The sequence below is a fragment of the Lolium rigidum genome, chromosome 6 (assembly GCF_022539505.1).
Source record: "Lolium rigidum isolate FL_2022 chromosome 6, APGP_CSIRO_Lrig_0.1, whole genome shotgun sequence".
NCBI classification, from domain to species: Eukaryota; Viridiplantae; Streptophyta; class Magnoliopsida; order Poales; family Poaceae; genus Lolium; species Lolium rigidum.
Genome location: NC_061513.1, coordinates 269474220 through 269546308, shown reverse-complemented (window position 1 = coordinate 269546308; position 72089 = coordinate 269474220). Strand labels below are relative to the sequence as shown.

General features: G+C 44.5%; 1 protein-coding gene, 2 long non-coding RNA genes and 2 pseudogenes across 3 annotated transcripts; all 5 read right to left on the bottom strand.

Annotated features, from left to right (window-relative positions):
- Positions 1-3447: 3447 nt before the first annotated feature.
- On the bottom strand, positions 3448-4403 carry LOC124664126 (annotated as a pseudogene).
- A 31349-nt stretch (positions 4404-35752) lies between these two features.
- On the bottom strand, positions 35753-38973 carry LOC124664124. The gene is made up of 2 exons (XM_047201713.1): positions 38948-38973; positions 35753-36797 (listed from the first exon to the last, which is right to left on the bottom strand). Exons 1-2 carry the CDS (start codon positions 38971-38973, stop codon positions 35753-35755), a joined length of 1071 nt encoding a protein of 356 aa, XP_047057669.1.
- Positions 38974-44918: 5945 nt separating this feature from the next.
- On the bottom strand, positions 44919-45769 carry LOC124665145. Its single transcript, XR_006990491.1, has 2 exons — positions 45663-45769; positions 44919-45222 (listed from the first exon to the last, which is right to left on the bottom strand). It is a non-coding gene; the product is annotated as an uncharacterized LOC124665145 (long non-coding RNA).
- Positions 45770-47836: 2067 nt separating this feature from the next.
- On the bottom strand, positions 47837-50441 carry LOC124665144. The gene is made up of 3 exons (XR_006990490.1): positions 50312-50441; positions 48696-49253; positions 47837-48140 (listed from the first exon to the last, which is right to left on the bottom strand). It is a non-coding gene; the product is annotated as an uncharacterized LOC124665144 (long non-coding RNA).
- A 2985-nt stretch (positions 50442-53426) lies between these two features.
- Positions 53427-54808, bottom strand: LOC124664123 (annotated as a pseudogene).
- Between the last annotated feature and the right edge of the window lie 17281 nt (positions 54809-72089).

Sequence of the window (72089 nt, the reverse complement as noted above, 5' to 3'; positions counted from 1 at the left end):
AGGTGAACACCCAACAGCCGAGTGTGCCGAATCGCTGCGAGAGCGCGGTAGTATAACTTCCCATCAAGCTTTTCCTGCAGGCACTTTATAATGCAGGGTTGCAGAGACCGACTCCCCCCCCGACAACCCAACATTGCAAATCCTCAGCAAGGTTTGGGAAGACAAGCAATTAACACCCCGCACCAAGGCCTTCTCATGGAGAATTATCAGAAGAGATATTCCCACAAGAGAAAGAGCTTCGAGGTACTCCAAACACATCATAAAATTTTGTTGCAGGTGCGGACTACCAGAGGATGATACACATTTATTTTTCACTTGCACCTTTGCTAGAGCTACTTGGTTCCATTCTCATTGGCACATTAGGTCAGATATCTTAGCAGCGAACTCCAACCACATAACCAACACCATCTCCAACATGCTAGCCCTCAGACATCCAACCACATTTTCACATTCTTTGGTGCTTGTGGAAGGAGAGAAATGAAAAACTCTTTTCCGCCCAACCAGGTTTTTGCCAGAACCAATGCCCTTGTAAAAAATTTAGAAACTAAACACACTTTACCACCACCGCCCAAGCCTCTTACTATCCCTACTGGCCCAAGAATTTTTGTTGATGCAGCATGGAAATTACCTACGAACAGGCAAACAACCAAGGCAGGTATCGACATCTACATAACTTGCAGGGTAAATTCAGAGGTCATCGATGTGTTCAGTTTACCCAAGGCTGCAAACATAGCAACCCCCATACAGGCAGAAGCAGCAGCACTCGTTACTGCAGCACACATTGCTTCCACTCTTATTTTGAAGGACCCGATCTTCTTCACCGACAACCTCAATTTGGCAAGAGCGGCAAATGCTTCAGGAGCCAAGGATCCAACAGTTCTGTAGGAAATTCGACAGCAAGCGATGCAATTCCAGGAACTAACTAAACCTCTCAAGGCCATGATCATCCATGTTGGCAGGCAACTCAATGGAATGGCCCGTGCACAACAGGCAATGCATTCATCGCGAACATTTCCTATCTGTTCTTGCAGGAACACAACTCATAGCAATTTAGCATGTCCAGTAGCTTTTGCTGTTCAGCGGTTGCATCTATCAGAACTATAATACTCTCTGTACAATGTTTATGAGCTGAATGAAAATTTAGGGTGCTATTCACCCTACCCCTGTTTCAAAAAAAAAAAATCCCATCTCTGTTTCTAGATACTCTACCAACTCATGTTGTGGTCATGTGGTGAAACGAAGTTTCTGTTGGGCGCAAATTTTTTGACCAAACTAGTACGTGTGATTTATTTGCCACGTCATACGGCAACTACCTTGCTTTATTATCAGCAAATTATCTATACCAATATAAAAAAGCACAGAGGGGGCAGATCCAATGAAACACAGCCATCAGATGAACATCTAACGCTCCAAATCATCACCACAATTAGCGCTAAAACAGCCCAGGCTGACAACTCCCGATCGCTAATCACCCGTCGCCCGCTAATCACCTGTCGCCCCGTCGCCCGCCGCATGCCGCACCGCCGCACGCCGCACGCCGCCGCACGCCGCACGCCGCCCCGTCGCCAGCCGCCCCGACGCCTGCCGCCCCGACGCCCGCCGCACACCGCCCGACGCCCGACGCCCGCCGCCCCGACGCCCGCCGCACACCGCCCGCCGCCCGACGCCCGCCGCCCCGACGTCCCTCACCTACAGCGCCGAGCGCCGCCTGCGCCACCTCCAGCGCGACCCGTCGCCTCCGCTACCAGCGGCAATCATCGCCGACTGCCAGCGCGGACCCTCGCCGCCGCCACCAGTGCAGGTACAATTCAATCTGCACGTCACTTGTTCGACATAATGTGCCAAAGATATTTAATCATAACATCGTGACTTCTGTATTCTGATTTTTATTGTATGGATGCTTTGAGATTTGAGACGTAGGACAAATAGCTTGCTACTCCTATGAATGGAAATATGCCCGCACTCTATTTCATTGCAATCTATTTAAGTCTGGGTCAATCCAACATTAGGCAGTATTTTTTCAGCTACTTACTGAACCGGAGTTGAGGACAAATGATCTAAGGTCAGGGATATATCACTTCAAAGCCTGGAAGAACTGGCTTGATATATAGCACCAAAACTATCTCCATCCTCTTTTCACATCCAAGTTGTTTCATCATCTTGAGAATAGATATATTGTCGCACTTGCAGGAACCTTTCAGGTTGATGCTTGATGGATTTCCCCTTCACAACTGCTATCTCACCCACGTTTTAAAGTAGACTGAAGTAAATAAGGTGCAAATTTTCTCCGTTGCTATACTACAATAGAAGTTACTTTTTACTAAGCGAACTCCTGCAACCAAATATTTGAATAAAGTAACTCATGATACCTATTTGAATATGGGAATACCACATGTTTTACCATATCTGTAGTCTCAGATGGCCATGGGTCAGATGGGAGGGGCGAACATGGCGAATCTTGCAGCTGAAATAGGAAACTGGTTTATCATGGTATTGTATTATTATTTAGCAATATTACACTGACTCATCTTTCACATTAATATCTGCTGGGCTCTGATGATTTTGCCTCATGATATTTCTCCAGCTTTCACAAGGCGCAGATAAGTGGGTTAATAGAGAACCTATAGTATTTATGGCCAATTCTGTTCTTCTCTATGAATTGCACAGGTCTGGCCTCTTTCGAAAAAGAAACGTCTATACTTGACATTTTCATCTAAATTTGTTGCTCGAACTTCCTAGCATCGGATCAATATGTGACAGAGAATGTGCGCAAGGAGGAGCAGAACAGCCGTGGTGCAAGACTGACGCGGAGGTGATCGTCCATGTGCCACCTGAAGCCAACATTGATAGAAGCAGTTAACTGAATTTACTGAAGAAAGCGACAGCCTTGACTGAATTTCGACAGACTTTAAGTATCATGTGTGCCTGAAACAATGTTTATTTTCCGTGATTTGATGATTTTGTTACTTTGAAGTTGCAATTTTTTAATGCTATTATACTTCCCTGAATTGTAGATATATCTCATATATTACACGTACGAGGTGGCTATACTGAATTTTTCTTATATTTATCATACAACCTACTCATTTGCCTATTGTACGAAACTTTCTGAAATTTTGCATCTATGGACACATGTACTTAGTTTGTTGAAACTTACGCCTGCTTTAGGTTCATAACTTCACATAGCACGGGTTAATCTTGCCGTCAGGTTTGCATGTATAAGACTGAATTTTGTTGTCTGGTAGTTGTTCTGAGAATGGACTGCATCTGGTATTTTGATGGATTTCCTTCCAATAAAGCATTACACATGATGATATTTATCACCTAAGATTACACGTGCATTGCACGTGCACAATTACTAGTAAGGCAAAAAGAATCGACTTTTCGGTAGGCAGGCAAGGCAGCAGCTTCCCTCCGTCAGCAATCAGCGCCGACCAGTCAGCACGACTAGACGTCGTCCAAGCACCAGCAGCGGTAGTCGGGCTTGGACGTCCTCAGAAGCTCCTCCGGCGACATGCGCTCGAGCTCCCGCTGCCTCCACGCTGGGAACGCCTCCGCCACACTCGCCGCCGGCGGCCCCGCGCACCCTTTCACCTCCCCCTTGAGGCCATGCCTCAGCGCGCGCATCCTCTTGTACAGCCGGCAGCCTCCGCTCTCTGTCCCTGGTCGTCGCCGCCACGCAGTCATCGTAAGGGTGCTGGTGCCCACCGTTCTGTACGTCGCCGTGTCCCGCTTCAGGTACGCCGGGTAGTCCATGCCCAGCCCGTTGAGATCATGGTCCAGCCCGTGGCCAACCAGGATTCTCGCGCCGCCGCGTGCCGTGCGGATCTTCCACGGATCCTCGCCATTGAGGAGGAAGTCCTCTACCCGCTTCCTCGCCTGCTTCACCGTCGTGGCTGAGTCGCGGAGGTGCTCTGGGCGGATTCCAGTCATCTCGTACTCGTAGAGGATGTTCTCGTGCTCGTCGATGAGGCACACGCGCGCGCACACGTCCAGTGTCCCGTCGCTGCCGCCGCCCACCATCTTGCACCCCAGCGCCACCGCACCACCATGGCCGCCTCCCTGGATTCTCATTCTTGACATACTTCGGGTGAGCTGGCTTTGCGTCGGAGCGCTGGAGAGCTGGCAGGCGGCGCGGTGGGCACGGAGGGGGCCGGAGGCAGGGAAGACCGCGAGGCAGAGCTGGCAGCCGCGGGCGGTGAAGACACTCGCGCAGCCGGCCTTGGGGAGGACGCTGCCGAATCCGAGGTGGTCGCGGAGGGCGTCGAGGGAGCGGCAGTGCTTGCCGCAGACGCCGCACCGTGGTGTGACAAACGCATGTGTTCCACCAGGTGTTCCATCCGGTTGAACTCGCGGTAGCACGCCGCGCACCTGTTCCGGCTGCACGTCAAACAAGCCCTCATATATCAGTCCAAAGAAAAATTTATGTGTTGCATTTGCTTGTTTGTTTATGTGATTGTGCAAATGCGCAATGTGGCACACAATTGCAAGCTGCATGCTGCATCAAACGTAAATCAATTAATTGTTTAAATTTCCGGCATCAACTACTAGTAGAAGAAGCTTAGAAAATTCTTAACAATGGGGTCTCAACAGTCAACTTATCATGTCATCTAGAGACAAAATGTGCAAACAAATAGCAGTTGAACAGAATAGCGTAGCAGAGTTTATTTACTAAAACGGAGGGTACAAGAAGGGTTAAGACAAGTGGCCACTGCACCTGTGAGCATGAAGAGCTGTCCATCGTCAGTAGTCACCTAAGAAGTACTGGACGCAGCAAACAGGAGTTGTGTTCGGTTGGTGTTGTGAGAAATCTCAGAACACCAACGTCTATTTATTTGCCTGCAACATAGATGGAACTCGATTCTTGACAGCTTCGTCTATGGCGATGTGTGTGCTTCGCCAGTAGCGACAAAATGTGTCGGTGTCACCGATGTTCTCCAGGTTCAACTTTACATGGCATGAGTTCCGTACTAGTATTATGCATTACTGCGGTATTATGAATTTACGATCATGGTGAATTGGTGAAACACCATGCAGCTAGTTGGCAGCATATTCATGGTTCAGGTTCAGGAGATGCAGGGGAACAAGTACCTGCTCTATGTCGTCAGTGAAGTTCTGGGCATATTACATGGTTGCGTTTGTCTCTTTTCCTTCATTTGTTTCTGACCATAAAGCAGTTACTGAAGTACAGGCGTATATAGATATTTTCTACAGTCAAGTGTAAATTTTCAGATAGTAGTCTAGTTTCCTTATGAACCCAGAGCAATTTCTGCTTATTGTTCAGGCAAGAACATAGACACCAGAATTCTCTGAACATACATCAGCTGGCTTTATGCCGAATAAGAGAACGGGAGATCAGATGCCCCGGTCAAAAGAACAGGTTTGAAAAGGCAGGAGCAATTGATCCAGCCGATGGATGGAATGGGCGGATTAGATTCCAGCCTTTGGCGGTGGCGGAGAGCCGCACAGCTAGACGGCACAGAGCCATAGATCTCCACACGGATATCCTACGAACATGCCTGATCATGTCGAACATATTCAGAAAACTAAAGGTGTTTGTGATCCCAACGTAGACATATTGGATCCTGGTCGGAGCTTAGTTTGGCATGTTGTCAGGCGAAAAGCATCGGCGTATGAGTTTCGAATTTTCTTAGAAACAATGCTTGGAATGCAGATCATGCTCTACTCTGTTGGCAAGTGTGCTTCAGTTGTTCTCTATCTGAGTTGCTGTGATTCTGATTGATTTCAGTAACTAGAGCAATTCACTACAGTTCCAATTGAAAGTAAAACATGACAAATTTTTCACTAGAAAGGTAGCTATCCACCGCCAATGGTTGGCTGAGCATCCCCTACTTTCCTTGGTCGTACGGGTCTGATCACAACTTTATCAAATGTGTCATGTGCTCCACGTTTCAATATTGTTCCTGATGCGTCTCGTTCTCACTTCCTCCTACAACTCTTCATTTTAACTCCCATATTTTCTCTTGTACATGTGATTCCATCTATTTGATGCAGTAATCTAGTGCTAACATGTGAAACGAAATGGAAGATGCAACTTGCTATATATCTCTATGGTTCGGTCTAGATGAAGCGGCATATACAATCAGAAAATATTGAAGTTTGGTGTCATATTTACTAGTACTATCTAGTATCTATTGTCGGATTAATTATTGCAAATTTTCCACCTCGAACATTCTGATTAATGCCATGTCCTCCAGATTAATATGCATGCTGAGAAGCAAGATATGAAATTCTAACATCTAAACACCCAGGTAACCTTCCATGATCTTTAGCTTTCAATCTGAACTGGGCGGTACAGACAACTTAGATAAGCCTCCAACTCTAAAGTTGTTTAGGTAATACCAGCTTGAGCTTTCATCGCAAAATATCTGGTGCATAATGAAACTTAAATGAAAAAGGTTACTGCATCTAACATAACTCGAGGCATTCCCCTCTACCAAACTAAGCAAATACTCCACCAACCATCACTCGTTGTGAATAATGTTGATCCTTATATATATACTCCATCTTCGTTTGATAGTTCACATAAAGATACACTTCCACTTCACTTCGCAAGTTTTTTTTTTGTTTTTTGCGAAAGCACTCCCCGATTTACTGCCACTAGCTTACTACACGGAGTATGTGGCAGTTACATGGACTTGCTTTGGAAAGAATGTAGGAAGAATCAAAGAGAGATGTAAACACAAGAAATGGAACGATGGAACGGGTCGAGAAAATGATGAAATGAGGAGCGGTTCTCGTAGTGGAGAAAGTTTTGGCCAGACCTGCCACATACTAACCAGAACGAGAATATCAAAATAATTTGGTCATTTTTTTATGGTCATAATTGGGTCATTTGGTTCTCATCATCGTGTCGAACATTAGGAATCCGCACTCCGTCAGTGTACACATGCAATGTGCAGATTGCACTTTATTCACTCTAGTAGAAAAAAGGCTTTTGTTCAGAGCTGCGTGGAGCTTTTAGCACCAGTTAAACTACAAACCCAAACTAAAGTGTGCATTAACAGTGGTTCGACCTGCCTGTGCTTCAGCATCGGTTCGTGTGGGACCTTTAGCACCGATTCGTGGCACGAACTGGTGCTAAAGGGTTGGTGTGACGCGAACCCTTTAGCATCGGTTCATGGCACGAACCGGTGTAAAAGTTTTTTTTTCTCCCCATGCACCTCCACACCCCCAGTGAATCGCATTTTTTAGCTCTGTAAAATACAAAAAAAAATGACATACAATTCAAAAAATTATCTTTTGAGATTCATGTATGTTACACAACCTACTATTAGGGGAAATTAACAAATTTGGATTTCGATTTTTTTTGTAAAAAAAGTTTAGAAAAAGGTAAAACGGCTTTTCTGGTTGCATACGACGTCAAAGAAAACGTATAATATATCAAAATGATCGTGAGAAAAAGTTACACCCGAATTCACCCGGGTTTATCCGGTTAGCCAATTTTTAGATTCTCAAAATTTCAAAGCGAAATACGAAAGCAGGATGATTTTAGATTTTTTCAAAAAAATAAGAAAAATTAATTTTTTTAAAAAAATTTATTATTTTTTTGTTATTTCAGTTCTTAATTATTTTGAATGTTTTGGAATTTTCGAGTTTTTTAAGTTTTTTTTGGAATTTTTTATTGTTCTTTTGAAATATTTCAAGTTTTTAATTAATAATTGAATTATGCGCAAAGATTATTTTAAATTAATTGTTGCTTATTATTACTTAAAATCATTGTTGCTTATTTGTAAAATCATTTAGAATTCAAAAAATAAAATAATGTATTATCAAATTTTAAGAGTTAATACAATTCATAGCATACTATTATCAAGAAGTACGGAAGAAAGGGAAAAGTTAAGCGTGCGATGGGTGGCCGATCGGGAAGTTTGATCATAAGTAAACATGAGAATAGGAGTGATTAGAGCAAAACTGTCAAAAAATTCAAATATCCAAAAATAGAGAAATTAAAACATTCAAATTTTTAAACTTTATAGCGAACATTATACCGGACCTTTAGCACAGGTTCGTTGCTCAAACTAGTGCTAAAGGATCCTCCAAACGCAGCACCTGATTTGGGACACGTGAATCTCCTTTAGCACCTATTCGTAACACAACCGCAACCGATGTTAAAGGGATGAGGCTTTAGCACCGAATGCTTTGCACCGGTTGGATGCTAAAACCACTTACCAACCGGTGCTACAACCCCATTTTTTCACTTGTGTCACTTGAACCAATATTATGGCACCGGTACTTCGGTAGGCGTTACTTCAGTATTATTGTCATGGTGATACACCAGGCAACATTACCTTGCAACTTGGCAGCATATCCACAATCAGTTCACCAGATTCAACGCAACCGGAACTGGACCGTTGTCAGGGATCTTCTGATACTACACATCATTCATAGCATCAAATGGCTGGACTACTCACTTTTCATTTTTCATTTTCTGTTCTCTAAAGTACATGTGATAAAATGTTCAAGAACATGGATTTACATGCACTAGTAGAAAACCTCTCATCAATACCGGTTCCAGAGGGGCATTCGTACCGGTTGAGCAACCGGTATAAATTATTCGGCACTAAAGGCCCCCCCCCCTTTCGTACCGGTTGCTTACGAACCGGTATAAAAGGGGCCTCCACGTGGGCCACCGGGAGAGCTCGTGGGCCAAGGAGCTTTGGTACCGGTTGGTAATACGAACCGGTACCAAAGGTTCCCACCCGCGACAGGGAATTTGCTCGAATCTCGCCGCGGCGAAGAATTGAAGTTTTAGGGTTTTGGAGGGGTTTAGGGATATCGCGGTTTTGTTTCATATCGCGTCGATGCACCGAAACGCGTTTGGGTTTAGGTAGTACATGAAGATCAAGATGATGCATAGCAAGTTGGTGCATACAATATAACACACATGTAATTGCATAAGATCGCAAATTAAGAAGCACTATGCATGAAGATCGATCTTCATGCATAGTGGTACTCTCCGAGGCGTACTCTATATATGTCTATTACATGTAGCATAGTGGTACTCTTCGATTCAACTATATATGTAACATGTACATCTTCATTCATAGTGGAACTCTGCGAATGGTGGTATGACGTCACGAAGGAAGAATCCCGCCAATTCCTCGCCTATTGCTATGAAGCGGTCATCGATTGAGAGCTTGTTCCGCTTTCTTGACAACTATAAAAGAATAAGATACAAATGAATACATGAGCTATGTGTGTGTGTGTGTATATATATATTCAAACCACAATGAAACAACTATTACCGAAACTCTAGCACAACTTATGATAAGAAAACAAATTTGTGAATACTTGTTTTCGTACCTCTTTATTTCTTTCATTATTCATTCTCTCGCTGACAATTCGTGGATGTACTCGCAAACGTAGAATCCACGAGAGATCAGTCCCTTGTGGTTGTTGCGGGAATTTCTTTACAAGAATATAATTCAATCAAACAATAGTCAAGTATGATAATTAAAGGTGTGTGGACCTAGGTAGTACTACTTACTTTCGCCTTCCATCGCAGCTTCGGTGGCCATTCATGGGAGTTATCTTCCTTGATGAAAGTTTCCCACACACTGCCCGACAAAAGAAAATGCATAAAAGAGTTATCAATTAGTTCATAGCAGGAAATTAACGAAACAAACCGATAAGAATTAAAATTACCTTTTGAGCATTAAATAACAAGACAAGTATAGTTCCGATTTTTTGCTTAGTGAGTCAAAGACTTCAACTTCTTCAATTTGCATATTGATGACGAGAAGAATAAAGTGAAACCTACGCATGTTTAAATATGTAGTGTCATATATATAAGTTATTAGTTAAAATTTTGACATACGGTGAGCAAAATATAATGTGTTATAAGACAGTAAGACTCACTCGAAGTTGTAAGGCCAAATTATTAGCCTTTTGTCATGTTGTCGCTTCAAAAACCTTAGCAAAATCTCCGGTGTATCCTTGTTATAGACGGGATCTTCTATGGTTTTAACATGCATTGTGTGCGGGTCAATGAACCCAATGTCCGTGATTTCGTCCCTTTTGCATTCGAGCATCTTCGATCCGCATAATATAGCGCACAAAGGATTATAATCTGCGTACAATGAACGAGCTGAGCTAAAGACTTCTCAAATTAAATAAATCACTTACGGACAATAGGAACTGATGATAGATTTGTCGAGAGCCCGTAGATTGTATAACTCGGAAAAGCTCGTTGAAGTCAACATTCACACGGTATTCCCGGAAGTAGTGCTCTTCACTAACTCCCACCATGATAGTCTCGATCCCTTCCTTTGAGGCATTAAGGTACCACGAATGCAAGTTACGCATACATGTTGGTAGCTTCCTGAGATTCTGGACCAAATCTTTCCCTTGAACAAATTGATATGCTCGTTCAGCGAAGGCGAAATCGGTTGTGTCTTGTCGAGAACTTTCAACGGGCTTCCCGTCAAACACCTTGAGAGGGGCAACCGATTGAACGGGTTGTTGTCCGAGCTGGTAGACTTGGTGTATCCCTTTTATCTCCCTGATACCCGATTGAACGGGTTTTGTCGCCTCGATCATCTTGTCATACGACCTTTCAATAGAACGCCTATAGTCAGATGGCGGCGATGGTACAGGGTCATATAGATTCTCAACGGTACGCACAACTTTCACCGGATCTAGTGTCTTCTCGAAAGGTATCTCTGGCACTTTTGGTGCAAAAAAAAATTTCACCTCGGCCTGAACGGCTTCCTGGTTTTCCTCGGGAGTTTTTTCCCAAGGTAACTTCTCAATGGGCGGCAGTGCTTTCTCCTTTCTAGCTTTCTTCCTAGGCGGCGTACCGTTCCGCTTAACGGACGCGATCTTACGCGGAGGATCTCGAGGTGGTGGACTCACACTGGGGTCCCTCTCAGGTAGGTGTGGACTTTGCTGCTCACGAGGACTGCCACCAGGACTGCCACTAGGAGGAGTCGATGGCATTTGCTGCTCATGTGTAGGAGTCGGTGGCCTTTGCAAAAGGATTACGTACTTCTTCGGCCATAGGGCGAAACTGTGCTTGACATCGGCCAGTGTCCTCTCATCTTCACCTCTAGGAATATCAAGCTCCACTGTTTCAAAACCCGGAACAACTTCATCCACCCCGACACGAACACAGCCAGGTGGAATGGGCATATGATGGTGCATTGCTCCATCTTCACTTGGGTACACATAGCCGACCGCCACCTTAACGGACGTGGTCCCGAATAACATATGTAGCGCGCAATCTGTCTTCTCCGTGACATAATCCACGGGGTAGCTTCCTCCACATCCGTCAAGATGCGAGGAACCGACATCGCTTCTTCGCCGAGATGGGGCAGCATCGCCATGTGGATCCTGTAGAAACAGCGGCTGATCAGGTGCCCTCTGATTTCTCTCAAGAGCCTCCACCCTAGTTAACAATTCCGTTACAATGCCCGCCTCCTTCTTCTTCTTTCGCGAACGGCTTCTATAAGTGTCAGCGCTGTCCGGCCACGCTTCCTTCATGGTGAGACCTGGGCGAGCTCGTACCCGTCCAACGTGTTCAGGGTTCCCCGTAGCGAGTGTCAGCTCGTCATTCTCTCGATCGGGAATGTACTCTCCTCTTTCGACTTTTTCAATTGCATCTACAAGCTTCGGTACAATTGACTCAATTTTTTCCTTCCATTTTCCCTTCGCAACGATCAGCCCTGTCTTTGGGTCCAACCCTGCCCCATGAGCGAACAACCAGCAACTTGGACCGTTCGGGCCGGTCCCATGTCCGTGGAGTGATTCCATCATTCATCGATTTATTCTCAAACGCCGTCCACTTCGGAATGGCACTCTTGTAGCCACCTGACCCCAAATGATGCGGAAGTTTCTTCTTTGAAGCATTTTCGGTATTTTTCTTCGATCGGGACACAAAAGTAGACGATTGCTTATACTCCTTAAATGCGGGCCGGTGATCTTTTATCTTCACTAGATTATCATCGAATACTGGATCTTCATTCTTATATTTGTCCCATAATTTTTTCTTCCAGGTCTGGAATTGTATGGCCATCTTCTTCAATGTCCATTCCTTGACTTTTTTCTTCTGGCCTTCCGTCATCTCTTCCGGTAGGCTGAACTTTGTCAGTAGCGTGTCCCAAAGAAATTTTTTCATCGTCTCGTTGACATAACTAGCACCACTCTCCGCGTTCTTCGGCTTATGCCACTCTTGAATGCTGATCGGTACATGGTCCCTAACAATAACTCCGGCTTGACTTGTAAATTTGCGGCAAAACTCTTTGGGATGCTCTGGTTCACCATTAGCCTTGAATGCCGTGAGGGCTAACCTGCCATCGCCCTTTAGCACCCGCGTCGGGCCTCGTTTTGTTCTAACGAGACTTGCTCGATGATCCAGTAAGGCTAAAAGAAAAAATTATTCGTTAATAAGTGCAATACAAATAAATGAATGCATCTAGGGATGAACATAGACTAATTGATACATAGATATACACCTCGCTGGAGTTTGTGATGGACACTTCGTTGTCTTTTCTAACTTGTTCAGACTCAAGTCCCTCGCCGAAATCATTCAGAAAGTCTTGGAACTCATTGTCATCTCCATCGGGTTCCGGACCACGGGCACTCTCATAGATCAATTTCTGCACCGCTTCTTCCCCCTCCTCATCTCGGACGAAGGTGCTGTCCTCCATACCTAAATGTCACTACAAAATTAAGAAAGCAATTGTATTTCATTCATCATGTCATGATCATATAACAGATTGCTAGATGGATAACAATTGAAATGAAGAAAGCAAAAAAAACCCTAACGGACCGCCACGGCCACGAACACGGTGTTCCCCCTCCTCCTCTCTCTCTTCTCTCTTTTTCTCGACCCTAACCCTAACACTCGGTGCTCCTCCTCTCGCTCTTCTCTCTATGTCGCGGCGGCACCGCCACGGACTCGGCACCGCTACGGACCCTAACCCTAACACTCGGCGCTCCTCCTCTCGCTCTTCTCTCTATGTATACCGATTAATAGCGAAACCATAGAGTGCCTGGAACACCTAGTGATAATGCAATGGCATCATATTGCTGCTCGTTTGCGATTTGCCCATTTTCCATTCTAGTTATTTGAATAGCCATCTAGCATAAGAACAAGAAATCTTGAACAATGTCTTGAAATTAATTAAGGGGCTTAAGATAATGTCAGATTCCTGCTAAAAATGTAGCAAACTAAGAACGAGAACAACATGTATAACCCATATAACCACCTAATAGACGAGTGATTAACCTGTCTCTTAAGCCTTAACTAACGATCATCGGCGGGAACCCCAATGACGGGTGCGGCGACATGGGCGACGGCAGGGGCATGCCACCCAGCAAGGCATCCCAGTACTGCTCCCAGTCGGAGGCCGGCGGCGTCGGAGGGAACCCTCCGTCCGGCGTCGTGTCCGCCGAGGTCACTGTCGAAGACGCTGTCTTCATGGAGCCCGGCACCTCTATGTCCACGCCCCACCTGAGAGGCATCGCCGCCGTCATCAAGAGCCTGCACCCGGGCTGGTCGCCCGCGGAGATTCGGTCAGCACTGATGACCTCCTCCGACACGGCGGACCACGTCGGCGTGCCCATCAAGGACGAGCAGTACCGCCGCCCGAGCTTCTACGCCATGGGCGCCGGGTACGTGAACCCGTCGCGCGCCGTGGACCCTGGCCTGGTGTACGACCTCGCGCCGATAACCATCAGGCGCACGGTGAAGAACGCCGGGAAGGCCGACTCGGTGTACACGGCGGTGCTCGACATGCCCAAGGAGGTGTCCGTCACGGTGCGGCCGCCCATGCTGCGCTTCAACAAGGTGAACCAGAGGCAGAGCTACACCGTGATGGTGCGGTGGGCGGGAAAGCAGCGGCGGACGAGCCTCGGCGCCGCGGCGGCATTTTGTCGAACACCTGGTCGGCCCTGGCGTGGGAGGTGGGGAGCGAGCTAGGCTGCAGGCGCCGTCGAGGTGGCCGCGGCGTGCGCCGTCGAGGTGGCCGCGGCGTGCGGAGGCGAGGTGGCCGCGACGACGAGCTCCACCCCCCATGCTCGCAAGAAGAGAAAGGGAGGGAAAGAAGGAGGACAGGGCCAGGGAGGTTACCTGCGGGAGGCGGCGGCGTGGTTGCGTCGGCGGCGTGGGTGCGGACGGCGTCGGCGGCTCTGCTCTGTGCGTCGCGCGAGGAGAACCAGGGGATTTGGGGATTTTCCGTCGCGCGGCTAAGGGAAAACCAGGGGGAGGGGCCTTTGGTACTGGTTGGTACCACCAACCAGTACGAAAGACCTTTCAGTCTCGGTTGGTGGTACCAACCGGTACCAAAGGGTTTTTTTTGTTTTCTTTTTTCTTTTTCTTTTACTGTTTTGTTTTCTTTTGCTGTTTTTTTTTCTTTTACTGTTTTCTTCTTTCTTTTCTGTTTCTTTTTTCTTTTCTTTTGTGTTTCTTTTCTTTTATTTTTATTTTCTATTTCTTTTATTTTCTATTTCTTTTCTTTTCTATTTCTTTTCTATTTCTTTTTTCTATTTCCGTTTGTTTTCTTTTTTACTTCTTTTTATAACCTTTTTATATTTATTTTCTATTTATTTTTTCTTTTCTGTTTCTTCTTTCTTTTCTATTTTTTTTCTTTTCTTTTGTGTTTCTTTTCTTTTCTTTTTATTTTCTATTTGTTTTCTTTTCTATTTTTTTCTATTTCTTTTTCTTTTTTTGTTTCTTTTCTTTTCTATTTCTTTTCTATAACCTTTTTTATATTTCTTTTCTATTTCTTTTCTATATATTTTCTAATTCTTTTTCTTTTTCTTTTCTATTTATTTTCTATTTCTATTCTTTACTCCCGCCACGACGCCAACCGCGCGTGAAACTTTCCCGCCACGTACGACGTCGCGCGGGAAACTTTCCCGCCACGACGCCGCACGGGAGAAAAAATGCGGGAAAGAAAGGGCGGGAATAAATTTTATTACGATTGAACTCGAAATAAAAGTACATAGCTAAACTGAAAATTAAGATATAGTGCTAGATTTGACTGTTGGAGTCATTCAGTCATACTCGTGCCTAGCCCTATAGTACTCGCCACTGTAGTCGTCGTAGTCGCCGTCATCATCGTCGCTGGCATCGGGGTCGCGGTAGTCGAACCTCGGCGGGAGAGCACGCGTGGGCTGGGATTGAGGGTAGCGCAAGCGGGGCCACGATAGGCCATGACGCCCTGGAGAGTCCGGCCGCGCCACCACAGGCCGACGGCCGGCCTCGTTGAAGTTCGAAGGAGGCGGGCCGCCCTCCTCCTTCCTGGCAAGCGCCCTCTCACGCCGATTGATGAAGAAGCTTTCCCAAGTCGGGCTGTAGTCGGGATGCCACTCGGGATTCCTCCGCAGCTCTGGCATGAGCTCGAAGTAGTAGTGGTTCGTGATGGCCATCTCGCGCGCCACACCTAGATGGACTGGAGGGACCGGTACGCCTCCGACGCTTAGCAACCAGCCGGTCGGGACGCGGTAGCCCGGCGGGCAGAGGTAGTTCGAGGCGCAAAGCGCCTCCGCCTCCCGGGGGGTTAGAGATGCGATGGAAGCCATGGGAGAGAATGATGAGGTTTGCAGATATGAGTCTAGATGTGATATGTAAATGGTGGCCAAGCCCACATATATATAGTGAAAAAATGGCAGGAAGACAGAGGCAGGAACCGGTGGAAAGCGCGGGAAGAAAATAGGCGGGAAGACAGAGGCAAACCTTTAGTACCGGTTGGTGGGTGCAACCGGGACTAAAGGTGTTTTCTGTCATGTAACAAAGCTGTCGGTGGGATAAGGACGCGTGGGTAACCTTTAGTACCGGTTGGTGGGTGCAAACGGTACTAAAGTTGTCGGCAGGATAAGGTCACCCTGCTCGATGAGATAAAGTATGTAGCGCACGACGCCCTGTCGGTGGGATAAGGACGCGTGGGTAACCTCTAGTACCGGTTGGTGGGTGCAACCGGTACTAAAGCTGTCGGCAGGATAATGACGCCCTGCTCGATGAGCTAAAGTATGTAGCGCACGATGCCTCGTCGGTGGGATAAGGACGCGTGGGTAACCTTTAGTACCGGTTGGTGGGTGCAACCGGTACTAAAGCTGTCGGCGAGGATAAGGACGCGTGGGTAACCTTTGAGTATCCGGTTGGTGGGTGCAACCGGTACTAAAGCTGTCGGCGAGGATAAGGACGCCCTGCTCGATGAGATAAAGTATGTAGCGCACGACGCCCTGTCGGAGGAAGAAGAAGACAAAGTAGAAGCGGCGCTGTGCCTATAAAAGGAGCATCGATACGCCATGGGAAGCAGCTCAACAAGCCAACATGGATGGAGAGTTTCATCACCATGGATGGAGGAAAGGGTTGGTAAATCTCCCGTGGCGGAACTTGTCGAAGATGCCCTTGGTGCACACGCCCTATGGCATCTTCGGAAGTTCCGCCTCGGAAAAATTTCCCTGCAAGCCGTGAAAGACTCCATCTCCTCTAACAATGTTGGGGAAAGGGTTGAGAAATCTCCCATGGCGGAACTTGTCGAAGATGCCCTTGGTGCACACGCCCTATGGCATCTTCGGAAGTTCCGCCTCGGAAAAATTTCCCTGCAAGCCCGTGAAAGACTCCATCTCCTCTAACAATGTTGGGGAAAGGGTTGGGAAATCTCCCGTGGCGGAACTTCTCGAATATGCCCTTGGTGCACATGCCCTATATATGGCATATTCGGAAGTTCCGCCTCGGAAAAATTTCCACTGCAAGCCCGTTAAAGCTACTTAACTAGTAAAACAAGCCAACCATCTCCATTGTTAATATCTTACATACGGTAACATCACTACACAAAAGTGATTTCCATATTGAGATACACAAGTTATGATCCCTATATGTAGCTAGCTAGTCTTCGAGTTTTCTTCGTCTCGTTTCCCTTTCTTCTTCATTGCGACGCAACCATGGACAATCTTCATTGTTTAAGATGATGCTTGGGTCAATTTTTACCTTGAAGGGTGGAATATCGTCAAACTTATTATAATCTTCGACATGTCCGTCTTGTCCTCTACTCCCACGATGTTTCTTTTTCTGAAAGAACTATGTGCCGCTTTGGCTCATCGTATGATGTGTCCTCTTGCCTTTCTTTTCTTTTTTTCGGTTTGCTAGACATATCCTTCACATAAAAAACCTGAGCCACTTCACTAGCTAGGACGAATGGTTCGGTGTCGTACCCTAGATTCTTGAAATCCACTGTAGTCATTCCGTACTGCGGGTCTACCTGTACCCCGTCTTTCAGGTTGAACCATTTGCACCGGAACAAAGGGACCTTGAAATTACGTCCATAGTCAAGTTCCCATATCTCCTCTATGTACCCATAATATGTGACCTTGTTCCTGATGTCTACGGGTGCTTCTATTCTTGTAGACAGTGTTGGGCCTCCAAGAGCAGAGGTTTGTAGAACAGCAGCAAGTTTCCCTTAAGTGGATCACCCAAGGTTTATCGAACTCAGGGAGGAAGAGGTCAAAGATATCCCTCTCATGCAACCACTGCAACCATAAAGCAAGAAGTCTCTTGTGTCCCCAACACACCTAATAGGTGCACTAGTTCGGCGAAGAGATAGTGAAATACGGGTGGTATGAATAAGTATAAGCAGTAGCAACGGCACCGAGAAAAGTGCTTGCTGGCGTGTGGTTGATGGTGGTAATATTGCAGGAAGTACGAGATGCGGTAAAACAGTAAACAAGCAGCGGTAGCGGTATTTAGGAACAAGGCCTAGGGATCATACTTTCACTAGTGGACACTCTCAACTTTGATCACATAACAGAATAAATAAATAGATGCTAGACTCTACACCCTCTTGTTGGATGATGAACACCACTAACTGTGTAGGATTACACGAACCCTCAATGCCGGAGTTAACAAGCTCCACAATATTCGATGTTCATGCTTAAATAACCTTAGAGTGCATAACAGATCAACATAACCAAACCAAGTACTAACATAGCATGCACACTGTCACCTTCACACTACGAAAGGAGGAATAGATCACATCAATACCATCATAGCAATAGTTAACTTCATAATCTACAAGAGATCACAATCATAGCCTACACCAAGTACTACACGATGCACACACCTGTCACCATTACACCGTGCGGGAGGAATAAACTACTTTAATAACATCACTAGAGTAGCACACAGATAAATTGTGATACAAAACACATTGCAATCATAAAGGGATATAAATAAGCACTTCACTATGCCATTCATAACAGTGAATAAGTATTCTGTGAAATATAGCCTAAGAGACCCACATGGTGCACACACTTGTCACCTTTACACACGTGGGACAAGGAGTCTCCGGAGATCACATTAGTAAAACCCACTTGACTAGCATAATGACATCTAGATTACAAGCATCATCATATGAATCTCAATCATGTAAGGCAGCTCATGAGATTATTGTATTGAAGCACATAGGAGAGAGATTAACCACATAGCTACCGGTACAGCCCCGAGCCTCGATGGAGAACTACTCCCTCCTCATGGGGGACAGCAGCGTTGATGGAGATGGCGGTGGTGTCGATGGAGGAGCCTTCGGGGGCACTTCCCGTCCCGGCGGCGTGCCGGAACGGAGACTCCTGTCCCCCGGATCTTGGCTTCGCGATGGCGGCGGCTGCTGGAAGGTTTCTCGTACCGTGGCTTTTTCGTATCGAGGTTTTAGGTCGGGGACCTTTTTATAGGCGAAGAGGCGGAGTCGGAGAGGCGACGAGGCGGTGACACACTAGGGGGCGCCCCCTAGGCCGCGCCGCCCTGTCATCCAGGGGCCCGGTGGCCCCCTCCGAGTGACTCTCGGGTGTTCCGGAAGCTTCGTGGAAAAATAGGATGCTTGGGCCTTGATTTCGTCCGATTCGAGAGTATTTCCTTACTAGGATTTACGGAACCAAAAACAGCGAGAAAACAGGAACTGGCCCTTCGGCATCTCGTCAATAGGTTAGTTCCGGAAAACGCATAAATATGACATAAAGTATGCATAAAACATGTAGATATCATCAATAATGTGGCATGGAACATAAGAAAATATCGATACGTCGGAGACGTATCAGTTCCCATTGCCATCTTACGCATCAAAGCGGACACCACTTGTTTTGGTTGGTGCTCTTTTTGTCTTGGGCGAAAGTGTAAAATGTGTTCCCATTAATTTCGTACCCTTGAAAAGTCGATATAGTAGAAGATGGTTGCTTGGCCAACAAGTACAGCTGCTCGTCATCGGTGACATTCATGAGACGTGTTTGCAACCAACCGCCGAAAGTCTTCATGTGTTCTCCATCAATCCAATCTTCACGTTGCTCGGGTATTTAGAGCGTAAGATATCCTTGTGTTCCTCTTTGTACGGAGCTGATGTCTACGGGTGCTTCTATTCTTGTAGACAGTGTTGGGCCTCCAAGAGCAGAGGTTTGTAGAACAGCAGCAAGTTTCCCTTAAGTGGATCACCCAAGCTTTATCGAACTCAGGGAGGAAGAGGTCAAAGATATCCCTCTCATGCAACCCTGCAACCACAAAGCAAGAAGTCTCTTGTGTACCCAACACACCCAATAGGTGCACTAGTTCGGCGATGAGATAGTGAAATACAGGTGGTATGAATAAGTATGAGCAGTAGTAACGGCACCAGAAAAGTGCTTTGCCCAGGACTGGCGTGTGGTTGATGGTGGTAATATTGCGGACAGTAGAGATGCGAGTAAAAACCAGTAAACAAGTAGCGATAGCAGTATTTAGGAACAAGGCCTAGGGATCATACTTTCACTAGTGGACACTCTCAACTTTGATCACATAACAGAATAAATAGATAAATGCTAGACTCTACACTCTCTTGTTGGATGATCAACACCACTAACTGTGTAGGATTACACGAACCCTCAATGCCGGAGTTAACAAGCTCCACAATATTCGATATTCATGTTTAAATAACCTTAGAGTGCATAACAGATCAACATAACCAAACCAAGTACTAACATAGCATGCACACTGTCACCTTCACGCTACGAAAGGAGGCATAGATCACAACAATACCATCATAGCAATAGTTAACTTCATAATATACAAGAGATCACAATCATAGCCTACGCCAAGTACTACATGATGCACACACTGTCACCATTACACCGTGCAGGAGGAATAAACTACTTTAATAACAGCACTAGAGTAGCACACGGATAAATTGTGATACAAAACACATTGCAATCATAAAGGGATATAAATAAGCACTTCACTATGCCATTCATAACGAGTGAATAAGTATTCGTAAAATATAGCCTAAGAGACCCACACGATGCACACACTTTGTCACCTTTACACACGTGGGACAAGGAGTCTCCGGAGATCACATAAGTAAAATCCACTTGACTAGCATAATGACATCTAGATTACAAGCATCATCATATGAATCTCAATCATGTAAGGCAGCTCATGAGATTATTGTATTGAAGTACATAGGAGAGAGATGAACCACATAGCTACCGGTACAGCCCCGAGCCTCGATGGAGAACTACTCCCTCCTCGTGGGAGACGACGGCGGTGATGAAGATGGCGTTGGTGTCGATGGAGGAGCCTTCGGGGGCACTTCCCCGTCCGGCGGCGTGCGGAACGGAGACTCCTTGTCCCCCGGATCTTGGCTTCGCGATGGCGGCGGCTGCGGAAGGTTTTCTCTGGTTTCGTCGAACGTAATAGGGTTTTCGCGACGGAGACCTTAAGTAGGCGGAAGGGCAGCCTCGAGAGGGGCCTGGTGGGCCCACACACTAGGGGCGCGGCCCCCCTCGGCCGCGCCGGGGTGGCGTCCGGGGCCCCGAGCTCCTCTCCGGTACTTCTTCGATGCTCTGGAACCTTCGGGAAAAATAGGATGCTTGGGCGTTGATTTCGTCCGATTCGAGAATATTTCCTTACTAGGATTTCTGGAACCAAAAACAGCGAGAAAACGGAAGCGACACTTCGGCATCTCGTCAATAGGTTAGTTCCGGAAAACGCATAAATATGACATAAAGTATGCATAAAACATGTAGATATCATCAATAATGTGGCATGGAACATAAGAAATTATCGATACGTCGGAGACGTATCAGCATCCCCAAGCTTAGTTCCTGCTCGTCCCGAGCGAGTGTAAACGATAACAAAGATAATTTACGGAGTGACATGCCATCATAACCTTGATCATACTATTGTAAACACATGTAATGAATGCAGCGATCAAAACAATGGTAACGACATGAGTAAACAAGCTGAATCATAAAGCAAAGACTTTTCATGAATAGTACTTTCAAGACAAGCATCAATAAGTCTTGCATAAGAGTTAACTCATAAAGCAATAAATTCATAGTAAAGGTATTGAAGCAACACAACGGAAGATTAAGTTTCAGCGGTTGCTTCCAACTTATAACATGTATATCTCAATGATAGTTTGTCAATGCAAAGCAATATAACAAGTGCAATATGCAAGTATGTAGGAATCAATGCACAGTTCACAACAAGTGTTTGCTTCTTGAGGTGGAGAGAAATAGGTGAACTGACTCAACATAAAAGTAAAAGAATGGCCCTTCGCGAGAGGAAGCATTGATTGCTATATTTGTGCTAGAGCTTTGGTTTTGAAAACATAAAGAGAGCATAAAAGTAAAATTTTGAGAGGTGTTTGTTGTTGTCAACGAATGGTAGTGGGCACTCTAACCCCCTTGCCGGACAAACCTTCAAAGAGCGGCTCCCATGAATTATTTTTATTTTTGGGTGGCACTCCTTCCAACCTTTCTTTCACAAACCATGGCTAACCGAATCCTCGGGTGCACGCCAACAATCTCATACCATGAAGGAGTGCCTTTTTATTTTAGTTTTATTATGATGACACTCCTCCCCACCTTTGCTTTCTCAAGCCATGGCTAACCGAATCCTTCGGGTGCCGTCCAACAATCACATACCATGGAGGAGTGTCTATTTAGGTTAATTAATTTGGGACTGTAAATCCCATTGCCAGCTCTTTTTGCAAAATTATTGGATAAGCGGATGAAGCCACTAGTCCATTGGTGAAAGTTGCCCAACAAGAATAAAAGATAAACACCACATACTTCCTCATGAGCTATAAAACATTGACACAAATCAGAGGTGATAAATTTTGAATTATTTAAAGGTAGCACTCAAGCAATTTACTTTGGAATGGCGGAGAAATACCATGTAGTAGGTAGGTATGGTGGACACAAATGGCATAGTGGTTGGCTCAAGGATTTTGGATGCATGAGAAGTATTCCCTCTCGATACAAGGCTTAGGCTAGGAAGGTTATTTCAAACAAACACAAGGATGAACCGGTGCAGACAAAACTCACATAAAAGACATATTGTAAACATTATAAGACTCTACACCGTCTTCCTTGTTGTTCAAACTCAATACTAGAAATTATCTAAACTTTAGAGAGACCAAATATGCAAACCAAATTTTAGCAAGCTCTATGTATTTCTTCATTAATGGGTGCAAAGTATATGATGAAAGAGCTTAAACATGAGCACAACAATTGCCAAGTATCAAATTATTCAAGACATTCTACCAATTACTACATGTAGCATTTTCCGATTCCAACCATATAACAATTAAGGAAGCAGTTCAACCTTCGCCATGAACATTATGAGCTAAGAACACATGTGTTCATATGAACCAGCGGAGCGTGTCTCTCTCCCACACAAGCATGATGGATCATATTTTATTCAAACAAAAACAAAAACAAACAGACGCTCCAAGTAAAGTACATAAGATGTGACCGAATAAAAATATAGTTTCAAGGGAGGAACCTGATAAATTTGTCGATGAAGAAGGGGATGCCTTGGGCATCCCCAAGCTTAGATGCTTGAGTCTTCTTGAAATATGCAGGGATGAACCACCGGGGGCATCCCCAAGCTTAGACTTTTCACTCTTCTTGATCATAGTATATCATCCTCCTCTCTTGACCCTTGAAAACTTCCTCCACACCAAACTCGAAACAAACTCGTTAGAGGGTTAGTGCATAATCAAAAACTCACATTTTCAGAGGTGACACAATCATTCTTAACACTTCTGGACATTGCTCAAAGCTACTGGAAGTTAATGGAACAAAGAAATCCATCCAACATAGCAAAAGAAGCAATGCGAAATAAAAGGCAGAATCTGTCAAAACGGAACGAGTCCGTAAAGACGAATTTTATTGAGGCACCGAGACTTGCTCAAATGAAAATGCTCAAATTGAATGAAAGTTGCGTACATATCTGAGGATCACTCACGTAAATTGGCATAACTTTCTGAGTTACCTAAAGAAAATTAGGCCCAGATTCGTGACAACAAGAAATGCTGTTTCTGCGTGATAATCCAAATCTAGTATGAACCTTACTATCAAAGACTTTACTTGGCACAACAATGCAATAAAACTAAGATAAGGAGAGGTTGCTACAGTAGTAACAACTTCCAAGACACAAATACAAAATAAAAGTACGTAGCAAAATAAACACATGGGTTATCTCCCAAGAAGTTCTTTCTTTATAGCCATTAAGATGGGCTCAGCGGGTTGTAATGATGCACTCGCAAGAAATAGTAGTTGAAGCAAAAGAGAGCATCAAGAAGCAAATTCAAAACACATTTAAGTCTAACATGCTTCCTATGCATAGGAATCTTGTAAATAAACAAGTTCATGAAGAGCAAAGTAACAAGCATAGGAAGATAGAACAAGTGTAGCTTCAAAAATTTCAGCACATAGAGAGGCATTTTAGTAACATGAAAATTTCTACAACCATATTTTCCTCTCTCATAATAATATCCAGTAGCATCATGAGCAAACTCAACAATATAAATATCAAATGAAACATTCTTATCATGAGTCTCATGCATAAAATTATTACTACTCCCAACATAAGCATAATCAATTTTATTAGTAATAGTGGGAGCAAATTCAACAAAGTAGCTATCATTATTATTCTCATCAAGTGTAGGAGGCATAGTATAATCATAATAAAATTCACTCTCCATAGTAGGTGGCACCAAAAGACCACTATCATTATAATCATCATAAATGGGAGGCATATCATAATCAACATAAACTTTCTCCTCAATACCTGGAGGGCTAAAGAGATCATTTTCATCAAAACCGACCTCCCCAAGCTTAGAATTTTCCATAGCATTAGCAACAATAGTGTTCAAAGCATTCATATTAATAACATTCCCATTAGCGTGCATATAAAGTTCCATGGGTTTTTTAATTCTCTCTTCAAACACATCATGTCCTAATTCAAGATAAAGTTCATAAAGATCTCTCATATTTTTGTTGTTTTCCATTATGCCTTACTAGTGTAAACAAGAAACAAAAAGCTGCAATTGCAGGATCTAAAGGAAATAACTTCGAACACACACACAACGGCAACGAGAAAAGTACTTTACACGGGACCGAAGTATGAGTGCCTTTTACCTTTCCTCCCCGACAACGGCGCCGGAAAAGTGCTTGATGTCTACGGGTGCTTCTATTCTTGTAGACAGTGTTGGGCCTCCAAGAGCGAGAGGTTTGTAGAACAGCAGCAAGTTTCCCTTAAGTGGATCACCCAAGGTTTATCGAACTCGGGGAGGAAGAGGTCAAAGATATCCCTCTCATGCAACCCTGCAACCACAAAGCAAGAAGTCTCTTGTGTCCCCAACACACCTAATAGGTGCACTAGTTCGGCGAAGAGATAGTGAAATACGGGTGGTATGAATAAGTATGAGCGAGTAGTAACGGCACCGAGAAAAGTGCTTTGCCCGGGGCTGGCGTGTGGTTGATGGTGGTAATATTGCGGACGGTAGAGATGCGGTAAAACGAGTAAACAAGCAGCGATAAGCGTGTTTAGGAACAAGGCCTAGGGATCATACTTTCACTAGTGGACACTCTCAACTTTGATCACGTAACGAGAATAAATAGATAAATGCTAGACTCTACACTCTCTTGTTGGATGATGAACACCACTAAGCGTGTAGGATTACACAAACCCTCAATGCCGGAGTTAACAAGCTCCACAATATTCGATATTCATGTTTAAATAACCTTAGAGTGCATAACAGATCAACATAACCAAACCAAGTACTAACATAGCATGCTGTCACCTTCACGCTACGAAAGGAGGCATAGATCACATCAATACCATCATAGCAATAGTTAACTTCATAATCTACAAGAGATCACAATCATAGCCTACGCCAAGTACTACAGGATGCACACACTGTCACCATTACACCGTGCAGGAGGAATAAACTACTTTAATAACATCACTAGAGTAGCACACAGATAAATTGTGATACAAAACACATTGCAATCATAAAGGGATATAAATAAGCACTTCACTATGCCATTCATAACGGTGAATAAGTATTCGTGTAATATAGCCTAAGGGACCCACACGGTGCACACACTGTCACATTTACACACTTGGGACAAGGAGTCTCCGGAGATCACATAAGTAAAATCCACTTGACTAGCATAATGACATCTAGATTACAAGCATCATCATATGAATCTCAATCATGTAAGGCAGCTCATGAGATTATTGTATTGAAGTACATAGGAGAGAGATGAACCACATAGCTACCGGTACAGCCCCGAGCCTCGATGGAGAACTACTCCCTCCTCATGGGAGACAGCAGCGGTGATGAAGATGGCGGTGGTGTCGATGGAGGAGCCTTCGGGGGCACTTCCCCGTCCGGCGGCGTGCGCGGAACAGAGACTCCTCGTCCCCCGGATCTTGGCTTCGCGATGGCGGCGGCTGCGGAAGGTTTTCTCTGGTTTCGTCGAACGTAATAGGGTTTTCGCGACGGAGACCTTAAGTAGGCGGAAGGGCAGCCTCGGAGGGGGCCTGGTGGGCCCACACACTAGGGGCGCGGCCCCCTCTGCGGCCGCGCCGAGGGTGGCGTGTGGGGCCCCCGAGGCTCCTCTCCGGTACTTCTTCGATGCTCTAGAACCTTCCGGGAAAAATAGGATGCTTGGGCGTTGATTTCGTCCGATTCGAGAATATTTCCTTACTAGGATTTCCGGAACCAAAAACAGCGAGAAAACGAGGAGCTGGCACTTCGGCATCTCGTCAATAGGTTAGTTCCGGAAAACGCATAAATATGACATAAAGTATGCATAAAACATGTAGATATCATCAATAATGTGGCATGGAACATAAGAAATTATCGATACGTCGGAGACGTATCAGGAACCACCAAGATGGAATTATGTAGAAGCTGTGTAGTGTGCTTGAGTGAAAGAATGTCCGTCCATACACGTTGCTGATTTCTTTCCTAGCGTGCCTTTTCCACGCGAGTCTCCCCTCATAGCCCAATTCGGGAACACCGATCGGCTTAAGGTCGGGAATAAAGTCAACACAAAACTCAATGACCTCCTCTTGTTCCATAGCCCTTGGAGATGCTTCCTTCGGCCTAGCACGGTTATGAATGTACTTCTTTAAGACTCCCATGAATCTCTCAAAGGGGAACATGTTGTGTAGAAATACGGGACCGAGAACGCCAATCTCTTCGACCGGGTGAACTAGGAGATGTGTCATAATATTGAAGAAGGATGGTGGGAACACCAACTCGAAGCTGACTAGACATTGGACCACATCCTTACATGTAAATTTTGTAGAGTAAGTGGATTGATCACCTTCGAGAAATTGCATTGAGGAACGCACATAGCTTCACAATGGGTACTCGAACATTTTCCGGCGAGAAGCCCCTCAATGCAATCGGAAGTAATTGTGTCATAATCACATGGCGGTCATGAGACTTTAGGTTTTGAAACTTTTTCTCCGACATGTTTATTATTCCCTTTATATTCGACGAGAAGCCGGACGGGACCTTGATGCTATTCGGGACTTCAAAAAAGATCTCCTTCTCCTCTTTGGTAAGAGCGTAGGCAGCGGGACCTTGATACTTCTTTGGATTTAGGTTGTTTCCTTCGTGGATACTTTCTTGGTCCTGCCGTGCATCCGGTGTATCTTTTGTCTTCCCATACACGCCCAAGAAGTTTAGCGAGTTCACGCAAAGATTTTTCGTCACGTGCATCACGTCGATTGCGAGTGAACCTCTAAGAATTTCCGAGTAGGGTAGCTCCCAAAATATCGACTTCTTCTTCCACATGGGTACGTGTCCGTCAACATCATGCGGAGCAGTTGTCCGCCGGGACCCTTTCCAAAGATCACTTTTAAATCCTTGACCATATCATATATAACTTCCCCGATAGGGCGGGTAGGCTTCGTTCGGTTATACGCCTCACCTCCGAAATGCTTTCCTCTCTTTCTTACGTGATGTTGTTTTGGAAGAAATCGGCGATGCCCCGGTACACATTCTTGTTTCCCACATAATTACTCGTCGGTCTCACCTAAACGGTGTGTGCATGCATTGTATCCCTTGTTTGACTGCCACTGAAATGTTACCAAGAGCGAGGCCAATCATTGATGGTTACAAATAACAACGCTCGTAGGTTAAATTCCTTTTGTTTGTGCTCATCCCACACAGGTACACCTTCGTCACGCCACAACTCTAAAAGTTCTTCAACCAATGGCCTCGAGTACACATCAATGTCATTGCTTGGGTTGCTTCGGGCCCTGGATGAGCAACGGCATCATAATGAACTTCCGCTTCATGCACAACCAAGGAGGAAGGTTATAGATACATAGAGTCCATGGCCGGAGTGCTATAGTTGGAGCTACTGCTCCCGAAAGGATTAAAGCCATATGTACTTAGACCAAATCTTAAGTTCCTTGCGTCATCCGAAAATGACTTGAACTCTCTGTCGATTTTCTCCCACTTGCGACCCGTCGGCGGGGTGTCTCGGCATCACATCTTTCTTACGGTCCTCTTTGTGCCATCGCAACAACTTGGCATGCTCTTTGTTACGGAACAAACGTTTCAACCGTGGTATTATAGGAGCATACCACATCACCTTCGCGGGAACCCTCTTCACGGGGGTGGACTCGCCCTCAACATCGCCGGGGTCATCTCGCTTGATCTTATACCTCAATGCACTACATACCGGGCATGCATTCAAATTCTCGTACTCCCAGCGGTAGAGGATGCGGTCATTGATGCATGCATGTATCTTACGCACCTCTAATCCTAGAGGGCGAGACAACCTTCTTTGCTTAGTATGTGCTAGAGGGCAACACGTTCTCCCACTGGAAGCATCTTATTTATTATTTTCAGCAACTTTTCAAATCCCTTGTCGAAGTACCATTCTCTGCCTTCCTTCTGCAGCAATTCCAGCGTGGTACCCGGCTTTTCGACCATTTTCGCAATTTGGGTACAACGGTTTGTTGTGATCCTCTAACATTTTCTCCAACTTCAACCTCTCCTTTTCATTTCCATGAGTTCATCTTCGCATCAAGAATGGCCCGACCCAAATCGTCATCCGGGTCATCAAAAATCGGCTCATCGAAAATGGGCTCTTCTTCGGCTTCGTCTTCCCCCATTCTACTATCACCGTCTTCAGTGAATAAGGGATAGTTGTCACTATCCTCTTCTTCTTCGTTGTCTTCCAATATAACCCCTCTTTCTCCGTGCTTGGTCCAACAATTATAGCTGGGCATGAAACCGTTCTCCAGCGGGTGGACGTGAAGGGTCTTTGAGGTAGAGTAATCCTTCATATTCTTACGGGAACTACATGGACAATACATGAAACCATTCGACCGCCTGTTTGCCTCAGCCACGTTGAGAAAATAATGCATGCCATTAATGAACTCGGGATGGCACCGGTCACCGTACATCCATTGTCGACTCATCTGCATTTAACATGTATATGGAAAATCATTAAGTACACAACATCGTGGGTATATGAGTGACCAACTTAATTAATTAATATTCAAGTTCATCACATAAAACTAATTGTTTTTATAAAAAAGAAGAGGGGCTCACCGAGGTGGTACCGTGCCGGCTAGGGGACGACGCTGGCGATCGACGACGGTAAGGACGGGGATGATACTAATTAAAACCTACAAAACATACCACAGCTCAAATTGCATATAAAAAAATAAAATCACTAACTTAGGCATTTCATCGAACACCTTGCTTGCACAACAAAATAGTACGAGTTAAAACTACCAAATAAATGAGCTAAATTAGAAACGCTTGGAAGGAAGGATGATATTGCTAACCCTTGGATAGATGTATGCCGTTAATCTTGTTAAAATGGTGAAGAAAAATAAAGATTATTGGAGTGTGAGAGGTTCCAAATATTTGGAAATGTGAGGGAGGAGGAGAATTGGAGAATGAGATGCGGGGGCTAGGGCGGGGTGGCGCGCGCGATATAGGGGGGACCCTTTAGTACCGGTTCCTTAGATGAACCGGTACTAAAGGTGTAGCCCTGGCCCCACCTCAGCACAGGCAGCGGCGAAACCCTTTCATACCGGTTCGTAACACAAGCCGGTATTAAAGAGCCATTACGAACCGGTATAGATGTCCCACCCACTGGAACCGGTATTAATAACTCTTTTCGTACCGGTTCGTAAGGGAACCGGTACTAAAGGCTTAGATGGATGAGAGGTTTTCTACTAGTGATGTAAGAGTGCCTATCAATATCACCAAAGGAAAGTGCAAGCGACACTACCAGAATGCAGTGTTCATACAAGAACATTGACACACACCGGAATACTCCGAAGATACATTGGCTCGTTTTATGCAAAAAAAAGGAGGAGCAGCCACTAGTAGAAAATAAGCCTTTTGTCCAAAGCCTCTGTGAGTTTTAGTCCCGGTTTTAAAGCAAACCGGGACCGGTGGGTGGCGTTGGTCCTGGTTCGTTTGGCTTGGGGTGACGTCACCCCTCTAATCCCGGTTTGTTTGGGGCATTTGGTCCCGGTTTGTAATACAAACCGCGATAAAAGGGTTGTAGCGAGAGCGCGTCGAGGCCCCAACCCCTTTTAGTTCCGGTTGGTATCACCAACCGGGACCAAGGTCTAACCTTTAGTCCCGGTTTGCCTTACCAACGGGACTAAGACCCATTTCTATATATATACTACGCTCCTGCCCAAGTGTGAGTCACACTAAGCCATTTTTCACTTCTTAGCACAAGAGAGGTGTATATTGATTTGCCCTCTTCATATGCACAAGAGTTGTTCGATGAAATGCCTAAGAGCTTTTGCCACTTGAGTTCACAAAAAAAAAGCCACATTTAACTGTTTTTTCTTCTCCATCGAGGTTAATAACTTTATCCTTTCATCTGTCATTGATAAAATGCATGTGTGTGTATATACATCTCTTCACTAATCATGATGTTCTTAATGGTTTTTGATAAGCTTAATTATATCATGGAGATGAATCGGCAATGGATGTACATTGACCGATACTTTAACGAGTTCACTTCCGGCCTGAATTTTTTTATCGATGTGGCTGAGGCAAACAAACGGGGTGGTTTTATGTATTGTCCATGTGTTAAGCTGTGAGAATGTCATAAATTACTCTTCCTCGAGTACCATTCACACCACTGTCTGCGGTCCGGTTTTATGCCCCACTACAATTGTTGGACCAAGCACGGAGAAAGAGGGGTTATGACGGAAGACAATGAAGAAGAAGAGGATAATGACAACTATCTCATGTTCGTTGAATACAGTGATACTACAAAGGGGGATTGTGTTCCATCGAGAAGACAACAATGAAGACAATGAAGTAGAAGATCAAGAAGCATCGGATGAGCATGCTTGATGATCTTGGTCGAACCATTGCTGATGCAAGGAGAGAATGTGAAACTAAAAAGGAAATGTTGAACTTCGACAAGATGTTAGAGGATCACAAAAAATTGTTGTACCCAACTTGTAAAGATGGCCATAAAAAGCTAGGTAACACACTGGTATTATTGCAATGGAAGGTAGAGAACGGTGTAGTGACTCGGGGTTTGAAAAATTGCTTGAAAATAATTAAGAAGCGGCTTCCAAGAGGTAACGAATTGCCCACCGGTACGTATGAAGCGAAGAAGGTTGTCCGCCCTCACGGGATTAGATGTGCATAAGATACATGCATGCATTAATGACTGCCTCCTCTACCGCGGCGAGTACGAGAATTTGGATGCATGCCCGGTGTGCACTGCATTGCGGTATAAGACCAGACAAGATGACCCGGGTGATGTTGAGGGCGAGCGCCCCAGACAAGCTGGAACGTTTGTTCAGAAATAAAGAGCACGCCAGGTTGTTGCGATGGCACAAAGAAGACAGCAAGAAAGACGAGAATTTGAGACACCATGCTGATGGGGTCGCAGTGGAGAAAAACCGATAGAAAGTACCCGTAGAGAGCGCAAGGAACTTAATGTTTGGTATAATTACAGATGGCATGCATCTTTTTGGAGAGCAGAGCTACATTCATAGCACCTGGCATATGTGACTCTATGTATCTATAACATTCCTCCTTGGTTGTGCATGAAGCGGAAGTTCATTATGATACCAGTGCTCATCCAAGACCCGAAGCAACCCGGTAACAACATTGATGTGTACCTGAAGCCATTAGTAGAAGAACTTCTACAATTGTGGTCCATAACAGGTGTACGTGTGTGGGATCAGCACAAGTAGGAGGAATTTGACCTACGAGCGCTGCTTTTTTAACCATCAACGATTGACCTGCTCTTGGTAACATTCAGGACAGTCAAACAAGGGATATAATGCATGCACATACTTGTTTAGATGAGATGGAAGGTGTATATTTGGATAAATCTAAGAAGGTCGTGTACCTAGGGCATCGCCGATTTCTTACGCGTACCCATCCAGTAAGAAAGAAAGGCAAGCATTACAACGGTGGGGCGAGATCACCGGAAGAAGCCTGCCCACCATCATGGTGCTGATATATTTGGTATGGTCAAGGATCTAGAAGTAATATTTGGAAAGGGTCCTAGCAGACAGTCTTTCCGAATGACGCTGCCGGATACGCGACCATGTGGAAGAAGACATCTATATTTTGGGAGCTACCCTATTGGAAAGTCCTAGAGGTCCGCTCTTCAATATGTGATGCATGTGACGAAGAATCTTTGCGTGAACCTGCTAGGCTTCTGGACATGTACGGAAAGACGAAAGATACACTAGAAGAATGGGAGGACCAACAACGTATGAAAGACCCAAAAAGCTGCATGAGACGGATAAAGACGCCATTACTCCAGCTACGCTCTTACAAAAGCAGAGAAGGAAATCTTTTTTGAATGCACGAGCGAGTATCAAGGTCCCGTATGGCTTCTCCTCCAATATAGAGGGAATAATAAATATGACAAAGAAAAATTCCAGAACCTAAAGTCTCATGAGCTGCCACGTGATAATGACGCGAGTTGCTTACGATAGCAATTAGGGGGCTTCTACCGGAAAATGTTTGAGTGCCCATTGTGAAGCTATGTGCATTACTCAATGCAATTTATCAGAAGGTAATCAATCCAGAAAGTCTACAGAGGTTGCAAAATGATGTAGTCCAATGTCTTGTTAGTTTTGAGCTGGTGTTCTCACCGGCCTTCTTCAATATTTGGACGCATCTCCTTGTTCACACGGTCGATGAGATTTTCATTCTCGGTCCTGTGTTTCTACACAATATGTTCCCCTTTAAGATGTTCATGTGAGTCTTAAAGAAATATGTTCATAACCGTGCTAGTCCAGAAGGAAGCATCTCCAAGGGCTATGGAACAAAGGAGGTTATTGAGTTATGTGTTGACTTTATTCCTGACCTTAAGCCAATTGGTGTTCCTGAATCGCGGCACGAAGGAAGACTAAGTGGAAAAGGCACGCTAGGAAAGAAAGCAATGATATGTAGGGATGGGCATTCGTTCACTCAAGCACACTACACAATTCTACAAAGTTCCACCCTGGTGGCTCCGTATATCAATGTACACAAGAATTTTGTACGCTCCCAGTACCCAGGGCAGTCGGACGACTGGATTATACGTAAATACATGTCGACTTTCAGTGGTTTGTTGCAAAAACTTCTCATGAATGACACTACTATTGGAGATCAGTTGTACTTGTTGGCCCAGACACCATCTTCGACTGTATTGACTTTTCAAGGGTACGAGATAAATGGGAATACATTTTACACGATCGGTCAAGATAAAAAGAGGACCAACCAAAATAGTGGTGTCTGCTTTGATGCAACAAGCAACAAAGGCCAAAAGGACACCTATTATGGTTACATAGAGGAGATATGGGAACTTGACTATGGACCTTCTTTTAAGGTCCCTTTGTTTAGGTGCAAATGGGTAAAGATAACAGGAGGTGGGGTCCATGTAGACAAGTTGTATGGAATGACAATAGTGGATCTCAACAATCTTGGGTATAGAGACGGACCATTCGTTCTACCCATGGATGTGGCCCAGGTTTTCTATGTGAAGGACATGTCTACCAAACCAAGAAAAGGGAAAAATAAGAAAACGAATAAATCATACGATGAGCCAAAGCGTCACATAGTTCTTTCTAGAAAAAGAAACATCGTGGAAGTGGAGGAAAAGATAGACATGTCAGAATATTATAGTAAATTTGATGAAATTCTGCCCTTACGAGTGAACATTGACCCAAGCATTAAGTTAAATGATGAAGATGCTCCATGGTTACGGCGAAGCGATCATAACAAGGGCATACACGAAGAAAGTCCCTGGCACACATGTGTATCTCAATATGGCAATCAATTTCCCATTTGTTTTTGTGCAATAATGCAATTGTGTATCTCAGCCCCGAAAAAGCAGCGTGACTTCCATGCAGCACCAGCTCGAAGCAGGTGATGATCAGGAAAAGTTGGCTCCTTGCTACCCCGTGGATGATATCATAGAGAGCTGTCCTTGTGAGCTGCACGTAAAAGTTGTGAACATATCCATGAAGGCGATGGTCGTCTTTGTTGTAGTTGCAACAACTTATCATTGCGGTCCGATTCCGGATGGCTATGTTGTTGCGTTGGTGGATGAAGTGAAGGGAGGATATGAGCCGGTGACGCTTGACCACCCTATAGGTGAAGATCGGTAAATCATCGAGCTCGGGAGAAGCCATTAGAACCACCGTTCTATGGCCAAAGGAATACATTGTGCTTCCAGGTTCAAAGAAAAGCAGGCCACCTCCAGCTCAATCTCCGCCGCCTCAGCCGTCTCCACCACTTCTGCCGTCTCCAGACCTCCGCCGTCTCCACCACCTTCGCCGTCTCCTCCGCGTGAGCATACTCCGCCGCCTCCTCCTCATCAGGAGACTCCGCCGGCTGTGCTTCCTAAGCAGAATCGGCAAAGAGAAAGAATGTCCCTTCAAGTACTACAACTTCGAAGAAGAGACCATCAGCTCCGAAGAGGTCTAAGGCTCCTCCATTGTTACCGTATGAGATGAGCTGAAGAGCAAAATCATGAAGTCGTACAGGCCCGAGATGAAGGAACATTTTGCGCCGAAGAAGCCTCTCGCCAAAGCTGTATATAGCACCGAATACAATGAAGCACTTTGCCGAGACCAGAGCAAAGAAAGCCGAGTTGGCATCTGATTATGACCGCTCTCTTGGACAGTCCTCTAGAGCGAGAAATCGAAAAAAGTTGCCCAGATCAGACAACAGGAAAATCAATCGGTACCCCCCTTGGTCGTTTACTTCTATGATGATTCAGAGACGGTATCGATGATCGAACGGTCGGCTAGAGATCTTGGAGTAGATGTTCAGTACAAAGGTTACTATCCAATGGATGAAGTAAAATACATATACACATACGGGAAGGATCTCGTCAGATCTGGCCAGCTCCCGCATCTTGATACCAACGTCGAGAAGGCAAGGACACCAATCCAACATGCAATTGAGTCTGATTCTCAACTTCTGCTTCGTGCGACCCAAAGCAGTGATCTAAACCTAACACCCGAGGGGGTGATCTACCGGACCTGAGAGTCCTTCAGTTGAATTTTAATCAGGTTAGCTTTTCTTTTGTCCCATGGACATGTAATAATTTAGCACATTGCCTAGCAGCCTATGGTGCCAGCCGACAGGATTCTCGACTACACTGGTCGGAGTCTCTGCCTGACGAATGTACAAGTTATGGTGGCCAGCAATTTTTTTGAGCCTGGTGTTTAATGGAATCTGGTGTTCCATCTGAAAAAAAAGCGACAAATCTATGATGGCCACCTAGATCTAGGCCAGGTCTTGTTCTATCTCCTCTTACACCAGCGTCGATTTCCATGACAGCAGCGTTCAATAACAAATGATGGGCAAAATGATCAGATGGATCATTTTGTATTATTCATTTTTATTAAGGGGTTTGTTCTGTTATGTGGGACCATTGCTCCTTCCGTAACCTTCATTTTCATTCCCAGTTATGTGTGTTGGGCGGAATGAAAGCCACAACGAATTTATCGAAAATAGTACTCTCACCAGTTCATATTAATTAATTTAATTTTGTTTGAACATAGATATATTTAATTAATAAACACGTCTAGATATATCTGTATATATACAAAATTTAATCAATAAGTTTAAGTACTACGAACTACTCGAATAAATCCAACAAATCAAAGTCGTCTTAGTCGATTGAGATTTAACTTATGTCTCAGTCAGTGTATTTTGATGTGGGCCTAAATAAATTAAAATTACAAACAACATCAAACACGAATTTTGAAGCAGAAACAGAATTCAACTATGTAGCACGTGACTAACACATAAACTACGCCTCAGCTAACTGAAATTTAGCAATTCCTATGATTTATTTGCCACGTCGTACGGCAGCTACCTAGCTAGCTGATTCTGGTCGTTGTTTATCGTCAATAAATAAAGGCAAATAATCGAATTCGGTAGGCACGTCACGTCTCCTTCAGCAATCAGCACCGCCCAGTCCACCACGACTAGACGTCGTCCAAGCACCAGCAGCGGTAGTCGGGGTTGGACATCCTCAGCAGCTCCTCCGGCGACATGCGCTCCAGCTCCCGCTGCCTCCACGCCGGGAACGCCTCCGCCACGCTCGCCGGCGCCGGCCCCGCGCACCCCTTCACCTCCCCCTTGAGGCCATGCCTCAGCGCGCGCATCCTCTTGTACAGCCGCATGGCCGCCACGCAGTCGTCGTACGGGTGCTGGTGCCCACCGTTCTGTATCTCGTACCCAAGGCAGCTCTTGGTTAGGAACTTGAGCGAGTTGCTCATCAGCCTGCTGCTCGTCTTCATCAGCGGCGGGTAGGTCGCCGTGTCCCGCTTCAGGTACGCCGGGTAGTCCATGCCCAGCCCGTCGAGGTCGTGGTCCAGCCCGTGGCCAACCAGGATTCTCGCGCCGCCGCGTGCCGTGCGGATCTTCCACGGATCCTCGCCATTGAGGAGGAAGCCCTCCACCCGCTTCCTCGCCTGCTTCACCGTCGTGGCAGAGTCGCGGAGGTGCTCCGGGCGGATTCCAGTCATCTCGTACCGGTAGTGCGTCACTGGGATGAGCGGCTTCACGAAGGACTCGTAGAGGATGTTCTCGTGCTCGTCGATCAGGCAGACGCGCGCGCACACGTCCAGCGTGCCGTCGCTGCCGCCGCCCACCATCTTGCACCCCAGCGCCACCGCACCTCCATGGCCGCCTCCCTGGATGCTCATTCTTGACATACTTCGGGTGAGCTGGCTTTGCGTCGGAGCGCTGGAGAGCTGGCAGGTGGCGCGGTGGGCACGGAGGGCGCCAGAGGCAGGGAAGACGGCGAGGCAGAGCTGGCAGCCGCGGGCGGCGAAGACACTCGCGCAGCCGGCCTTGGGGAGGACGCTGCCGAAACCGAGGTGGTCGCGGAGGGCGTCGAGGGAGCGGCAGTGCTTGCCGCATACGCCGCAGCGGGGCTCGTGGGCCGAGTGGTGCGACACACGCATGTGCTCCACCAGGTGCTCCATCCGGTTGAACTCGCGGTAGCACGCCGCACACTTGTTCCGGCTGCACGTCAAAGAATTCCTCGTCAGTCCAAAGAAAAAACTTATGTGTTGCATTGCATGTGTGTTCATGTGATTGTGCAAATGTGCAATGTAGCACACAATTAAGAAGAAACATAACTAGTAGAAGAAGCGTAGAAAATTCTTAACAATGGGGTCTCAACTCTCAACACTCAACTTATCATGTCATCTAGACACAAAATGTGCAAACAAATATCAGTTGAGCAGCATAGCGTAGCAGAGTTTATTTAATAAACTAGCAAAAGTGCCCGTGCGTTGCAACGGGGAGAATAAAACGCAAAAACTGCAGTGAATCATCCGTGATGCTACTGATTAAATCCTGTGATTAAAAATACTTATTTCAAAAAAATGAGCTACATTAAAATTTTAAAATTGCAAGTGTTGTCGTAATTGATTTTAACTCTCTTCTAAGAATGAAATACAAAACTATCTAGTAGGATTAACCAAAGCCAACAACACAAAGAAAATTAATCCAAACCGATGGCACAAAAAAAACGCAGTATAGACCTAAAATATCAATGTGAAAAAAGTAGGTGTGGGTGATGGCTAACCGCACAAACAACAATTAACCCAAATTGATGACACAAATAATGCAGTACAAACCTAGAACATCAATTTAGAGAAAGTAGCTGCGGGTGATGGCCTAAATATACTAAGATTTAGCAAAGTCAACAGCACAACCTAGAATAGCAGTGTTGAGAAAGCAGGTTTGGGTGATGACCTAAATATAACAGCCTGATTCAGAATACAATCACATCCAGTCAGTTCCACCACACTGGGATGAGCCGTACCAATCAACACACCCCAAACTTCGCTAGCTGGAGAGCCACTATATTTCGAGATCGACTCACATTTGTAACAAAAAAGGGCTAGGTACCAATCTAAGCAGAGCTCTAATATCTTCTATAGTCCCAGATATAGCTGATTTAGAGGTTTCAGCTCTACTCAGCTCAAGCATCAGAGAGCACATTTGTTTCAGCTCGCACAATATTTGGCCACCTGAGGGAAAAAAAACTGGGAGCGGATCGGGATGTGACTGCCGGCCGATAGGATCGGGAAGGCAGCAACATCTTATTTGAGAGTTTGAGCACTTGTACCTTAGGACCCGTGGTACAGGGCAATGAACTGGACTCTTATTTTTCTATGAAGGCTGTGATTTCCGCGGAAGCCTGGTTTCTGCGGACACCTGATGAGATCGCTTCTGACCTGCACACGAACACGACGCGTGACCCGCCGTAGCGTAACCATCCACGAGCTCGCCACGATTTGCCCATGTTGCCACCCCAGGCGCCGGCGGCCAAAAGCGAGCTGTGCATAGATCGGCAGCGGCGAGAACACCTGAGGTCGATGGTCGCGTGGCTACGGACGATTTATTTTGCAGGAACCGCTCCTACAGTCCATGCCGGCGGCGAGAAGCTCGGCTACCTCCCTCTCTACCTCGTTGAATAAGATTTGCAGCTTGTCCTTCTCCACTTTGGCACCCACCGATTGGAGGATATTGCAGGCTCGGCCGCTCGGGTTCATCCCGCCCGGAATCCATCTTGGTCGGATCCTCGACGGTTGTCTGTCTGCATCTTTGCCTGTCAATCAATAGTCGATCTAACGTGTATATACGCAGTCCCCTGCAGGTTGTCCATCTACGCTGGCCTCCGTGACGCCGTCTCTAATTCTGGCAACGCCTATCTAGCACGCCTCCTCTTCCCAGCTTAGCGCAGCTCCGATGCATCCTTGTTTTCGTTGTCCATGACGAGCCATAGAGAAACCACTCGATCAAGGTCAAGTCCCGATCGAGGAATTGGCCTGGCTGCATAGTAAATCGTGGTTTGGAACCTGGTGCATATGTATTTAAATACATCTCGATCAATCGGGTTGGGACCGGACTCCGCTGCAGGATTTTGGGACGGACAAAGGATTCCATAAGCCGGGTTGTACCAGGACTCTGCGCTGCTCGTCTGGCCTGCAAGGAAACAAAACATAGAAGAAAGAAACTTCAGAGTCGTACGACGAACGAAAACGTATTGATAGATGGACCAAAGCGCATTATGACGGACCGAACCACGGAAACGTTAGCTCCTTTATTATTAGGTATAGATTGGAGCGTACAAGAAAGGTCAAGACCAGTAGCCACTGCACCTGTGAGCATCAGAAGAGCTGTCCATCGTTAGTAGTCACGTAAGAAGTACTGGACGCAGCGAGCAGGAGTTGTGTTCTGTTGCTGTGTGAGAAACCTCTGAACATCAACGTCTATTTATGTGCCTGCAACATAAATGGAACTCGATTCTTGACAGCTTCGTCAATGGCGACGTGTGTGCTCCGCCAGTAGCGACAAAATGTGTCGGTGTCACCGATGTTCTCCAGGTTCAACTTTACATGGCATGAGTTCCGTACTAGTATTATGCATTACTGCGGTATTATGAATTTATGATCATGATGAATTGGTGAAACACCATGCAGCTAGTTGGCAGCATATTCATGGTTCAGGTTCAGGAGATGCAGGGGAACAGGTACCTGCTCTATGTCGTCAGTGAAGTTCTGGGCATATTACATGGTTGCGTTTGTCTCTTTTCCTTCATTTGTTTCTGACCATAAAGCAGTTACTGAAGTACAGGCGTATATAGATATTTTCTACAGTCAAGTGCAAATTTCAGAATAGTAGTCTAGTTTCGTCATGAACCCAGAACAGTTTCTGCTTATTGTTCAGACAAGAACATAGACACAAGAAGTCCAGAATGCTCTGAACATACATCAGCTGGCTTTATGCAGAATAAGAGAGTTAAGTGCAAATTTCTAGATAGTAGAATAGTTTCCTCATGAACCCAGAGCAGTTTCTGCTTATTGTTCAGACAAGAACATAGACAGCAGAATGCTCTGAAGATACATCAGCTGGCTTTATGCAAAATAAGAGAGTTCATTGAAAATCTCCGGATAGTTTCTGCTTATTGTTCAGACACAAGAATGCTCTGTAGATACATCAGCTGGCTTTATGCAGAAAAAGAGATCAGGGGGAGATCAGATGCCCCGGTCAAAGAACAGGTTTGAAAAGACAGGAGCAATTGATCCAGACGATGGACTGAAAGATTGGATTGGATTCCGGCCGGAGGAAGGTGCTGCTGCTGCGACGGATGGATCATAATCATTGGCTCCAGCCTTTGGCGGTGGCGGAGAGCCGCACAGCCGCACAGCTAGACAGCACAGAACCATAGATCCACACGGATATCCTAAGAAGAACATACTGTCTCGCTCTCGCGCTTTGGGTGATGGTGTCATCTCACCTCAGGGCAAAGGACTTTGTCCTGGGCATCGATCTTTTTTGTGTTCTCTGTTAGTGCAGATGCCTGATCACGTCGAACATATTCAGAAAACTAAAGATCGATGTTTGTGATCCCGACGTAGACATATTCAATCCTGGTCGGAGCTTAGTTTGGCATGTTGTCAGGCGAAGAGCATTGGCGTATAAATTACCTGCCCTCGGTGGACAAAATAGAACGTATTCGTGTTTCGAATTTTCTTAGAAACAATGCTAGGAATGCAGATCATGCTCTACTCGGTTGGCTTGTGTGTTTCAGTTGTTCTCTATCTGAGTTGCTGTGATTTTGATTGATTTCAGTAACTAGAGCAAGGAATTTTTATAATTGTATTACAGAAAATCAGTTAAGTTCCTATTAGTCTGAACCCTGTGGAGAACAAGACATCCACTACAGTTCCAACTGGAAGTAAAAACTGACAATTTTTTCACTAGAAAGGTAGCTATCCACCGCCAAAGGTCTGTTGAACATCCGCTACTTCTCTTGATTGTTCGGGTCTGGTCACAACTTTTTTAAATATATCATGTGCTCCATGTTTCAGTATTGTTCCTGATGCCTCTCGTTCCCACTTCCTCCTACAACTCCTCATTTTCACTCCCATCTTTTCTCTTGTACATGTGATTCCGTGATCCATCTAGTCCATGCAGTAAACTAGTGCTAACATGTTAAACGAAATGGAAGATGCAACTTGCAATATATCTCTATATGATACGGTGTAGATGGAGCGGCATATGCAATGAGAAAATATTAAGGGCTGGCGGCATATTTACTACTATCTATTGTCAAATTAATTTATTGCAAATTTGCCACCTCGATCATTCTGATTAATGTCATGTCCTGCAGATTAATATGCATGCTGAGAAGCAAGATATGAAATTCTAACATCTAAACACCCAGGCAACCTTCCATGATCTTTAGCTTTCAATCTGAACTGGGCGGTACAGACAACTTAGATAAGCCTCCAACTCTAAAGTTGTTTAGGTAATGCCAGCTTGAGCTTTCATCGCAAAATATCTGGTGCATAATTAAACTTAAATGAAAAAGGTCACTGCATCTAACATAACTCGAGGCATTCCCCTCTACCAAACTAAGCAAATACTCCACCAACCATCACTCGTTGTGAATAATATTGATCCTTATACATATACTACTCCATCTTCGTTTGATAGTTCACATAAAGATACACTTCCACTTCACTTCGCAAGTTTTTTTTTTTTGCGAAAGCACTCCCCAATTTACTGCCACTAGCTTACTACACGTAGAGATGGCAATGCGTACCCATGACCCGTGTACCCACCGGGTAAAAACCCAATAAGAGTACGGGTATGGGATAAAATATTACCCATGGGTTTATAAATGGAAAAATATTGTACCCATCTGGTAGAGCGGATACGGGTATGGATGGTAGAACCCATACCCACATACCCATTTACCCATCTAAATTTAACTAGTGGGTCATCGTAATATTCTAAACTACTTAATTTCCCCCTAATCACGCCTTCATTTTGTTAGGCTGAACCTCACGCTTTCTGGTCTAATAATCTCTAGCTTACTACACGGAATATGTGGCAGTTACATGGACTTGCTTTGGAAAGAATGTAGGAAGAATCAAAGAGAGATGTAAACACAAGAAATGGAACGATGGAACGGGTCGAGAAAATGATGAAATGAGGAGCGGTTCTCGTAGTGGAGAAAGTTTTGGCCAGACCTGCCAGATACTAACCAGAACGAGGATATCAAAATAATTTGGTCATTTTTTTTATAGTCATAATTTGGTCATTTGGTTCTCATCATCGTGTCGAACATTAGGAATCCGCACTCCGTCAGTGTACATATGCAATGTGCAGATTGCACTTTATTCACTCTAGTAGAAAAAGAGGCTTTTGTTCAGAGTTGCCTGGAGCTTTTAGCACCAATTAAACTACGAACCCAAACTAAAGTGTGCATTAACACTGGTTCGACCTGCCAGAGCTTCAGCATCGGTTCGTGCGGGACCTTTAGCACCGGTTCGTGGCACGAACCGGTGCTAAAGGGTTGGTGTGACGTGAACCCTTTAGCATCGGTCCATGCACGAACCGGTGTAAAAGTTTTTTTTGCTCCCCATGCACCTCCACACCCCGAGTGGATCGCCTTTTTTAGCTCTATAAAATACAAAAGAAAATGGAACAGACAATTAAAAAAATATCTTTTGAGATTCCTGTATGTTACACAGCCTACTATTAGGGGAAATTAACAAATTTGGATTTCGATTTTTTTTGTAAAAAAGTTTAGAAAAAGGTAAAACGGCTTTTCTGGTTGCATACGACGTTAAAGAAAACATATAATATATCAAATTGATCGTGAGAAAAAGTTACACCTGAATTCACCCGGTTTTATCCGGTTAGCCAATTTTTAGATTCTCAAAATTTCAAAGGGAAATATGAAAGCAGGAGGATTTTAGATTTTTTTCAAAAAAATAAGAAAAATAGATTTTTTTAAATTTATTTATTTATTATTATTTCAGTTTTTAATTATTTGGAATGTTTTGGAATTTTCGAGTTTTTTAAGTTTTTTTGAATTTTTTATTGTTCTTTTGAAATATTTCAAGTTTTTAATTAATAATTGAATTATGCATAAAGATTATTTTAAATTAATTGTTGCTTATTATTACTTAAAATCATTGTTGCTTATTTTTAAAATCATTTAGAATTCAAAAAATAAAATAATGTATTATCAAATTTTAAGAGTTAATACAATTCATAGCATACTATTATCAAGAAGTTGCGAGTGTACTTTTGGAAGAGTGTATGGAAGAAAGGGAAAAGTTAAGCGTGCGATGGATGACCGATCGGGAAGTTTGATCATAAGTATGTACTTTGACATGAGAATATGAGTGATTAGAGTAAAACAGTCAAAAAATTCAAATATCCAAAAATATAGAAATTAAAACATTCAAATTTTTAATTTTTTTTATAGCGAACATTATACCGGACTTTTAATACCGGTTCGTTGCTCAAACTAGTGCTAAAGGGTCCTCCAAACGCAGCACCTGATTTGGGACACGTGAATCTCCTTTAGCACCTGTTCGTAACACAACCGCAACTGATGCTAAAGGGATGAGGCCACCGGTTGGATGCTAAAACCAGTTACCAACCTGTGCTACAACCCCATTTTTCACTTGTGTCACTTGAACCAATATTATGGCACTGGTACTCTGGTAGGCGTTACTTCAATATTATTGTCATGGTGATACACCAGGCAACATTACCATGCAACTCGGCAGCATATCCACAATCAGTTCACCAGATTCAACGCAACCGGAAGACCGGAATACTCCGAAGATACATCGGCTCGCTTTTATGCAAAAAAGGAGGAGCAACCACTAGTAGAAAATAAGCCTTTCATCCAAAGCCCCTGTGAGTTTTAGTCCCGGTTTTAAAGAAACCCAAGACCAGTGGGTCACGTTGGTCCTGCTTCGTTTGGCGTGGGGTGACGTCACCCTCTATTCCCGGTTTGTTTGGGGCTTTTGGTCCCGGTTTGTAATACAAACCGCGATAAAAGGGGTTGCAGTAGAGCGCGTCAGAGTGTGTCAGGCCCCAACCCCTTTTAGTTCCGGTTGGTATCACCAACCGGGACCAAAGGTCTAACCTTTAGTCCCGGTTTGCCTTACCAACCGGGACTAAGGCCAATCTCTATATATATACTCTGTCCTGCCCAAGTGTGAACCACATTTAGCCATTTTTCACTTCTTAATACAAGAGAGGTGTATATTGATTTGCCCTCTTCATATGCACAAGAGTTGTTCGATGAAATGCCTAAGAGCTTTTGCCACTTGAATTCACAAAAAAACAAGCCACATTTAACTGTCTTTTTTCTTCTCCATCGAGGTTAATAACTTTATCCTTTCATTTGTCATTGATAAAATGCATGTGTGTGTATATACACCGCTTCACTAATCATGATATTCTGTCATGGTTTTTGATAAGCTTAATTATATCATGCAGATGAATCGGCAATGGATGTACGTTGACCAACGCTTTAACGAGTTCACTTCCGGCCTGAATTTTTTTATCGATGTGGCTGAGGCAAACAAACAGGGTGGTTTTATGTGTTGTCCATGTGTTAACCGTGAGAATGTCATAAATTACTCTTCCTCGAGTACCATTCACACCCACCTGCTGCGGTCCGGTTTTATGTCATAAAAATAAGAAAAATAGATTTTTTTTTTAAATTTAGCAATTCCTATGATTTATTTGCCACGTTGTACGGCAGCTACCTAGCTAGCTGATGCGGGTCGTTGTTTATCGTCAATCTCTACTACTTATAAAGGCACGAAGTGCCGTTGGAAAAATACATCTCAGCCATCCGTGCATATTAATCTAACAATCCAGATTTGTTCCATCTCCCCACCCCGTGAGATCAAATCTCCCACCCGTAAGGCTAAAATTCAGGGCTAAAATTCAGCCACAAATTAAGGGGAAAAATAACTTCCGCATATCTCCTACCTCAAACAGCCTCAAACAGCCTACAGCAGGCCATCCTCCCACGCCCTGCCCCAGATCCTCATACGCCACACCCTGCCGTCCTGCCGGAAATCGTCTACCACGCCAGCCTCCAATCCTCTGCATCCTGCTGGACATCGTCGACGGAAGCAGCCATCCTGCAGGAGATCGTCCACCCCGACACCCTCCAATCCTCGGCATCCTGGACATCATCCGCACACGCAGCCGTCGGCCACCACGCGAGCCTCCAATCCTCCACGCCTCTCTACCGCGACAACACCGCATCGCCGGGTCCGGACCACGACCGCACGCACAAGATGCAAAACGAAAATTCAGGTTTCGTACCAAAGAATACAGTTCATACGCCTAATACAACCTCATTTTCCTCATTTGTACTCCCTCCGTTCCTTTTTAATTGACTCGGATTTAGTACAAACTTGTACTAAATTCGAGTCAATTAAAAAAGAACGGAGGGAGTATTACATATCCAAACTGGTTAATAGATCCTGGAGATACCAATCCTCGGCGTGCTGCAAATAGACAATCACATTTCACCACTTTAACTGAAGGTATTTCATAATCGACTCTTTTTGTTGATCTGTGGCTTCCAATGTGTAATATTCTGAAATAAACAACACATATGGTATCAGAACAGAATGAAATATTTGACATGACATACAAAATCTTTGTAGTAAATTCTTTGCAGTATATCTGACAAAAAATTTATGTATACTTGTACTGGAAATGATGAAATTTTATGTATACTTGTACTGGAAATAATGTAACATTGATCATGAACTTATTTTGACAGTTCGGCCTGCTTTAGGCGATACAACAACCGTACACAGTCAACGTTCGTTAACAACAAAAGGTATAGACGACAAAAACATTTTTAAACAGCTTTACTATCCATATGCTTACTGTAAACAGACATGGAGATTTCAGCTGTCAAATATTTACTGTAAACACACATGGAGATTTCAGTAGCCAAACTTTTACCGTGCAAACAAACATGAAGATTTTAAACAAGCATGAATGGATGGGCTGGGGGTGATGTCGCACCTCACATCTGGAGTGATTTCTGAACCGACATATATTTGGTCACTTGTTTCGTTTCCTCTAAAAAAGTAGATGGACCAAATCTGTTACTTTCAAATAAAAATATCTTGACAAATACCTCTGACAATTTTGCTTGGTCTATCACTTCACCTGCTGCTAATCTGTTGAGCGATCTGCACTAAGATTAATTGCATTACTTAATGCAGATATTGTACCTACAGAATAATAAGAACTGATACTTCCATACATTCATTTGAGTTTCACATCAGGTTAGAAATATTTTAAAAAGCTCATTCATTTGCATGTGGTGTAGTATCAAGTTCATTCAGTAGTTATGCTCTGAGTCAGCTCCTGATCTCTCCCCCATCAATTGACTTATTCTAACATAAAAGCAACCACAGAACATGTATGAATACAGATCGAATATTTGAAGTGAGATTGTTGTGCAGCAGCATGATTGGTTACCTAAATTGTGGAAGAGTTATATGACACAAGAACACTGACATGATTACCTAAATACTAAATGAATGGCTCTGATATACATAATAGAGGTATATGAACAGAACCCTTGTCAGTAACCCCAAAATGGCTGCTGCTAAAAGGGTGCCAGGATGTCTGCATCACTTCTATGCCATCGTTGTTGCGAGGTAATATGTCAGAAGCAACAGGTGCAGTCCTGTAGCCAAATATAGGGGGAGAAAACATTACAGTATAATGAAGCTGGAAACAATACCATCAGAAGAAGAAAAAGGTAGCTACAGCCTACAGGTATCACTAATCTAAACTGAAGACCGAATGACAACTCTGTAGATGCCCTTTCAGTACCACAATGAGGAGAGTACTTGGAAGAATGCTTTTCGATGTCCATGAATAATGCGATGCATGAATAGAAGCTTTCCCCATTAGCAGTAGGGAGTCGGTAAATGATTATTTTGCACACTTAGTCAGTGTGCAAATAAGAAATACACCACCTCTGGTCAACATCATTTATATGTCCTATGTCAAGGGTTAAATATACGGTAGCCAAATATATACTTGGCGTAGGGCCGAGTTTGTACCAGGTAGAAGTTAGTTGGAGTCCTAGACAGTCTAGCCATGTACTATATCATTTTTCGTCAAATCTCCCAACCCTGAAAATGCACAACTAAACAATACTATTTACATATCCTAAATAATGAAATCAATAAATTTTGGGTATATACTTGTACTGGAAATAATGTAACATTGATCATGAACTTATTTTGACAGGAGTACTGGTTCGTCCTGCTTTAGGCGATACAACAACCGTACACAGTCACCGTTCGGAAACAACAAAAGGTATAGACGACAACAACATTTTTAAACAGCTTTACTATCCATAATTCCATATGCTTACTGTAAACAGACATGGAGATTTCAGTACCCAAATATTTACTGTAAACACACATGGAGATTTCAGTAGTCAAACTTTTACTGTAAACAAACATGAAGCATATGGATAGTACTGTGAAGGTTAAATCTGAATGTGCAATAAACTGTGTGGAAAAAATAGAACACTCCTTCCATGATACTTAAGCCAATAGTGAAGACTGCACGGGATACTATTTGTCCAGCGGCATATATTGAGGAAAGTAGATCGATGTAGCACACAATACATCTGAATAGGCATACTTCTAAATTCGTGTTCCATCTCTACTACTTATAAAGGCACGAAGTGCCGTTGGAAAAATACATCTCAGCCATCCGTGCATATTAATCTAACAATCCAGATTTGTTCCATCTCCCCACCCCGTGAGATCAAATCTCCCACCCGTAAGGCTAAAATTCAGGGCTAAAATTCAGCCACAAATTAAGGGGAAAAATAACTTCCGCATATCTCCTACCTCAAACAGCCTCAAACAGCCTACAGCAGGCCATCCTCCCACGCCCTGCCCCAGATCCTCATACGCCACACCCTGCCGTCCTGCCGGAAATCGTCTACCACGCCAGCCTCCAATCCTCTGCATCCTGCTGGACATCGTCGACGGAAGCAGCCATCCTGCAGGAGATCGTCCACCCCGACACCCTCCAATCCTCGGCATCCTGGACATCATCCGCACACGCAGCCGTCGGCCACCACGCGAGCCTCCAATCCTCCACGCCTCTCTACCGCGACAACACTGCATCGCCAGGTCCAGACCACGACCGCACGCACAAGATGCAAAACGAAAATTCAGGTTTCGTACCAAAGAATACAGTTCATACGCCTAATACAACCTCATTTTCCTCATTTGTACTCCCTCCGTTCCTTTTTAATTGACTCGGATTTAGTACAAACTTGTACTAAATTCGAGTCAATTAAAAAAGAACGGAGGGAGTATTACATATCCAAACTGGTTAATAGATCCTGGAGATACCAATCCTCGGCGTGCTGCAAATAGACAATCACATTTCACCACTTTAACTGAAGGTATTTCATAATCGACTCTTTTTGTTGATCTGTGGCTTCCAATGTGTAATATTCTGAAATAAACAACACATATGGTATCAGAACAGAATGAAATATTTGACATGACATACAAAATCTTTGTAGTAAATTCTTTGCAGTATATCTGACAAAAAATTTATGTATACTTGTACTGGAAATGATGAAATTTTATGTATACTTGTACTGGAAATAATGTAACATTGATCATGAACTTATTTTGACAGTTCGGCCTGCTTTAGGCGATACAACAACCGTACACAGTCAACGTTCGTTAACAACAAAAGGTATAGACGACAAAAACATTTTTAAACAGCTTTACTATCCATATGCTTACTGTAAACAGACATGGAGATTTCAGCTGTCAAATATTTACTGTAAACACACATGGAGATTTCAGTAGCCAAACTTTTACCGTGCAAACAAACATGAAGATTTTAAACAAGCATGAATGGATGGGCTGGGGGTGATGTCGCACCTCACATCTGGAGTGATTTCTGAACCGACATATATTTGGTCACTTGTTTCGTTTCCTCTAAAAAAGTAGATGGACCAAATCTGTTACTTTCAAATAAAAATATCTTGACAAATACCTCTGACAATTTTGCTTGGTCTATCACTTCACCTGCTGCTAATCTGTTGAGCGATCTGCACTAAGATTAATTGCATTACTTAATGCAGATATTGTACCTACAGAATAATAAGAACTGATACTTCCATACATTCATTTGAGTTTCACATCAGGTTAGAAATATTTTAAAAAGCTCATTCATTTGCATGTGGTGTAGTATCAAGTTCATTCAGTAGTTATGCTCTGAGTCAGCTCCTGATCTCTCCCCCATCAATTGACTTATTCTAACATAAAAGCAACCACAGAACATGTATGAATACAGATCGAATATTTGAAGTGAGATTGTTGTGCAGCAGCATGATTGGTTACCTAAATTGTGGAAGAGTTATATGACACAAGAACACTGACATGATTACCTAAATACTAAATGAATGGCTCTGATATACATAATAGAGGTATATGAACAGAACCCTTGTCAGTAACCCCAAAATGGCTGCTGCTAAAAGGGTGCCAGGATGTCTGCATCACTTCTATGCCATCGTTGTTGCGAGGTAATATGTCAGAAGCAACAGGTGCAGTCCTGTAGCCAAATATAGGGGAGAAAACATTACAGTATAATGAAGCTGGAAACAATACCATCAGAAGAAGAAAAAGGTAGCTACAGCCTACAGGTATCACTAATCTAAACTGAAGACCGAATGACAACTCTGTAGATGCCCTTTCAGTACCACAATGAGGAGAGTACTTGGAAGAATGCTTTTCGATGTCCATGAATAATGCGATGCATGAATAGAAGCTTTCCCCATTAGCAGTAGGGAGTCGGTAAATGATTATTTTGCACACTTAGTCAGTGTGCAAATAAGAAATACACCACCTCTGGTCAACATCATTTATATGTCCTATGTCAAGGGTTAAATATACGGTAGCCAAATATATACTTGGCGTAGGGCCGAGTTTGTACCAGGTAGAAGTTAGTTGGAGTCCTAGACAGTCTAGCCATGTACTATATCATTTTTCGTCAAATCTCCCAACCCTGAAAATGCACAACTAAACAATACTATTTACATATCCTAAATAATGAAATCAATAAATTTTGGGTATATACTTGTACTGGAAATAATGTAACATTGATCATGAACTTATTTTGACAGGAGTACTGGTTCGTCCTGCTTTAGGCGATACAACAACCGTACACAGTCACCGTTCGGAAACAACAAAAGGTATAGACGACAACAACATTTTTAAACAGCTTTACTATCCATAATTCCATATGCTTACTGTAAACAGACATGGAGATTTCAGTACCCAAATATTTACTGTAAACACACATGGAGATTTCAGTAGTCAAACTTTTACTGTAAACAAACATGAAGCATATGGATAGTACTGTGAAGGTTAAATCTGAATGTGCAATAAACTGTGTGGAAAAAATAGAACACTCCTTCCATGATACTTAAGCCAATAGTGAAGACTGCACGGGATACTATTTGTCCAGCGGCATATATTGAGGAAAGTAGATCGATGTAGCACACAATACATCTGAATAGGCATACTTCTAAATTCGTGTTCCAGTACCATCAATCCACAGCTAGAAACGAATAATAAATACAAAAAAAAACTAAACTGAGGCGGCCTAACCTTGCTCCTGCAGGCACGCTTAGCTTCAGGAGACAAAGGTTGCAGTGGCGGGCGAACTGGGGCAGCAGCGGCATCCAGGCCAACGCGTCCGCGTGAGGAGAGGGTGGCGGTGCATCATCCCGGCATATGATTCAGCGTGGTCTGGTGGAGAGCGGTGGCGGGCCTTGCCGGGGAGGAAGGAGGCGCGCGGGTCGGCCGTCTCCGTCGGCCCGGGCTCCGGCGGCGCGCGAATTGGGCGGGCGGGGCGAGCGGTGGGGGGACTTGCCGGGGAGGAAGGAGGCGCGCGGGTCGGCCGTCTCCGTCGGCCCGGGCTCCGGCGGCGCGCGAATTGGGCGGGCGGGGCGAGCGGTGGGGGAACTTGCCGGGGAGGAAGGAGGCGCGCGGGTCGGCCGTCTCCGTCGGCCCGGGCTCCGGCGGCGCGCGAGGTGGGCGGGCGGGGCGAGCGGTGGGGGGGCTTGCCGGGGAGGAAGGAGGCGCGCGGGTCGGCCGTCTCCGTCGGCCCGGGCTCCGGCGGCGCGCGAATTGGGCGGGCGGGGCGAGCGGTGGGGGAACTTGCCGGGGAGGAAGGAGGCGCGCGGGTCGGCCGTCTCCGTCGGCCCGGGCTCCGGCGGCGCGCGAATTGGGCGGGCGGGGCGAGCGGTGGGGGGACTTGCCGGGGAGGAAGGAGGCGCGCGGGTCGGCCGTCTCCGTCGGCCCGGGCTCCGGCGGCGCGCGAATTGGGCGGGCGGGGCGAGCGGTGGGGGAACTTGCCGGGGAGGAAGGAGGCGCGCGGGTCGGCCGTCTCCGTCGGCCCGGGCTCCGGCTGCGCGCGAATTGGGCGGGCGGGGCGAGCGGTGGGGGGCCTTGCCGGGGAGGAAGGAGGCGCGCGGGGGTCGAGCCGGGGAGGTGGAGAAATGGAGACAGGGGAGGAAGGAGGCGCGCGGGGGATGTGAGTGATGAGAAGAGGTTAGGGATGGGGGATTTTTTTTTGTTTTTTGAGGGAAAGGGATGGGGAATTGGGAGTGTGGCCGCCTGGCCGGATGTTTTTTTATTTTATTTATTTCACGGACATTTTATTATATCCATGATTTGTTGATTTTTGCTGCTCCTTGAAACATTTAGTATTAACTTTTTTTCTGATAAGTGTCCTTTTCTACCAACTAATTTTTGTATTAAGCCCATGGTATTGTTTATATTGAGTATGCTAAAAATATATGTATCATCTAATCTTGCAGGTCATCGTGTGGATTGTGGATGTTAAATTTCATGGAATACTGGGACAGGAAATATTTTGTCTGACATTTTTTACCAGGTATATTTCACTTGGTATCATGCATTAAATATTGTATTATTATTATTCTTATTTTAGAAGCTAATTCTGATTACTACTTGCTAGGAACACATGATAAATTTTAGGACAAAATTGGCGGTAATATTGGTCGATTCGGAATTGAACAATGATGACATAAGAAATCGAGATTTGTCCCTTGATGAGGACGATAACACGGATCCCACCGATTGTATGATTCTGGATGATCCACCTAAGAAAACAAAATTATCAAACGCATCATCAAAAGTTAAGCTCGTGTCACCGTCATTGGTGCTTTTACCGCCCCTCGATCCAACAAAGGCCAACTTAATGGAATCATCAGAAGTGGAGCCTCTATCACTATCATTGGGCCTTTCACCGTCTTTCAAACCAACAAACTCTGACTTAATAGATGAACTTTGCTTACGCATTAGCATGGTTGATGATGTCCAGTCATTGGAGTAAGCATCCTTTTTCTCTAAGTTTATTTTGTGATACATGCTTGTAATTGTACTTCACAAAATTTCTCTTTCGCGGTACCGAATGGGTGATAAGCTCTAATCCTTATCCAATTAGATTAACTCTAAGACAGATAAGGAACATATTGAAGGTGGATGAATATATGGACGCAAATTGCTTTAACATGGCTGTGCGGATACTAGCATGCCATGACATCCAGCTTGTTAGAGATATTCCCGTTCATTATATGGATCTGAACTTTTGTGTAAGTTATTATTATCACATATTACATTTTTTTCATTCTACTAATGTCTTATTATTTTTTAGTGGATGTCCCAATATGCACGAGATCCAAAGCGGAACGAAAAGTTGGATATTACTAAGTTGTCACATTTGTTTAACTGTTGGCCTGATAGCAATGAGTACCATATCTCAGAATGCAATATGGTAAGTTTTTAATTAAACGTTACTAGCAGTGGTTTGTTTGGTCCTAATTATTAATACATTTCAAATTATATGCATCCTTGCATATTTTATTACCTTGCGATACTTTTGGGCTATTTCAATTATTCGTCTTGGATCAAAACAAAAAAGTTGTCACTATTTTGGACCCTCTTCCAATACCTGGTATGGGCAAAAATATATTTAAAACTATGGTAAAAAATCTAAACCATTCAGTTCAACATGCAAACCCTGCATTCAACGAGGACCTATTCAAATGGGGATGCAAAGTTCCCGTTGTTCCGACAAACTCAAACGGGTATGGATCTTGTCAATGCATTACAATCTTTAATGATTCAACGCACAATTTAACATTTCAAATATGCAGTGCTCTGTCAGGTTATTTGGTTTTCAAGTTTATGCACTCTTGGTATGATGGAGTGTTCCATTTTCCAATACCCATGGTAAGTATTTACAACATGCGAATTTTTATAAGTGATACTTTCGATTTTTTTTTATAATAAGTTTGTATAACCCGTATGTAGGATGATATTGAAATGAGGAGGCAATTTGTGGTTCATATTTTGAAGTATGAGGGGAATGAGGCTCTAAACAATATCCCAGCCATGGAACGAAGCATTATAGATCGCATACTTAGATGGACTTTTATGGAAGAAGCATAATAGACGTTTTTTGCTTGGTTCATGTTTTCTAAGTATTTATGTAACTATTATAGTACATTTATTTAATTATGCATTTTATGTAACTAGGTGTATGGATCATGTATTTCGAGACGCATTTAAATGGCTTTACAAGTATGGAACGTGCGTTGCACGTGCACGCTTACTAGTAAATAAAGGCAAATAATCGAATTCGGTAGGCACGTCACGTCTCCTTCAGCAATCAGCACCGCCCAGTCCACCACGACTAGACGTCGTCCAAGCACCAGCAGCGATAGTCGGGTTTGGACATCCTCAGCAGCTCCTCCGGCGACATGCGCTCCAGCTCCCGCTGCCTCCACACGGGAAACGCCTCCACCACGCTCGCCGGCGGCGGCCCCGCGCACCCTTTCACCTCCCCCTTGAGGCCATGCCTCAGCGCGCGCATCCTCTTGTACAGCCGCATGGCCGCCACGCAGTCGTCGTACGGGTGCTGGTGCCCACCGTTCTGTATCTCGTACCCGAGGCAGCTCTTCGTCAGGAACTTGAGCGAGTTGCTCATCATCCTGCTGCTCGTCTTCATCAGCGGCGGGTACGTCGCCGTGTCCCGCTTCAGGTACGCCGGGTAGTCCATGCCTAGCCCGTTGAGATCATGGTCCAGCCCGTGCCCGACCAGGATTCTTGCGTTGCCGCGTGCCGTGCGGATCTTCCATGGATCCTCGCCGTTGTGGAGGAAGTCCTCTACCCGCTTCCTCGCCTGCTTCACCGTCACCGCTGAGTCACGGAGGTGCTCCGGGCGGATCCCCGTCATCTCGTACCGGTAGTGCGTCACCGGGATGAGCGGCTTCACGAAGGACTCGAAGAGGATGTTCTCGTGCTCGTCGATGAGGCACACGCGTGCGCACACGTCCAGTGTCCCGTCGCTGCCGCCGCCCACCATCTTGCACCCCAGCGCCACCGCGCCGCCGCCTCCATGGCTTCCATGTATACCCATTCTTGACATACTTCGGGTGAGCTGGCTTTGCGTCGGAGCGCTGGAGAGCTGGCAGGCGCGGTGGGCACGGAGGGCGCCGGAGGCAGGGAAGACGGCGAGGCAGAGCTGGCAGCCGCGGGCGGTGAAGACACTCGCGCAGCCGGCCTTGGGGAAGACGCTGCCGAAACCGAGGTGGTCGCGGAGGGCGTCGAGGGAGCGGCAGTGCTTGCCGCAGACGCCGAATGGTGCGAGAGACGCATGTGCTCCACCAGGTGCTCCATCCGGTTAAACTCGCGGTAGCACGCCGCACACTTGTTCCGGCTGCATGTCAAACAAGTCCTCATCAGTCCAAAGAAAAACTTATGTATTGCATTGCGTGTGTGTTCATGATTGTGCAAATGTGCAATGTAGCAGACAATTATGAAGAAACACAACTGCTACCATGCTGCATGAGACTTAAATCAATTAATTGTTTAAATTTCCTGCATAGAAAGAAGCGTAGAAAATTAACTGTGGGGTCTCAGCAGTCAACTTATCATGTCATCTAGAGACAAAATGTGCAAAGAAATAGCAGTTGAGTTGCATAGCGTAAAAGAGTTTATTTACTTAAACGGAGGGTACAAGAAAGGTCAAGACCAGTAGCCACTGCACCTGTGAGCATCGGAAGAGCTGTCCATCGTCAGTAGTCGCCTAAGAAGTACTGGACGCAGCAAACAGGAGTTGTGTTCGGTTGGTGTTGTGAGAAATCTCAGAACACCAACGTCTATTTATTTGCCTGCAACATAGATGGAACTCGATTCTTGACAGCTTCGTCTATGGCGATGTGTGTGCTTCGCCAGTAGCGACAAAATGTGTCGGTGTCACCGATGTTCTCCAGGTTCAACTTTACATGGCATGAGTTCCGTACTAGTATTATGCATTACTGCGGTATTATGAATTTATGATCATGGTGAATTGGTGAACCACCATGCAGCTAGTTGGCAGCATATTCATGGTTCAGGTTCAGGAGATGCAGGGGAACAGGTACCTGCTCTATGTCTTCAGTGAAGTTCTGGGCATATTACATGGTTGCGTTTGTCTCTTTTCCTTCATTTGTTTCTGACCATAAAGCAGTTACTGAAGTACAGGCGTATATAGATATTTTCTACAGTCAAGTGCAAATTTCCAGATAGTAGTCTAGTTTCCTTATAAACCCAGAGCAATTTCTGCTTATTGTTCAGGGCAAGAACATAGACACCAGAATTCTCTGAACATACATCAGCTGGCTTTATGCCGAATAAGAGAACGGGAGATCAGATGCCCCGGTCAAAAGAACTGGTTTGAAAAGACAGGAGCAATTGATCCAGCCGATGGATGGACTGGGCGGATTAGATTCCAGCCTTTGGCGGTGGCGGAGAGCCGCACAGCTAGACGGCACAGAGCCATAGATCTCCACACGGATATCCTACGAACATGCCTGATCATGTCGAACATATTCAGAAAACTAAAGATGTTTGTGATCCCAACGTAGACATATTGGATCCTGGTCGGAGCTTAGTTTGGCATGTTGTCAGGCGAAAAGCATCGGCGTATGAGTTTCGAATTTTCTTAGAAACAATGCTTGGAATGCAGATCATGCTCTACTCTGTTGGCAAGTGTGCTTCAGTTGTTCTCTATCTGAGTTGCTGTGATTCTGATTGATTGTAACTAGAGCAATTCACTACAGTTCCAATTGAAAGTAAAACATGACAAATTCTTCACTAGAAAGTTAGCTATCCACCGCCAATGGTAGGCTGAGCATCCCCTACTTTCCTTGTCGTACGGGTCTGATCACAACTTTATCAAATGTGTCATGTGCTCCACGTTTCAATATTGTTCCTGATGCCTCTCGTTCTCACTTCCTCCAACAACTCTTCATTTTAACTCCCATCTCTTCTCTTGTACATGTGATTCCATCTATTTGATGCAGTAATCTAGTGCTAACATGTGAAACGAAATGGAAGATGCAACTTGCTATATATCTCTATGGTTCGGTGTAGATGAAGCGGCATATACAATCATAAAATATTGAGGTTTGGTGTCATATTTACTAGTACTATCTAGTATCTATTGTCGGATTAATTATTGCAAATTTTCCACCTCGAACATTCTGATTAATGCCATGTCCTCCAGATTAATATGCATGCTGAGAAGCAAGATATGAAATTCTAACATCTAAACACCCAGGCAACCTTCCATGATCTTTAGCTTTCAATCTGAACTGGGCGGTACAGACAACTTAGATAAGCCTCCAACTCTAAAGTTGTTTAGGTAATGCCAGCTTGAGCTTTCATCGCAAAATATCTGGTGCATAATGAAACTTAAATGAAAAAGGTCACTGCATCTAACATAACTCGAGGCATTCCCCTCTACCAAACTAAGCAAATACTCCACCAACCATCACTCGTTGTGAATAATGTTGATCCTTATATATATACTACTCCATCTTCGTTTGATAGTTCACATAAAGATACACTTCCACTTCACTTCGCAATTTTTTTTTTTTTTGCGAAAGCACTCCCCGATTTACTGCCACTAGCTTACTACACGGAGTATGTGGCAGTTACATGGACTTGCTTTGGAAAGAATGTAGGAAGAATCAAAGAGAGATGTAAACACAAGAAATGGAACGATGGAACGGGTCGAGAAAATGATGAAATGAGGAGCGGTTCTCGTAGTGGAGAAAGTTTTGGCCAGACCTGCCACATACTAACCAGAACGAGAATATCAAAATAATTTGGTCATTTTTTTATGGTCATAATTGGGTCATTTGGTTCTCATCATCGTGTCGAACATTAGGAATCCGCACTCCGTCAGTGTACACATGCAATGTGCAGATTGCACTTTATTCACTCTAGTAGAAAAAAGGCTTTGTTCAGAGCTGCGTGGAGCTTTTAGCACCAGTTAAACTACAAACCCAAACTAAAGTGTGCATTAACAGTGGTTCGACCTGCCTGTACTTCAGCATCGGTTCGTGTGGGACCTTTAGCACCGATTCGTGGCACGAACTGGTGCTAAAGGGTTGGTGTGACGCGAACCCTTTAGCATCGGTTCATGGCACGAACCGGTGTAAAAGTTTTTTTTTCTCCCCATGCACCTCCACACCCCCAGTGAATCGCATTTTTTAGCTCTGTAAAATACAAAAAAAATGACATACAATTCAAAAAATTATCTTTTGAGATTCATGTATGTTACACAACCTACTATTAGGGGAAATTAACAAATTTGGATTTCGATTTTTTTTGTAAAAAAAGTTTAGAAAAAGGTAAAACGGCTTTTACGGTTGCATACGACGTCAAAGAAAACGTATAATATATCAAAATGATCGTGAGAAAAAGTTACACCCGAATTCACCCGGGTTTATCCGGTTAGCCAATTTTTAGATTCTCAAAATTTCAAAGGGAAATACGAAAGCAGGATGATTTTAGATTTTTTCAAAAAAATAAGAAAAATTGATTTTTTTAAAAAATTTTATTATTTTTTTGTTATTTCAGTTTTTAATTATTTTGAATGTTTTGGAATTTTTTAAGTTTTTTTGGAATTTTTTATTGTTCTTTTGAAATATTTCAAGTTTTTAATTAATAATTGAATTATGCGCAAAGATTATTTTAAATTAATTGTTGCTTATTATTACTTAAAATCATTGTTGCTTATTTGTAAAATCATTTTGAATTCAAAAAATAAAATAATGTATTATCAAATTTTAAGAGTTAATACAATTCATAGCATACTATTATCAAGAAGTACGGAAGAAAGGGAAAAGTTAAGCGTGCGATGGGTGGCCGATCGGGAAGTTTGATCATAAGTAAACATGAGAATAGGAGTGATTAGAGCAAAACTGTCAAAAAATTCAAATATCCAAAAATAGAGAAATTAAAACATTCAAATTTTTAAACTTTATAGCGAACATTATACCGGGACCTTTAGCACGGGTTCGTTGCTCAAACTAGTGCTAAAGGGTCCTCCAAACGCAGACACCTGATTTGGGACACGTGAATCTCCTTTAGCACCTATTCGTAACACAACCGCAACCGATGTTAAAGGGATGAGGCTTTAGCACCGAATGCTTTGCACCGGTTGGATGCTAAAACCACTTACCAACCGGTGCTACAACCCCATTTTTTCACTTGTGTCACTTGAACCAATATTATGGCACTGGTACTCTGGTAGGCGTTACTTCAGTATTATTGTCATGGTGATACACCAGGCAACATTACCTTGCAACTTGGCAGCATATCCACAATCAGTTCACCAGATTCAACGCAACCGGAACTGGACCGTTGTCAGGGATCTTCTGATACTACACATCATTCATAGCATCAAATGGCTGGACTACTCACTTTTCATTTTTCATTTTCTGTTCTCTAAAGTACATGTGATAAAATGTTCAAGAACATGGATTTACATGCACTAGTAGAAAACCTCTCATCAATACCGGTTCCGAGAGGGGCATTCGTACCGGTTGAGCAACCGGTATAAATTATTCGGCACTAAAGGCCCCCCTTTCGTACCGGTTGCTTACGAACCGGTATAAAAGGGGCCTCCACGTGGGCCACCAGGAGAGCTCAGTGGCCAAGGAGCTTTGGTACCGGTTGGTAATACGAACCGGTACCAAAGGTTCCCACCCGCGGCAGGGAATTTGTCCGAATCTCTCGCCGCGGCGAGAATTGAAGTTTTAGGGTTTTGGAGGGGTTTAGGGATATCGCGGTTTGTTTCATATCGCGTCGATGCACCGAAACGCGTTTGGGTTTAGGTAGTACATGAAGATCAAGATGATGCATAGCAAGTTGGTGCATACAATATAACACACATGTAATTGCATAAGATCGCAAATTAAGAAGCACTATGCATGAAGATCGATCTTCATGCATAGTGGTACTCTCCGAGGCGTACTCTATATATGTCTATTACATGTAGCATAGTGGTACTCTTCGATTCAACTATATATGTAACATGTACATCTTCATTCATAGTGGAACTCTGCGAATGGTGGTATGACGTCACGAAGGAAGAATCCCGCCAATTCCTCGCCTATTGCTATGAAGCGGTCATCGATTGAGAGCTTGTTCCGCTTTCTTGACAACTATAAAAGAATAAGATACAAATGAATACATGAGCTATGTGTGTGTGTGTATATATATATATTCAAACCACAATGAAACAACTATTACTGAAACTCGGCACAACTTATGATAAGAAAACAAATTTGTGAATACTGTTTTCGTACCTCTTTATTTCTTTCATTATTCATTCTCTCGCTGACAATTCTGTGGATGTACTCGCAAACGTAGAATCCACAGAGATCAGTCCCTTGTGGTTGTTGCGGGAATTTCTTTACAAGAATATAATTCAATCAAACAATAGTCAAGTATGATAATTAAAGGTGTGTGGACCTAGGTAGTACTACTTACTTTCGCCTTCCATCGCAGCTTCGGTGGCCATTCATGGGAGTTATCTTCCTTGATGAAAGTTTCCCACACGCTGCCCGACAAAAGAAAATGCATAAAAGAGTTATCAATTAGTTCATAGCAGGAAATTAACGAAACAAACCGATAAGAATTAAAATTACCTTTTGAGCATTAAATAACAAGACAAGTATAGTTCCGATTTTTTGCTTAGTGAGTCAAAGACTTCAACTTCTCCAATTTGCATATTGATGACGAGAAGAATAAAGTGAAACCTACGCATGTTTAAATATGTAGTGTCATATATATAAGTTATTAGTTAAAATTTTGACATACGGTGAGCAAAATATAATGTGTTATAAGACAGTAAGACTCACTCGAAGTTGTAAGGCCAAATTATTAGCCTTTTGTCATGTTGTCGCTTCAAAAACCATAGCAAAATCTCCGGTGTATCCTTGTTATAGACGGGATCTTCTATGGTTTTAACATGCATTGTGTGCGGGTCAATGAACCCAATGTCCGTGATTTCGTCCCTTTTGCATTCGAGCATCTTCGATCTGCATAATATAGCGCACAAAGGATTATAATCTGCAGACAATGAACGAGCTGAGCTAAAGACTTCTCAAATTAAATAAATCACTTACAGACAATAGGAACTGATGATAGATTTTTCGAGAGCCCAGAGATTGTATAACTGGAAAAGCTCGTTGAAGTCAACATTCACACAGTATTCCTGGAAGTAGTGCTCTTCACTAACTCCCACCATGATAGTCTCGATCCCTTCCTTTGAGGCATTAAGGTACCACGAATGCAAGTTACGCATACATGTTGGTAGCTTCCTGAGATTCTGGACCAAATCTTTCCCTTGAACAAATTGATATGCTCGTTCAGCGAAGGCGAAATCGGTTGTGTCTTGTCGAGAACTTTCAACGGGCTTCCCGTCAAACACCTTGAGAGGGGCAACCGATTGAACGGGTTGTTGTCCGAGCTGGTAGACTTGGTGTATCCCTTTTATCTCCCTAATACCCGATTGAACGGGTTTTGTCGCCTCGATCATCTTGTCATACGACCTTTCAATAGAACGCCTATAGTCAGATGGCGGCGATGGTACAGGGTCATATAGATTCTCAACGGTACGCACAACTTTCACCGGATCTAGTGTCTTCTCGAAAGGTATCTCTGGCACTTTCGGTGCAAAAAAATTTTCACCTCAGCCTGAACGGCTTCCTGGTTTTCCTCGGGAGTTTTTTCCCAAGGTAATTTCTCAATGGGCGGCAGTGCTTTCTCCTTTCTAGCTTTCTTCCTAGGCGGCGTACCGTTCCGCTTAACGGACGCGATCTTACGCGGAGGATCTCGAGGTGGTGGACTCACACTGGGGTCCCTCTCAGGTAGGTGTGGACTTTGCTGCTCACGAGGACTGCCACCAGGACTGCCACCAGGAGGAGTCGATGGCATTTGCTGCTCATGTGTAGGAGTCGGTGGCCTTTGCAAATGGATTACGTACTTCTTCGGCCATAGGGCGAAACTGTGCTTGACATCGGCCAGTGTCCTCTCATCTTCACCTCTAGGAATATCAAGCTCCACTGTTTCAAAACCCGGAACAACTTCATCCACCCCGACACGAACACGACCAGGTGGAATGGGCATATGATGGTGCATTGCTCCATCTTCACTTGGGTACACATAGCCGACCGCCACCTTAACGGACGCGGTCCCGAATAACATATGTAGCGCGCAATCTGTCTTCTCCGTGACATAATCCACAGGGTAGCTTCCTCCACATCCGTCAAGATGCGAGGAACCGACACTGCTTCTTCGCTGAGATGGGGCAGCATCGCCATGTGGATCCTGTAGAAACAGCGGCTGATCAGGTGCCCTCTGATTTCTCTCAAGAGCCTCCACCCTAGTTAACAATTCCGTTACAATGCCCGCCTCCTTCTTCTTCTTTCGCGAACGGCTTCTATAAGTGTCAGCGTTGTCCGGCCACGCTTCTTTCATGGTGAGACCTGGGCGAGCTCGTACCCGTCCAACGTGTTCAGGGTTCCCCAGAGCGAGTGTCAGCTCGTCATTCTCTCGATCGGGAATGTACTCTCCCTTTCTGACTTTTTCAATTGCATCTACAAGCTTCAGTACAATTGACTCAATTTTTTTCCTTCCATTTTCCCTTCGCAACGATCAGCCCTGTCTTTGGGTCCAACCCTGCCCCATGAGCGAACAACCAGAACTTGGACCGTTCGGGCCAGTCCCATGTCTGTGGAGTGATTCCATCATTCATCAGTTTATTCTCAAACGTTGTCCACTTCGGAATGGCACTCTTGTAGCCACCGACCCCAAATGATGCGGAAGTTTCTTCTTTGAAGCATTTTCGGTATTTTTCTTCGATCGGGACACAAAAGTAGACGATTGCTTATACTCCTTAATTGCGGGCCGGTGATCTTTTATCTTCACTAGATTATCATCGAATACTGGATCTTCATTCTTATATTTGTCCCATAACTTTTTCTTCCAGGTACGGAATTGTATGGCCATCTTCTTCAATGTCCATTCCTTGACTTTTTCTTCACGGCCTTCCGTCATGTCTTCCGGTAGGCTGAACTTTGTCAGTAGCGCGTCCCAAAGAAATTTTTTCATCGTCTCGTTGACATAACTAGCACCACTCTCCGCGTTCTTCGGCTTATGCCACTCTTGAATGCTGATCGGTACATGGTCCCTAACAATAACTCCGGCTTGACTTGTAAATTTGCGGCAAAACTCTTTGGGATGCTCTGGTTCACCATTAGCCTTGAATGCCGTGAGGGCTAACCTTCCATCGCCCTTTAGCACCCGCGTCGGGCCTCGTTTTGTTCTAACAGACTTGCTCGATGATCCAGAAGGCTAAAAGAAAAAATTATTCGTTAATAAGTGCAATACAAATAAATGAATGCATCTAGGGATGAACATAGACTAATTGATACATAGATATACACCTCGCTGGAGTTTGTGATGGACACTTCGTTGTCTTTTCTAACTTGTTCAGACTCAAGTCCCTCGCCGAAATCATTCGGAAAGTCTTGGAACTCATTGTCATCTCCATCGGGTTCGCGGACCACGGGCACTCTCATAGATCAATTCTACGCACAGCTTCTTCCTCCTCCTCATCTCGGACGAAGGTGCAGTCCTCCATACCTAAATGTCACTACAAAATTAAGAAAACATATAGAATTACATATAGATGATCTTGATCATGATAGGCAGCTCACAAGATCCGACAATGATAGCACAATGGGGAGAAGACAACCATCTAGCTAATGCTATGGACCCATAGTCCAGGGGTAGACTACTCACTCATCACTCCGGAGGCGACCATGGCGGTGTAGAGTCCTCCGGGAGATGAATCCCCTCTCCGGCAGGGTGCCGGGGGCGATCTCCAGGATCCCCCGAGATGGGATCGGCGGCGACGGCGTCTCGCAATGTTTTCCGTATCGTGGCTCTCGCATCGGGGGGTTTCGTCACGGAGGCTATTTGTAGGCGGAAGGGCAGGTCAAGAGGCGGCACGGGGGGCCCCAACCACAGGCCGGCGCGGCCAGGGGTGGGGCCGCGCCGCCCTAGGTTTTGGCCACCCCGTGGCCCCTCTTTCGTCTCTCCTTCGGACTTCGGAAGCTTCGTGAGAAAATAGGCCTCTCGGGCTTTTATTTCGTCCAATTCCGAGAATATTTCTTTACTAGGATTTCTGAAACCAAAACAGCAGAAAACGACGAACCGGCACTTCGGCATCTTGTTAATAGGTTAGTTCCGTAAAATGCACGAATATGACATAAAGTGTGCATAAAACATGTAGATAACATCAATAATGTGGCATGGAACACAAGAAATTATCGATACATTGGAGACGTATCAGCATCCCCAAGCTTTAAGTTCTGCTTCGTCCCGAGCAGTAAAACGATAACAAAGATAATTTCTGGAGTGACATGCCATCATAAACTTGATCATACTATTTGTAAAGCATATGTAGTGAATGCAGCGATCAAAACAATGTGTATGACATGAGTAAACAAGTGAATCATAAAGCAAAGACTTTTCATGAATAGCATTTCAAGACAAGCATCAATAAGTCTTGCATAAGAGTTAACTCATAAAGCAATAATTCAAAGTAAAGGTATTGAAGCAACACAAAAGAAGATTAAGTTTCAGCGGTTGCTTTCAACTTGTAACATGTATATCTCATGGATATTGTCAACATAGAGTAATATAATAAGTGCAATAAGCAAGTATGTAAGAATCAATGCACAGTTCACACAAGTGTTTGCTTCTTGAGGTGGAGAGAAATAGGTGAACCGACTCAACATTGAAAGTAAAAGAATGGTCCTCATAGAGGAAAAGCATCGATTGCTATATTTGTGCTAGAGCTTTGATTTTGAAAACATGAAACAATTTTGTCAACGGTAGTAATAAAGCATATGCATCATGTAAATTATATCTTATAAGTTGCAAGCCTCATGCATAGTGTACTAATAGTGCTCGCACCTTGTCCTAATTAGCTTGGACTACCTGGATTATCACCGCAATACATATGCTTTAACCAAGTATCACAAGGGGTACCTCTATGCCGCCTGTACAAAGGTCTAAGGAGAAAGCTCGCATTTGGATTTCTCGCTTTTGATTATTCTCAACTTAGACATCCATACCGGACAAACATAGACAATGTGATAATGGACTCTCTTTTAATGCTTTAAGCATTCAACAACAATTAATTCTTTTCTCATTAGAGATTTGAGGATGTTTGTCCAAAACTGAAACTTCCACCATGGAACATGGCTTTAGTTAGCGGCCCAATGTTCTTCTCTCACAATATGCATGCTCAAACCATTCAACTCGTGTAGATCGCCCTTACTTCGCACTAAGACGAACATGCATAGCAACTCACATGAAATTCAACAATGAGTTGATGGCGTTCCCAAGTAAACATGGTTATCGCACAACAAGCAACTTAATAAGAGATAAAGTGCATAATTACATATTCAATACCACAATAGTTTTTAAGCTATTTGTCCCATGAGCTATATATTGCAAAGGTGAATGATGGAATTTTAAAGGTAGCACTCAAGCAATTTACTTTGGAATGGCTGGAAAATACCATGTAGTAGGTAGGTATGGTGGACACAAATGGCATAGTGGTTGGCTCAAGTATTTTGGATGCATGAGAAGTATTCCTTCTCGATACAAGGTTTAGGCTAGCAAGGTTATTTGAGGCAAACACAAGGATGAACTAGTACAGCAAAACTCACATAAAAGACATATTGAAAGCATTATAATACTCTATACCGTCTTCCTTGTTGTTCAAACTCAAAACTAGAAATTATCTAGACCTTAGAGAAACCAAATATGCAAACCAAATTTTAGCATGCTCTATGTATTTCTTCATTAATGGGTGCAAAGCATATGATGCAAGAGCTTAAACATGAGCACAACAATTGCCAAGTATCACATTACCCAAAACATTTATAGCAATTACTACATGTATCATTTTCCAATTCCAACCATATAACAATTTAACGAAGGAGAAACTTCGCCATGAATACTATGAGTAGAAACCAAGGACATATTTGTCCATAAACTACAGCGGAGTGTGTATCTCTCCCATAAAGTGAATGCTAGGATCCATTTTATTCAAACAAAACAAAAACAAAAACAAAACGACGCTCCAAGAAAAAGCACATAAGATGTGGCCGAATAAAAATGTAGTTTCGTGGGAGGAACTCGATAATTTGTTGATGAAGAAGGGGATGCCTTGGGCATCCCCAAGCTTAGACGCTTGAGTCTTCTTGATATATGCAGGGGTGAACCACCGGGTGCATCCCCAAGCTTAGAGCTTTCACTCTCCTTGATCATGTTGCATCATACTCCTCTCTTGATCCTTGAAAACTTCCTCCACACCAAACTCGAAACAACTCATTAGAGGGTTAGTGCACAATATAAATTGACATATTCAGAGGTGACACACTCATTCTTAACACTTCTGGACATTGCATAATGCTACTGGACATTAGTGGATCAAAGAAATTCATCCAACATAGCGAAAGAGGCAATGCGAAATAAAAGGCAGAATCTGTCAAAACAGAACAGTTCGTATTGACGAATTTTAAAATGGCACCAGACTTGCTCAAATGAAAATGCTCAAATTGAATGAAAGTTGCGTACATATCTGAGGATCATGCACGTAAATTGGCATAATTTTCGGAGCTTCCTGCAGGGCAGTGGGCTCAGATTCGTGACAGCAAAGAAATCTGGAACTGCGCAGTAATCCAAATCTAGTACTTACTTTTCTATCAACGGCTTAACTTGGCACAACAAAACTCAAAACTAAGATAAGGAGAGGTTGCTACAGTAGTAAACAACTTCCAAGACACAAAATAAAAACAAAGTACTGTAGGTAAAAACATGGGTTGTCTCCCATAAGCGCTTTTCTTTAACGCCTTTCAGCTAGGCGCAGAAAGTGTATATCAAGTATTATCAAAAGATGAAGCATCAACATTACCTTGGGCCTTACCCTTACCTTTCTTATTGTTTTTCTTTCCCTTTGGTTTAGGAAATATACGAGTTTCTCCCGGTATAGAGGTGAATTTCAAAGTGCCTTCTCCAACATCAATGACCTGCCCAATAGTTTCAGCAGGATCTTCCGAGTGTGAGTTTTCCTGTTTCAACAACAAGATAATCAATGGATATTGTTCTCCCACAAATAGTTGTATGCACACCTGCGGCTATTCCTTTAGGGATTATAGTAGAGTTATCAATGAGAGTTATCTTTTCTCCTCCTTCCTCAACTCCCCAAAGTTTCAAAGATTTATAAATACTTTCAAGCATAAGGCAAAATTCATACATAATATCACAAGAGTAGGCATGGAGTGTTCGATCACCGATAAAAATTTTAATGTATGATCCCACAATGAGAGTTTAGAGTTCACTAAGACTTGTTCAAGACGCATTACGAACGTGGCAATAGTTATCATTCAAGCGAGATGTACTTATCTCCGTAGTATTTAATTTACTATATATGCTAGCAGGACTGAATCAAAGTTATTAGCTGAATCATATGATGCAACCAACTTCTTTATGGCATTAAAAGCTTGATCCCCATTGCAATGAAGGAAATCTCCTCCCACTAAAGTATCCAAAGCATATCTATAGCGAACCATAAGACCAAAATAAAAATTACTAAGGAGCAAACTTAGAGTCATTTGAGGTTCAAGTTCATGATAAGAAGTAAAAATTCTAGACCAAGCATCCTTAAAACTCTCCTCATCCCCTTGTTTAAAAGTGAAGACTAATTCTTCAGGCGAAGAAGTAACAGGTTCAGAGCTAGACATGGTAACAAAAGTAACTAAAAAAAAAATTTTTTTGTATTTTTAATATAGAGTGCAAGACAATAAAGCAAACTAGATAAAGTAAATGCAAGTAAACTAATTTTTTTGTGTTTTTGGTATAGCAAACAAGATAGCAAATAAAGTAAAACTAGCAACTAATTTTTTTGTATTTTGATTTAGTGCAGCAAACAAAGTAGTAAATAAAATAAAGCAAGACAAAAACAAAGTAAAGAGATTGAGAAGTGGAGACTCCCCTTGCAACGTGTCTTGATCTCCTCGCAACGGCGCCTGTAAAAGAGCTTGATGGCGTGTATTTCACACGTTCGTTGGGCAACCCCAAGAGGAAGGTATGATGCGCACAGCAGCAAGTTTTCCCTCGAAAGAAACCAAGGTTTATCGAACCAGGAGGAGCCAAGAAGCACGTTGAAGGTTGATGGCGGCGGGATGTAGTGCGGCGCAACACCGGAGATTCCGGCGCTAACGTGGAACCCGCACAACACAACCAAACTACTTTGCCCCAACGAAACAGATGAGGTTGTCAATCTCACCGGCTTGCTGTAACAAAGGATTAACCGTATTGTGTGGAAGATGATTGTTTGCAGAGAAAACAAGTAAAACAAGTATTGCAAGAGATTGTATTTCAAGTAAAGAGAATTGGACCTGGGTCCACAGCTCACTAGAGGTGTCTCTCCCATAAGACGAACAACGATGTTGGGTGAACAAATTACGCTTGGGCAATTGACAAATAAAGAGAGCATGACAATGCACATACATATCATGATGAGTATAGTGAGATTTAATTGGGCATTACGACAAAGTACATAGACCGCCATCCAACCGCATCTATGCCTAAAAAGTCCACCTTCAGGTTATCATCCGAACCCCTCCAAGATTAAGTTGCAAAACAATGCATACAATTGCATTAAGTATGGTGCGTAATGTAATCAACAACTACATCCTTAGACATAGCATCAATGTTTTATCCCTAGTGGCAACAAGACAACACAACCTTAGAACTTTCTCACATCGTCCTGTGTGTCAATGCGGCATGAACCCACTATCGAGCATAAGTACTCCCTCTTGGAGTTAAAAGCATCTTCTTGGCCGGAGCATCTACTAATAACTGAGAGCATGCAAGATCATAAACAACACATAAGCATAACTTTGATAATCAACATAACAAGTATTCTCTATTCATCGGATCCCAACAAACGCAACATATAGAATTACATATAGATGATCTTGATCATGATAGGCAGCTCACAAGATCCGACAATGATAGCACAATGGGGAGAAGACAACCATCTAGCTACTGCTATGGACCCATAGTCCAGGGGTAGACTACTCACTCATCACTCCTGAGGCGACCATGGCGGTGTAGAGTCCTCCGGGAGATGAATCCCCTCTCCGGCAGGGTGCCGGAGGCGATCTCCAGGATCCCCCGAGATGGGATCGGCGGCGACGGCGTCCCGCAATGTTTTCCGTATCGTGGCTCTCGCATCGGGGGTTTCGTCACGGAGGCTATTTGTAGGCGGAAGGGCAGGTCAAGAGGCGGCACAGGGGGCCCAAACCACGCGCCGGCGCGGCCAGGGGTGGGGCCGCGCCGCCCTAGGGTTTGGCCACCCCGTGGCCCCTCTTCGTCTCTCCTTCGGACTTCGGAAGCTTCGTGAGAAAATAGGCCTCCGGGCTTTTATTTCGTCCAATTCCGAGAATATTTCTTTACTAGGATTTCGAAACCAAAAACAGCAGAAAACAAGAATCGGCACTTCGGCATCTTGTTAATAGGTTAGTTCCTGAAAATGCACGAATATGACATAAAGTGTGCATAAAACATGTAGATAACATCAATAATGTGGCATGGAACACAAGAAATTATCGATACGTTGGAGACGTATCAATGCGGAAGTTTCTTCTTTGAAGCATTTTCGGTATTTTTCTTCGATCGGGACACAAAAGTAGACGATTACTTATACTCCTTAAATGCGGGTCAGTGATCTTTTATCTTCACTAGATTATCATCGAGTACTGGATCTTCATTCTTATATTTGTCCCATAAATTTTTCTTCCAGGTCTGGAATTGTATGGCCATCTTCTTCCATGTCCATTCCTTGACTTTATTCTTCTGGCCTTCCGTCATGTCTTCCGGTAGGCTGAACTTTGTCAGTAGCGTGTCCCAAAGAAATTTTTTCATCGTGTCGTTGACATAACTAGCACCACTCTTCGCGTTCTTCGGCTTATGCCACTCTTGAATGCTGATCGGTACATGGTCCCTAACAACAACTCCGGCTTGACTTGTAAATTTGCGGCAAAACTCTTTGGGATGCTCTGGTTCATCATTAGCCTTGAATGCCGTGAGGGCTAACTCTGCCCTCGCCCTTTAGCACCCGCGTCGGGCCTCGTTTTGTTCTAACAGACTTGCTCGATGATCCCGTATAGGCTAAAAGAAAAAATTATTCGTTAATAAGTGCAATACAAATAAATGAATGCATCTAGGGATGAACATAGACTAATTGATACATAGATATACACCTCCCCGGAGTTTGTGATGGACACTTTGTTGTCTCTTCTAATTTGTTCAGACTCAAGTCCCTTGCCGAAATCATTCAGAAAGTCTTGGAACTCGTTGTCATCTCCATCGGGTTCCGGACCACGGGCACTCTCATAGATCAATTTCTGCACCGCTTCTTCCCCCTCCTCATCTCGGACGAAGATGCCGTCCTCCATACCTCAATCAATGTCACTACAAAATTAAGAAAGCAATTGTATTTCATTCATCATGTCATGATCATATAACAGATTGCTAGATGGATAACAATTGAAATGAAGAAAGCAAAAAAAACCCTAACGGACTGCCACGGCCACGGACATGGTGTTCCCCCTCCTCCTCTCGCTCTTCTCTCAATGGATTCGTTTCTATTTTTTCGAGCACAAAAGGATGATGGATTTAGTTACTTCTTTGTGTCTCTTCTCTTGATACTACAACACATTATTAGCACTTTGCTCTCCATCAACGAGCAATTGGCAAAAGACTACGAAAGTTTTGTCGATCAGAAGATTGTTGAAATCATGGTTTCACCCGCTCTCCTCCCCCCTTCTTTATCTGGTGAACCCGCAAACCCTAGCGCCTTCCCTCTTCCCTCCCTGCCGCCGCCACCCTCTTCTCTACCTCTCTTCTTCACCCTCTGTATGACCGGCGGCTGCGAGCCCTGGGCGAGGTAGGAGGGAGGTGACCGCGTGGGATTGAGCCGGCACTGCCGCCGGCCATCATCTTCCCGACCACCAGCGCCAGGCCTCCTCCTCCTCACACGCATCACTCCAACGACATCAAGCCGCTCGAGCCGCCCCACCACGCCCCTGCTACCGCCTCGCCCGCCATCACCACGCAGCACAGCTCCCGCATGCCCCTGGCTCCACCCCGCGCGCAGCACCCCTACAGCACCCGCCTTGTTCTCGCTCACGCAGCGCCCAGGCCAGGCCACCACCACATCGCACCTCCGCTCAAGCACCATCGCGCGCGCCGCCAGCACCCCACCTTCGCCCAGCCCAGCCACCACCGAGCCACACCACCGCGCGCACGCACGCCCTCCGACGCCCTGCGGGCAGGGCGCACGGCGTGGAGATGCCCCGGCGAGCTCCACCTAGTCGCCCACGGCGGCGGCTGCACGCACGCCTTCCGACGCCGCTAGTACTGGCGTCTCCTTCCTCGTTGGCATTTCGTCGAACGGGTGGCGGGTACGCGAGGGAGGGAGGGCAGCGAGCGCCATGCCGTAGTCCACGCGTGCACGGGCTCCTCCCGGCAGGCGCGCGGCGGCCGGGGAGGCGAGGCGAGGGAGGCGGTGGCGCGTGGAGCGCGGGCTCGTCCCGACGAGCGCCGGCCGGGAGGGCCGACAAGGGGGGGGGGGGTTAGGAGCGCGCTCACCTGCGGGCAACGGCGACAGCGCGTGGAGCTGCAGGCGACGGCGCGGGCGACGGCGGCTTGGCGTGGCGCGGGGAGCTGCGGGTGACGGCGTGGCGGCTTGGCGTCTGTGGCGTCTGTGGGCGTCTTGGCCGCACGCGCCTATGTTAAGTGCATGGGAGGACCTTTGCTACCGGTTGGTACCACCAACCGGTACGAAAGCCAAAGGTTTTTTTTTGTTTTTTGTTTTCTTTTCTTTTGCTGTTTCTTTTCTATTTCTTTTTTCTTTTTTGTTTCTTTTTCTTTTCTTTTATGTTTCTTTTCTTTTCTTTTTATTTTCTATTTCTTTTCTTTTCTATTTCTTTTCTATTTCTTTTTCTATTTCCGTTTGTTTTCTTTTCTATTTCTTTTCTATGTCCTTTTTTATATTTCTTTTATATTTCTTTTCTATTTATTTTTTCTTTTCTATTTCTTCTTTCTTTTCTGTTTCTTTTTCTTTTCTTTTGTGTTTCTTTTCTTTTCTTTTTATTTTCTATTTCTTTTCTTTTCTATTTGTTTTCTATTTCTTTTTCTTTTTCCGTTTGTTTTCTTTTCTATTTCTTTTCTATAACCTTTTTTATATTTCTTTCTATTTCTTTTCTATATATTTTCTAATTCTTTTTCTATTTCTTTTCTATATATTTTCTATTTCTATTCTTTACTCCCGCCACGACGCCGTCCGCGCGGGAAACTTTCCCGCCACGTACGACATCGCGCGGGAAACTTTCCCGCCACGACGCCGCACGGGAGAAAAAATGCGGGAAAGAAATGGCGGGAATAAAATTTTATTACGATTGAACTCGAAATAAAAGTACATAGCTAAACTGAAAATTAAGATACAGTGCCAGATTTGGCTGTTGGAGTCATTTAGTCATACTCGTGCCTAGCCCTATAGTAGTCGCCACTGTAGTCATCGTAGTCGCCGTCATCATCGTCGCTGGCATCGGGGTCGCGGTAGTCGAACCTCGGCGGGAGAGCACGCGTGGGCTGGGATTGAGGGTAGCGCAGCGGGGCCACGGTAGGCCATGACACCTCGGAGAGTCCGGCCGCGCCACCACAGCCGACGGCCGGCCTCGTTGAAGTTTGAAGGAGGCGGGCCGCCCTCCTCCCTGCTCGGCAAGCGCCCTCTCACGCCGATTGATGAAGAAGCTTTCCCAAGTCGGGCTGTAGCCGGGATGCCACTCGGGGATTCCTCCGTCATGCTCGCGTGAGCTCGAAGTAGTAGTGGTTCATGATGGCCATCTCGCGCGCCACACCTAGA

Bases quoted from the DNA above. Each gene is read 5' to 3' on its own strand.
- LOC124664124 (XM_047201713.1), bottom strand. From the start codon at position 38,973: ATGGACAGCTCTTCTGATGCTCACAG. The intron at 36,798-38,947 runs GTGCAGTGGCTA...TTTGACGTGCAG, and splicing joins AGCTCTTCTGATGCTCACAG to CCGGAACAAGTGTGCGGCGT.